Source organism: Lithobates pipiens, unplaced genomic scaffold (genome assembly GCF_037356315.1).
Source record: "Lithobates pipiens isolate NorthernLeopardFrog02 unplaced genomic scaffold, aLitPip1_a1.2 Scaffold_10, whole genome shotgun sequence".
Classification (NCBI taxonomy): Eukaryota; Metazoa; Chordata; class Amphibia; order Anura; family Ranidae; genus Lithobates; species Lithobates pipiens.
This window is the reverse complement of record NW_027507686.1, coordinates 16469993-16542081: the sequence shown is the minus strand read 5'-3', so window position 1 is coordinate 16542081 and position 72089 is coordinate 16469993.

Below are 72089 nucleotides of genomic sequence, written 5' to 3'. Positions count from 1 at the left end.
GACCTTGTTATACTCTCTATTGTCCACTAGGAGGCGGTAGAGCTCCACTATGAAGTTTATCCTTGCTGTTGCTTTCACAATAGGATGTATACACTGATGAGGGGATTAAGCGGCCTGCTAGATGTCATTTCTTATCTGTGACCTACATGAAATGTGTCAGTTTGTGCTTTCATTAATTACACAATGCTCATCAGCCTGCAATATCATTGGCTTTAGTAGTTCAAAAGGACAGGAGATCGCAGCAATTAACTTTATTTTATTTCACAAATATATTTTATTTCAGTTCCTTATATAGTGCCATCAATTATCCATCCATCCATATATATATATATATATAAAATGTGTAACTATAAGGTTACATTTTGCAGAAAGAAATGTTGCATTTTATCATTCGTCTCTATGGAAAGTGAATTTTATTGGAAAGCATGGCAGATTTACACAGTAAAATTTTACATAAATTGGACCTTTCCAGTAACTTCGAAAGTCTACATAAGTAAGCTCCTGACATGTCCTATTAAACCTTCAGTGTTTTTAAGCACCGATTTAATCACCGAGTATGCAGCTTCTTTATCTTTTTAATCCTTGCCTGTGTTCCTGGTTTAAAGCCTTAGTAAACTCTCCAAAACAAAAAAATAAAAAATGGTTCCCCCCTGCAGGTTAATGTCATAATGTGCCAGTAGGCACCTCATATACTAGCACACTATGACAGACTTGCCTGTAAAGCAGATCCCTCCGGCGGCACGCTGCCACCACTGATAGGAATCCATCTCCCCAACCCCCCCCCCCCCGGTCTTCCTTCCAGGTTCGCATCCTCCGGCTCTTGGAATGGCATGGGCCCGCGATGACGTCATGATCACGGCACGGCGTTCTGAATGGACAGCACACTCGTCGAGCGGTGACATCACCAGCTGCTACAAATGCGAATATTTCTTAAACCGTGAATGTTTAGGAGATATTCACTGTATCTAGGGGGCAGTGGCCCTTGTAATGCAAGGCGCAGGGGCCCCCAATCCAATGCGTCCAGCCACTAATCTAAATATTAAATGGGCTCCTGCGCTTTAAATGGAATTCGGGAGGAATGTTCTCATTTACTGGATGCCGCAAACACTTTCATGAGACACCAACTCATGCATATAGACTAAAAGAAAAAAATGGTAGTGCTGCGCTTCCAGAGAGGTGGAACCTTACAGAAGAGCCCGAGAGAACCGATTTGTTCAGATGGGAGTATACCCGATAGTATGTACTCACCCCAAACAGATTAAAATTGAAAAAAGAATATAATAGAAGAACTTTCCTCACAGTATAGGAATTACTCTATCCCCTAATGAAAGTGCTCATATAAATTAAACTATGCATAATAATCACAGTACAAAGTGCAATTTATAACTCCATAGCATCTATAAATAAAGTAGTGAATTTTTAAAACTTGCTGTGTATATTCCAATCTTTTTGTTTACTACATGCACTCAGCACTTTTGTTATATAACTTTGGTTTATAGCTTGACTGCTGTGTGCGTTTCAATATTTTATGTTTACTATTGCACTCAGCACTTTCTTCATGGAGTTATAAGCTGCATTTTTGCACTCAATTATCGTCACTAGACTGTGCTCACCTAGGTAGTTGTTACGCACATTTCAGTTCCTTTGGTTACTATATGCACTCAGCACTTTTGTTATACAAGTCTGATTTATAGTTTGACTAGTGTGCGTGTTTTTATATTTCTATGTTTACTATTGCACTCAGCACTTTTTGTCATGCTATGGAGTTATAAGTTGCACTTTGTACTGTGATTATTATGCATACACAGTTTTAATTTATATGAGCACTTTCATTAGGGGATAGAGTAATTCCTATACTGTGAGGAGAGTTCTTTTATTATATTCTTTTTTCATTTTTTTTCAATTTTAATCTGTTTTGGGTGAGTACATACTATCAGGTATACTCCCATCTCAACAAATCGGTTCTCTCAGGCTCTTCTGTAAGGTTCCACCTCTCTGGAAGCGCAACACTACAATTTTTTCTTTTTCTTTCAGCCTCTAATCTACATGCGGCGCACAGGGACGCTGCCCCCTTAATCCATGCGTCCGGCCCTTATTTACATGTGGCACGTAGGGCCGCTGCCCCCTTAACCTCCCTGGCGGTATGATTCAGTCCGGTTTTAGGTGCTGAAAGCGGTACAATTATTTTGCATGGGAATTTGGCGTTTTATTTTGTAGTCCTGTAATTCTTATCTGTTCAAACCAGAGTCTAGCAGACATCCCAGGTATGATAAAGTTTATAATATAATAAAGAATAATAAAAATTATTCAATAATGTAATCAAATCCAAAAACACTGAAAAAGGGACACGTTTTGGTTGCTATGGGCAATCTCCAAATTCCAGGCAGAAAAAACAGTATTTATAATATAAAAGTGCATGCAGGGCACTGCACAGACCACTAGGGACAAAGGGGGTGTGTAATTTTTAATACAGTACTGTAATCTGTAAGATTACAGTGCTGTGTGTGTTTTGTGTCTTTTTACTCTTTTGAATTTGCCGCCGTTCTCCGCTCCCGTGCGCCGTAACGTTGCAGGGAACGGAGCTCGGCGGCATTCGGCACTGTTAATCGAGCGGAGGACAGCTCGATCACACAGCGCGGGGGACATCGCTGGATCCAGGGGACAAGGTAAGTAACGCTCCCTGTGTCTTCCCCTGCATCTAACGATGTGATCCCGAGTCTGGCTCGGGGTTACCGCTTCTATCAGTAAATTCCTAACCCGAGCCAGACTCGGGATTACCGCTAGGGGGGTTAATCCATGCATACAGCCCCTATCTACATGCGGCACGTAGGGGCGCTGCCCCCTTAATCCATGCGTACGGCCCCTAATCTACATGCGGTGCACAGGGACGCTGCCCCCTTAATCCATGCATCCAGCCCCTATCTACATGCGGAACATAGGGACGCTGCCCCCTTAATCCATGCGTCCGGCCCCTAATCTACATAGGGTGCACAGGGACGCTGCCCCCTTGATCCATGCATCCAGCCCCTATCTACATGCGGGACATAAGGGCGCTGCCCCCTTAATCCATGCATCTGGCCCCTATCTATATGCGGCGCACAGGGACGCTGCCCCCTTAATCCATGCATCCAGCCCCTACCTACATGCGGCACGTAGGGGTGCTGCCCCCTTAATCCATGCATCCAGCCCCTATCTACATGCAGCATGTAGGGGCACTGCCCCCTTAATCCATGCGTACGGCCCCTATTTACATGCGGTGCACAGGGATGCTGCCCCCTCAATCCATGCATCCAGCCCCTATCTACATGCGGATCATAGGGGCGCTTCCCCCTTAATCCTTGCATCTGGCCCCTATCTACATGCGGTGCACCCGGACACTGCCCCCTTAATCCATGCATCCAGCCCCTATCTACATGCGGCGCACCGGGACGCTGCCCCCTTAATCCATGCATCCAGCCCCTATCTACATGCGGCACGTAGGGGTGCTGCCCCTTAATCCATGCGTCCAGCCCCTATCTACATGCGGCGCACAGGGATGCTGCCCCCTTAATCCATGCATCCGGCCCCTATCTACATGCGGTGCACAGGGATGCTGCCCCCTTAATCCATGCGCCTGGCCCCTAATCTACTTGCGGTGCACAGGGACGCTGCCCCTTTAATCCATGTTTCCCGCCCCTAAACTACACGCGGCGCACAGGGACGCTGCCCCTTTAATCCATGCATCCGGCCCCTAATCTACATGCTAAAAATAAAATAAAAATTCTAGTCCACCCCTGACCTCTGGAGGTGCTATCCTGCCTGTGGGCTGTCAGAGGGGTGCTACACATGATTACAGTATTCATTTGTATGTATTTGCCTGGAGTTCAGCTTTAAGTATTTTAGTAAATATCACGGATGCCCAAAATAACCTGTTTGCTTGCATTAGAATTCATCCGGCGAATCGCTTTTCCCAGCTCTGCCAAGAAGTTTTGGAAGGGTACGATGCATGTTCTAGGATCCAGATGTTGACGTCCTTTTTTGCAAGATTGTGTAAAGAGATGAAAGAACAAGGCATGATCTGACATTCCTGATTATTTCATTATACACCACTCAGCGACACTTCCACAGGAGGTGCCGCTGTCATGTAAGATGAAGGGGGCTGTTCACTGTCACCTATGTTACTTGGCTGACGTGGTGCTGAGTGGGAGTTCACCGCGGCCAAGTGACTTGTTACACAACTGAGTACTTCTTTCTGTTTATGCAAGTAAGAAGGCACCAGCCCTCCGTCCTGATGCTTTCCCTTCCCATAAACAGCCTATTATTCATCCTCATCCACAGCAAAGCAATAGTGCGGGCACAAGGACAATTGTCTACCATAGGGTCGTGCTTCCTAAAGAGCGGAAAGCAATATTGTGTACACTATAGGGGGTTTTGCAACTAAAGAAAACTAGACAACTGTAACTGTGGACACTTTCATGGTAAATATCTTGCTCGAGACCATTGTTCTGAACATAATGTCTTGCAATGTAAGCAAATGGGCCAGCAAGATGGTATTTGCAGTATGATATAGATACCAGAAGTTGGTGACAAGCCAGAGGTCAGGGCAAGCAGCACAGGGTCAGAAGTCACCATACAGGGCAAGTAGCACAGGATCAGTGGTCGGCATACAAGCCAGAGGTCAGGGCAGGCAGCAAAGGATCAGAAGTCACCATACAGGGCAAGCAGCACAGGATCAGTGTTTGGCATACAAGCCAGAGGTCAGGGCAGGCAGCAAAGGATCAGAAGTCACCAAACAGGGCAAGCAGCACAGGATCAGTGGTTGGCAATCATACAAGCCAGAGGTCAGGGCAGGCAGCACAGGGTCAGAAGTCACCATACAGGGCAAGTAGCACAGGATCAGTGGTTGGCATACAAGCCAGATGTCAGGGAAGGCAGCAAAGGATCAGAAGTCACCATACAAGGCAAGCAGCACAGGATCAGTGGTTGGCATACAGGCCAGAGGTCAGGGCAGGCAGCACAGGGTCAGAATTCACCATACAGGGCAAGCAGCACAGGATTAGTGGTTGGCATACAAGCCACAGGTCAGTGCAGGCAGCAAAGGATCATAAGTCACCATACAGGGCAAGCTGCATAGGATCAGTGGTTGGCATACAAGCCAGAGGTCAGGGCAAGCAGCACAGGGTCAGAAGTCATCATACAGGGCAAGTAGTGCAGTTTCAGTGGTTGACAGCAAGTCAGAGGGCAGGGCATCAAGCACAGGATTAGACCTGAACAGACAAGCCAGAGGACAGACAGCACAGGATCTGAAGACACTAGAAAAGCCAAAGGTGTGAGGGCAGGTGGCACAGGATCGGAGGTTGGCAGAAAAACCAAAGGTCAGGGTTTATGACACAGGATAAGACTTGAACAGACAAGCCAGGAGGCAGGCAGCACAGGATCACAAGACACCAGAGATCAGGGCAGGCAGCACATGTTCAGAGGTTGGCAGCAAGCCAAGGGACAGGGCAGGTAGCACAGGATTAGACCTGAACAGACAAGCCGGAGGACAGGTAGCACGGGATCAAAAAACACTAGAGAAGCCAGAGGTGAGGGCAGGTGGCACAGGATTGGAGGTTGGCAGAAAAAAACAGAGGTCAGGGTTGGTGGCATAAGATTGAATGGACAAACCAGAGGACAGGCAGCACAGGATCACAAGAGATTAGAGAAGCCAGAGTTAAAGGCAGGCAGCACAGTATCAGAGGTTGGCAGAGAAGCCCAGTGAATCAGGTGAGGATTGGACCTGAACAGACAAACTAGAGGGCAGGCAACTCAGGATCAAAAGACACTACAGAAGTCAGGCAGGTTGCATAGGATCAGAAGTCGACAGAAAAACCTGAGGTCAGGACAGGCAGCACAGGGTCAGAAGACACTAGAAAACCAGAGGTCAGAACAGGCAGCACAGGATCAGAAGACACTAGAAAAAACAGAGGTTGAGGACAGGCAGCACAGGATCAGAAGACACTAGAAAACCAGAGGTCAGGACAGGCAGCACAGGATCAGAAGACACTAGACAAAAGAGAGGTCAGGACAGGCAGCACAGGATCAGAAGACACTAGACAAAACAGAGGTCAGGACAGGCAGCATATGATCTGAGATTATCAGACAATCCACAGAATAAGACCTGAACCGACAAGCTAGAGGGCAGGCAGGGCAGGATCAGAAGACACTTGAGAAGCCAGTGGTGAGTGTAAGCAGCACAGGATCAAAGGTTGGTAGAAAAGCCAGAGTTCTGGTTAGGTGGCACAGAATTAGACCTGAACAGACAAGCCTGAATGCAGGCAGCACAGAGAATCAGAGGTCGACAGAAAAGCCAGAGGTCAAGGCAGGTGGCATAGGATTAGACATGTAGAGAGAGAAGCCAGAGGGCAGGCAGCACAGTGTGAAAAGACACAAAAAAAAAAAAAAAATTTAAGTCAGGGCAGGCAGCATATATTCGGAGATTGGCAGTCGGCAGAAAATCCACAGAATTTGGCCTGAACAGACAAGCTAGAATGCAGGCAGCACAGGATCAGAAGACCCTACAAAAGCCATAGGTGAAGGTAAGTAGCACAGGATCAAAGGTTGGCAGAAAAGCCAGAGTTCTGGTTAGTTGGCACAGGATTAGACCTGAACAGACAAGCCTGAAGGCAGGCACCACAAGAGCAGAGGATGACAAACAAGCCAAAAGCCTGGGCAAGACAGCTCGGGATCAGAGGTCACTGGACAAGCCAGAGGTCAGAGCAGGCACTTTACATTACCCGGGGCTCTTGCCCTACATCTTTCCAATTAGAACCTGGAAAATGCTAAGGCAAATCTCAAAAGATACCCGAACACAAGTCAGGAGAATGTTTCTTTGAGATTTGGGATTCTCATACATTTAAAGAGGAAGTAAACCCTGATGAGTTTACTTCCTCTTTTTTTCCCTGCAAAGGTAAAGCATAATGGACCACTATGCATCACATAGTACTCCATTATGTGTCACTTACCTGACACAGGAGCCAGCGATGTCACCGCTGTTCCCTGTAGTCCGGCGCATCCATCTTCTCGGTGGGGTCTCGCAGCTCCGCCGCTGTCATTCGGCGAAGCCGCGATGACGTCACTCCCGCACATGCGCACGGGAGTCGACAAATGCGGCAGCTCCATTTTTGGAACTGCCGCGTTCAGTGCGCCTGCGCGCCGCTGTCTACGGCGCATGCGCCGTAGACAGCGGTGCCCGTTTTCGGGCAAATATCTCCTAAACCATATAGGTTTAGGAGATATTGCTTGGACCTACAGGTAAGCCTTAATCTAGGCTTACCTGTAGGTCAAAGTGGTTTGTAAGGGTTTACAACCACTTTAAAGATCTCGTCCGCAGGATTGTCCATGATCTGAATGGCGGGTGCAAAGTAAGTAAACTGTAATATTCTAACTTTTTTTCCCCACTGGTGCTCTTGTGGATGTCCATCAATCATAGAGAGATTTAAAAAGGGGATTTAATGAGTGGACCTTGCTGTCTAAACGCATTGGGGTGGATTTACTAAAGGTGAATGCACTTTGGAAGTACAGTTGCTCCAGAGCTTGGTAAATGATTAAATCATGCGCAGGCAAAAATGCATATTTTTTTTTTATGTATTTAATTATTTCTTTTTTTCCTTGCAGGTGATTGGGTATTCTTTGCAAAGTGACGCTTCCCCTCATTTACTAAACCCTGGAGCAACTGCACCTGCAAAGTGCACAGTCTATTTGCCTTTAGGTAATCTACCCCATTGTCTCTCTACCTCTGCTGGAAATCTGTTCCAAGCATCCACTACTCTTTTGGTAAATTCACACTTGCTAAAGTTATTCCCGAGCAATGGCGGCTGGTGCTCCATATTTTTTTTGTTGGGGGGGGGGGATCAAATAAACCACATGACACCACTCCCCCCCGTCGCTCGGTAAACCAAACACCACCAATCCGTCGCTTGCCCACCAGCCCCCCACATACCCCATCTAGGTCGCTTTTGTCACATCTAAGCGTCCAGCGCCCTTCATGTAGATTAGGGGCCGGGCGCATGGATTAGGGGGGGCAGCGCCCCTAAGACAGCGACCGCCACTGTTCCTGAGCATGATAGCAGCATAACCCACATCTTTAAAATGCTGGCTCCCATACTGCTGCATAGGGGTGAATTCACATAAGCCTCATACACACGATCAAACTTTGTACAAACTTTCGCGTGGATTTTTGTACAAAGGGCGTCGGCCGTGAACTTGTATTGCATACACACGGCAGGACTTTTTCAGCCAACTTTCACCAAATCACGTGGTTTTTCTGCTCTTTACCGCCACCTTTGGTCAACTTCTGTATTGTTGTCTAATCTTTTGCATTGGTTCTGGGAATGCGTGTGTGTACTTTGTACAAAAGTCCGATGGTTTTCTGTACGTGCGATTGGACTTTGCTCCATCTGACTTTTGTTGCCGGAAAGTTTGTTTGTTCGCACGGCCAACAAAAGTCAGATGAAAACCGAAAAAGTTTTTCTCCGATGGAGCGTACACACGGTCGGATGTTGCCTTAAAACAGCTAATTTGCATGTTTGTTGTCAAAAAGTCTGATCGTGTGTACAGGCCTTAAGACCCCTTTCACACCAAGCCGCCCTGGGCGTCAGCGGTAAAGCGGCTTTATTTTTAGCGCTGCTTTACCGTCGCTTTAGCGGCGCTATTCGGCAGCTGGGGGGGGCAGATTTAACCCCCCGCTAGCGTCCGAAAAGGGGTTAAATCCGCCCGCAAAACGCCACTGGTATCGCAGCGCTGCCCCATTGATTTCAATGGGGAGCAGCGGTGGAGGAGCGGTGAGTTTACCGCTAAAAAGAAGCTGCTGGCAGGACTTTTTCTGACGCCCTGCCAGCGCACCGCTCCAGTGTGAATGGAGCCGCTCTTTTCAGGCGCTATGCAGGCGCAATTTTTATAGCTGTAGCACCTGAAAAACGCCCGCAGTGTTAAAGGGGTCTAAAGGCAAACAGACTCAGGGCCGGTGCTACCACTAGGCAAACTAGGCAGCCGTCTGGGGCGAACTGCTGCCTAGGGGCGCCTGGCCAATGGTTTCCCTCCGCGTTTGTATGCTCTGCAGGCTGTAGTGTGTAACTAACTCAGTCCGACCCGTAGTGTAATTAGAGGTGCAGCACAGCACTGGAGCCAGTTCTAGAGGAAGCAGAGCAGATGCTTCTCGCCTTCTGTCACATGGGCAGGGCAAATGGGTGGAGCCAATGGGGGCAGCAAAATGAGGATTCACCTAGGGTGTCAAAAATCCTTGCACTAGCCCTGAATAGACTATGCATTTTGCAGTTGCTCCAGAGCTCAGTAAATGAGGTGAAGCTTGATTTTGCAAAGAATAGCCAATCACACGCAAGGAAAATTAAAAAAAATATATGCATTTTTTGCTTGCACGTGATTGGATGATGGAAGTCAGCAGAGCTCCCCCTCATTTACCAAGCTCTGGAGCAACTGCGCATGCAAAGTGCTCAAGTCTATTTGCATTTGGTAAATCCACCCCATAAATCGATTAAACCTGACATCCAAGGTGGGAATTCTTGGATTAAAAGACAAACGGGTACAAATCCCAGCACTGCTGAGCATTTCTGTAAATTCCTATGAATTGGGCGGCTGTACAGCACTGCAGAGTATAAATAATAGACGGTGCTCCCGCCCTCCTTCATATCACATAGAGAGCCTGATATCCGTGCAGAACAATGTCATCTGTTTATGTTACAAACTGCAACAAGGCAACAACAGGATTAGCAGAAAAACATCCGTCCCGGCCCGCGGGAACCATCGTCTCAGCACATTGCTAATATACCTATTATGTCTAACGCCGTCCGTCTAATCCTGGCGGCTATTGTTGGTGCTTCTCCTTCATGCAGCCAAATGATGAATATATTTACCGGGATTTACCAAGCGAATCCTTGCTGTTGTCGTAGCTTAGATTTGTAGGTGATGTAATGGGCCTCCATATTTTTTTGAAAGTAAACCTTTTCTGGCAGTGGATGTCAACTTATGAGCTAAACGGGGGGGGAATATGGGGACCCTGACATCACCAAAGAGCAGTGGCGTCAAGAGGGGGGGCTGCCTCATCAGTGCCAATCAATTCTACATATTAGTGCCTCCTCATCAGTGCCAATCAATTCTACATATTAGTGCCTCCTCATCAGTGGCCATCAGTGCTGCCTATCGGTGCTCATCAATTCTACATATTAGTGCCCCCTCATCAGTGCCAATCAATTCTACATATTAGTGCCTCCTCATCAGTGCTGCCTATCGGTGCCCGTCAATTCTACATATTAGTGCCCCCTCATCAGTGCCAATCAATTCTACATATTAGTGCCTCCTCATCAGTGCCAATCAATTCTACATATTAGTGCCTCCTCATCAGTGGCCATCAGTGCCACCTGTCAGTGCTGCATATCAGTGCCCATCAATTCTACATATTAGTGCCTCATCGGTGGCAACAAATTCTACATATTAGTGCCTCCTCATTAGTGCCACCTGTCAGTGCCCATCAGTGCTGCATATCAGTGCCCATCAATTCTACATATTAGTGCCTCCTCATCAGTGCCAATCAATTCTACATATTAGTGCCTCCTCATCAGTGCCAATCAATTCTACATATTAGTGCCTCCTCATCAGTGCCAATCAATTCTACATATTAGTGCCTCCTCATCAGTGCTGCCTATCGGTGCCCATCAGTGCTGCATATCAATGCCCATCAATTCTACATATTAGTGCCTCCTCATCGGTGCCAATCAATTCTACATATTAGTGCCTCCTCATCAGTGGCCATCAGTGCCACCTGTCAGTGCTGCATATCAGTGCCCATCAATTCTACATATTAGTGCCTCATCAGTGGCAATCAATTCTACATATTAGTGCCTCCTCATCAGTGCCACCTGTCAGTGCCCATCAGTGCTGCATATCAGTGCCCATCAATTCTACATATTAGTGCCTCCTCATCAGTGCCAATCAGTTCTACATATTAGTGCCTCCTCATCAGTGCTAATCAATTCTACATATTAGTGCCTCCTCATCAGTGGTCATCAGTGCTGCATATCAATGCCCATCAATTCTACATATTAGTGCCTCATCAGTGGCAATCAATTCTACATATTAGTGCCTCCTCATCAGTGGCCATCAGTGCCACCTGTCAGTGCCCATCAATTCTACATATTTGTGCCCATCAGTGCTGCATATCAGTGCCCATCAATTCTACATATTAGTGCCTCCTCATCAGTGGCCATCAGTGCCTCCTATCGGTGCCCATCAATTTTACATATTAGTGCCCATCAGTGCTGTATATCAGTGCCCATCAATTCTACATATTAGTGCCTCCTCATCAGTGCCAATCATTTCTACATATTAGTGCCTCCTCATCAGTGCCACGTTATCAGTGCCCGTCAGTGAAGGAGAAAACAAAATTTTATAACAGAGACTAAGAAAAACTTTAATTTTTTTCCAAAAAGTTTTGTCTTTTTTAGTTTGTTTAGCAAAAAATAAAAATCCCAGTGATGATCAAATACCACCAAAAGAAAGCTCTGAGTACAGTGTTGCATGACCGCGCAATTGTCATTCAAAATGTGAGAGCGCTGAAAGCTGAAAATTGACCTGGGCAGGAAGGGGGGGGTGAATGTGCCCGGTATTGAAGTGGTTAAGAAAGCCTAATTATTGGAAAGCTGCACTATAATAATAATAATGTTGGCTCTATGTTTACTAGCACTTTAATTGTACTGTTGTTGTATAGGGGTATTGTGTGTCATGTCAGGAGTTTATTTATAGAGACTGTAGACATTGGAAGGTCCGCTGTAAAATGATGTTTTGTTTAATGGAGCCGGGTAGACAAGCAGAAGACTGGAGCTTCTATGGGACTACAAATCCCAGCACAGCCTGTTATTCAGGGAGATGCTACATATTAACCAGTCTCAGGAAAGCATCACTTTGTAATAATTAGTTGTGCTATGGAACATCCCTTTGCAGGTTGTCTGAAGTAAACCTGGCAGAGATAAACACCGACATATGGCGAGCCGTCCCCGGGGTCCCCTCGGAAGAGTTCCCCCATGGGGGGGGGAGGGGGGAGGGCAGCTCCATCGCTGACAATGAGTCTATGGCTGGCAGTTAAATGCCACATTTTATGATGCACAACCAGGACGTTATTTTATGTTCTACTCTTGTCTATCATGACAGATTTCCCATCAAAAGCACTCCGGGAGTAGAGCGCAACATTTTACAATTCGCCTATAAATTTTATGATTCCATCAGTCATATAACGATCAGCCATTACAGTCTCTGGAAACTGTCAATCAATGAAAGCCAATGTATGAGTGGCGTTCCATTAAGTGGATCCCCACCCCCACCCCCTTTTACTCATCATATTTGCTTTAAAGAAATCTGTCAAGACTGAAATATAGTAACTTCTATTACCAGTGGCGTAACTAGAACCTTCAGGGCCCCGATGCAAGAAACCATGAAGGGCCCCCCTGAAACCCAGCCAGGGCCCTTCCCTTCGAGTCCGGTGGTGGAACTCCAGGGCGTGGTCACAGGTGTGCCCTTTGTGAGCCCTGTAGTTCCACCACTGGTATCAGTAGTTTTTTTTTATTATTTATTTTTTATTTTTAGGTGCCCCATTGGGGGACTGTCCCTAGGCAGGATGGGGTCCTCCATCCCCAGAAGAGATGAGGTCCTTTTCTCCAGGGCAGATGAAGTTACTGCCCCCAGGTGAGAAGGGGTCCCTGTCCCCAGGGGAGGTGGGGTCCCTGTCGTCACGTGAGAAGTGGTCCCTGTCCCCAGGGGGAGATGGAGGGGGTATGTAATGGTGTGTGGGGGATGGGGTCCTCTCACTCACCATGACCAAGCTGTAGGCCGCGCACTCATCCATGTTGGCCTGGGCTCCATCCAGTGTGCTGGACGGGTGATCAGCATATCTCCCAGAAAGACCTTTCATCATCTGTGTACGACGGGGGAGGAGGAGGGGCTGGCAGACAAGCCTGCAGTGTCTTCCGGGGAGCCGGCTTTCATAGGGCTCCACTGCATCTGTGTGCTTAAAGTTTGTTTACCAGGGAGAAGTATGCAGTGCAGTGTGGGCCGGACTCAGGGTGGGCGGGACTCTGGCTGGGGAGAACAGACATCGGACTGAGCGGGAATGCATGGAGCAGGAGAGGGATACTCTGAGGAGCCGGCCGAGGACACAGGTCATGCGGGTAATGCACAACTAAAGAGCAGCCATATGTAGAGGGGGCTGCATGGGCCCCCTGTATCACAGGGCCCGGTTGCGGTCGCAACTGCTGCACCCCCTATAGTTACGCCCCTGTCTATTACTGATTTGTTTATTTTTATTTATTTTTTTAAGTCGTATGTTCCAGGGGTCCTAAAACCCTCAGCAAGGGCAAGTAAAGTGCCTTGAAAAAAAGTATTCACACCCCTTGAAATTTTCCATGTTTCGTCATGTCACAACCGAAAACGTAAATTATATTTTATTGGGATTTTATGTGATAGGCGAACACAAAGTGGCACATAATTGTGAAGTGGAAGGAAAATGATAAATGGTTTTCAACATTTTTTTACAAATAAATAAGTGTGGGGGGGGACATTTGTATTCAGCTCCCTTTACTCTGATACCCCTAACTAAAATCTAGTGGAACCAATTGCCTTCGGAAGTCACCTAATTAGTAAATAGAGTCCACTTGTGTACAATTTAATCTCAGTATAAATACAGCTGTTCTGTGAAGCCCTCGGAGGTCAGTTCGAGAACCTTAGTGAACAAATAGCATCATGAAGGCCAAAGAACACACCAGGCAGGTCAGGGATGAAGTTGTGGAGAAGTATAAAGCAGGGTTAGGTTATAAAAAAATATCCCAAACTTTGAACATCTCACAGAGCTCTGTTCAATCCATCATCCGAAAATGGAAAGAGTATGGCACAACTGCAAACCTACCAAGACATGGCCGTCCACCTAAACTGACCGGCCGGGCAAGGAGAGCATTCATCAGAGAAGCAGCCAAGAGGTCCATGGTAACTCTGGAGGAGCTGCAGAGATCCACAGCTCAGGGGGGAGAATCTGTCCACAGGACAACTATTAGTTGTGCTCTCCACAAATCTGCCCTTTATGGAAGAGTGACAAGAAGAAAGACATTGGAGAAAGAAAGTCATAAGAAGTCCTGTTTGCAGTTTGTGAGAAGCCATGTGGGGGGCACAGCAAACATGTGGAAGAAGGAGCTCTGGTCAGATGAGACCAAAATTAAATTTTTTGGCCTAAAAGCAAAACGCTATGTGTGGTGGGAAAACTAACACTGCACATCACCCTGAACACACCATCCCCACCGTGAAACATGGTGGTGGCAGCATCATGTGGTGGGGATGCTTTTCTTCAGCAGGGACAGGGAAGCTGGTCAGAGTTGATGGGAAGATGGATGGAGCCAAATACAGGACAATCTTAGAAGAAAACCTGTTAGAGTCTGCAAAAGACTTGAGACTGGGGCGGAGGTTCACCTTCCAGCAGGACAACGACCCGAAACATACAGCCAGAGCTACAATGGAATGGTTTAGTTCAAAGCATATTCATGTGTTAGAATGGGCCAGTCACAGTCCAGACCTAAATCCAATTGAGAATCTGTGGCAAGACTTGAAAATCGCTGTTCACAGACGCTCTCCATCCAATCTGACAGAGCTTGATGATTTTGCTAAGAAGAATGGGCAAAAATGTCCCTCTCTAGATGTGCAAAGCTGGTAGAGACATCCCCAAAAAGGCTTGCAGCTGTAATTGCAGAGAAAGGGGGTTCTACAAAGTATTGACTCCGGGGGGCACCATACGAATGTACCCCCCACACTTTTCATATATTTATTTGCAAATAATTTGAAAACAATTTATCATTTTCCTTCAACTTCCCAATTATGTGCCACTTTGTGTTGGTAAATAAAATCCCAATAAAATACATATACATGTTTGGTTGTAACATGACAAAATGTGGAAAATTTCAAGGGGTATGAATAGTTTTTCAAGGCACTGTATGTAGGCAAAGACCAACACATCCTTTCCATAACCCAATTACACAGACTGTGAATAATTGTACATAAAAGTAAAATAAAAATTTAAAACCACTTTGAAATGGTATCTTTAAAAATTATGTATAAAATAAAGTTTATTATTATTTATTGTTAAATATTAATTATTTATTGTATATATTTATACACACATACACTATATTACCAAAAGTATTGGGACACCTGCCTTTACACTCACATGAACTTTAATGGCATCCCAGTCTTAGTCCGTAGGGTTCAATATTGAGTTGGCTCATCCTTAGCAGCTATAACAGCTTCAACTCTTCTGGGAAGGCCGTCCACAAGGTTTAGGAGTGTGTCTATGGGAATGTTTGACCATTCTTCCAGAAGATGTTGGATAAGAAGGCCTGGCTTGCAGTCTCAGCTCTAATTCATCCCAAAGGTGTTCTATCGGGTTGAGGTCAACGTTCAAAATGGAGTTGGCCCGCCCTTTGCAGCTATAACAGCTTCAACTCTTCTGGGAAGGCCGTCCGCAAGGTTTGGGAGTGTGTCTATAGGAATGTTATACCATTCTTCTAGAAGATGTTGGATAAGAAGGCCTGGCTTGCAGTCTCAGCTCTAATTCATCCCAAAGGAATTTTATTGGGTTGAGATCAACATTCAATATGGAGTTGGCCCGCCCTTTGCAGCTATAACAGCTTCAACTCTTCTGGGAAGGTTGTCCACAAGGTATATGAGTGTGTCTATGGGAATGTTTGGACTCTGGTGGCAAGAAAGCGCCCTGAAGCGATTCAGTTCGCATAGGTAGCGCTATACAAGTCACTCACTCACTCACCATTCTTCCAGAAGATGTTGGATAAGAAGGCCTGGCTCACAGTCTCAGCTCTAATTCATCCCAAAGGTGTTCAATCGGTTTGAGGTCAACGTTCAAAATGGAGTTGGCCCGCCCTTTGCAGCTATAACAGCTTCAACTCTTCTGGGAAGGCCGTCCACAAGGTTTAGGAGTGTGTCTATGGGAATGTTTGACTGTTCTTCCAGAAGTGCATTTGTAAGGTTAGGCACTGATGTTGACCAGAGTAGGTAAGTATAAAATTATTATTATTCAGGATGTTTGTAATTATTTTTTTTTTAAATAAATGATGCCTTTACAATCACTTTCAATCAGTGCCTGGAGTTCCGCTTTAAATTATATCTGTCATTTTTTTGCAACTGTCATTTATATAATGACAAACGAAAGCAGTGTCCACTTTAGCACAGCTGTCATGTAGATCCCATTAACAGTTCACTAAATGTGTTTACTTCTTGCTTCTTTAAAGTGCCCTTGATTGTATTTTCCAGTGGCTTAGAGTAGCACAGACTACAGCACTCCCTCCCCTATTTTTCCATGGTTGCTGAATTGGCTTATAACACACTTTTTAATGGGAAATTGATAGGCTGCATTCTTTATAAATATTGGTGCTGGCTGTGAGAGCTACACCCTGCACAATTTGAAACCAGCTATGCACTCAGCACTCAGTAACGAGGGCTTACGTCAAGGCATAGTGTCATAAAAATACCAATTAGATAAGGGCTTTCTAATTCTGGTTTTGCTGTTGCCCGCATCGAGTTACAACCCAACATAAACCCAGAGGACTGTTATGGAAACATACGCGCTCGCATTGTGTCATTTACATGTTCTTGCCAGAAGTGACTTGTGGAAATTTAGAGCTTGCCTATGTCCACCCCAGCAGATATTTCTTTGTATTTACCCCCCCCCCCCCATGATAAATACAGGAATGGTTTCCAAGTTATGTCTTTGGTGGAACCGTATGTGGAACCGTTTGGTGGAACCGACCACCTATGTGGATGCATCACAGCAATGCAGAAAATTTCCCTGGCTGTAAGGATTATTTTACGAGAAATTGCAATGCGACTCGCATTAAGCAAAGTACTGACTAGCAACTGTCCACAGCATCAGTTACCTGGAAAACATATCAAGAAATACTTGCCAGCTGCCATGTTGAAATATTAAAGTAAAATATATAAGTGAACCGCATACACCTAAACACACTCTCAATATTACGGGCACAAAATGTATCAAACGAATAGTGACACGCTCCACATTAAAAAAAAAAAAAAAACAGTGTTCCCCCAGGACGCAAGTACTGTGCCTTTTAAATATATCTGCTGTGAGATCTTACTTTACCCCAAACAAATAGGCATAAATAAAACAATAAATTACCTATATAAACAATAACATTTAAAGTGCAAGAAATGTGAATGCAAAAATTGCAAAAAAAAAAATCCACTTATATAGTCGCAAAAATGTATATATCAATAATAATGGAAATAGTCCTTCCTATTCCACCACCTTGTGGAAATTACTTCTACCACGTGAGATTCCCTTCACCAGATGTGCCCTCACCTAGAGTATGTGACCACTAACATGATCTATCTGCTGATCCCCATCAAGTGTGAGTGTTTTCATTTTGGTGTGCATAAATAAAAAACGGTTGTGTTAAACTTAAAGCACTATGTATAGTGTTTTTTTCCTATGTTACCTTGGCTTGAGCGCAGGAGCATTTAAGGCCTCATGTACATGGGGCGTTAGAAAAAAAATGAGCTGCAAAGCCACTACCAACTCCAGGAAAAAGCAGCTGTAAAAATGCGCTTTTAGTAGCTTTTTGCATTGGCAATGTTCGAATTCAATGGTTCCCTATGAAAGCCGTCTACTGATTCAACTTTCAACCCATTAATTTGAATAGAAGTCGCATCCAAGTCAGATCATAATGATGTGCTCTGAGGATCTTGAAGGGGAACTCCACGCCAAAAAAAATGACGTGGGGTCCCCCCAAGATCCATACCAGGCCATTTGAGTCTAGTATAGATCTTGAAAGGGAACCCCATGACAAAATGGAAATAAAAATGGCATGGGGTTCCCCCAAGGCCATAGCATGGATTTTGAGGGGAAACCCCACCCAAAAAAAAAAGTCATATCCCCCCCCCAATCCATATCAGACTCTTATCCGAGCATGCAGCCTGGCAGGTCAGGAAAGGGGGAGCAAGCCTCGCCCCCTCCTGGACCATACCAGGCCACACACCATCAACACCATCAACATAGGGGGTGTGGGTGCTTTGGGGCAGGGGTGATAAAATAAATAATAAACAGGCTTTTGTTGCCATATTCACTTGCAATCCTGAGATTTCAACCGCAGTACTTCTTTCTCAACACAAGATGTCCTCAGTCTGCTGGCCAGCATCATTCAGAACCCTCCCCAGCATGTGACTGCACATAGAAAGGAGAAGTAGCACAGTGATGAGCAAGGTTGCCATTAAAAAGCATGGAGTCCTCATACCATCTATCTGATGGGGCCCATTGGGTCATCCACACAAAATAGCATATTGAGGATGATTTACTAAAACTGGAGAGTGCAAAATCGAGTGCAGCTCTGCACAGAAACCAATCAGCTTCCAGGTTATTTTGTCAAAGCTTAATTGAAGAAGCTGAAGTTAGAAGCATATTCGCTACCATGCACAGCTGCACCAGATTTTCCACTCTAGTTTTAGTAAATCTCCCCTACTATGTAAACAAATCAAGAGATAAAAAAAAATCCATCTTGTCTTCAAAGATATTTATCTTCAGCATGTTACAAATTTGAAGTAAGTACAATTGTTTTTAAATAACTATACTTACCTGCTCTGTCTAGTGGATTTGCACAGATCGGCCAAGATCCTCCTCTTCTCGGGGTCCCCCGCTGGCGCTCCTGGCCCCTCCCTCCTGCTGAGTGCCCCAAGAGCAAGCAGCTTGCTATGGGGGCACCCGAGCAGGCTTTCTCTTAAGCCACTGCTCCGTGTCTCTATTCACACACAGAGCTACGTCTCACCACCCGCCCTCTTCTTTACTGGCTCACTGGCTGTGGTTGTCAGCAGCTGTACCCAGTGGCTCCCACTGATGTCTCAGCCAATGAGAAGGGAGAGTCCCTGGAGAGCCAAGTATTTTGAGTACATTGCTGGATTGCGATGGGGCTCTGGCAAATATGGGGGGGGGGGGGGGGCTCTGGCAAATATTGGGGGGCTGATGCACTGAGAAGGTTTTTTACCTTCATGCATAGAATGCATGAAGGTAAAAAAAAACTTGAAGCCTCAGCCTTTACAACCACTTTAAAGTGGTTGTAAACCCTTACAAACCACTTTTCTCTACAGGTAAGCCTATAATAAAGCTTAACTGTAGCTACCGTGGGTATCTCCTAAACCTGTAAAACCTAAACGGTTTAGAAGATATCCCCTGTATCAGCATGTGCCGACGTCATCGGCACATGTGCACTGAAGCAACGGTTCCTTCTTGCCATTGATTCAGCTGATGTGCCATCATCGGGAGTGACCTCATCGCAGCTCCAGCCAATGCTCCATATCGCCAAGCAGAGCAGTGTGCCGGGACCGCTGCAGGGGGCATCGATCTAAGGTTAGTATTTCATAATGTGCTAGTATGCTATACACACTAGCTCATTATGCCTCTGTCTTGCAGGCTTTTATGACGGCCTCCCAGAACGGCCGCTCTTGTGCACCCGCAGGAGCGCTCAGCACATTGATCGCGGCCGCACCGTGTTGCTAGGATGTGGCGTGACCCCAATCTCTGTAAAGAGCCGCTTCCACGGCTCTTTAACCATGTGATCGGCTGCGTCCAATCACAGCCGGTCACATGTAAACAAGGAAGTGCCGGTAATCAGCGCTCATCATGTAATCAGGGCACTGATCATTAGTGCCCTGATTAGAATATTGCAATACAGTGTCACCATACAGTGCCCACCAATGGCAGCTATCAGTGCCCACCAGTGGCAGCAATCAGTGCCCACCATTGCCCACAAGTGCATTAGCGATGCCAGTCAGTGCTGGCAGTCAGTGCTGGCAATCAGTGCCACCTATCAGTGCTGCCCATCAATGCCCATCACTGCTGTCAATCAATGTCCATTAGTAATGCCCATCAGTACCGCCTATCCGTGCCGCCTATCAATGCCCACCAGTGCTGCCTATTAGTGCCCATCAGTGCTGCCTATCAGTGCCACCTATCAGTGCCCATAAGTTCAGCATATTAGTGCCTCCTCATCAGTGCTGCTTCATCAATGCCCACAAGTTCAGCCTATCAGTGCATTTTTTTGGCCTTTGGATTAGCACACAGACGAACTGATTTTTGGACCGGACTTAAGTCCGTCGGAAAGGTTTGAAACATGTTCGAAATCTAAAGTCCGTCTGATTTTTAGAGAGCAAAGGTCCGATGAAGCCCACACACAATCAAATTGTCCGGAGGATTCGTTCCGATGGGCCTTTTCTGTCCGGTCGTGTGTACGTGGCATAACCGGTAAATGAATCAGATGCAGGCACCAACACATTCAGTGCAGCGCCCGACGGAATTCTAAAGAGTGTCTGAAAAACCGAAAAACCCTTTATGAATCCCCCCCCCCCCCCCCCACCACTTTCTTCAGGCAAAACAATTCCAGTGAGGCAGCCTGGCCTATCAATGGAAGGCATGTCCTCTTCTTACTTATCTTCAGACTTGGCCATCAACTCACAACCCTGGAAGTGACCCTCAGCTTTGATGACTTGACTTCTATTCCTGGTTCTGTGAAGGCTTTAGGTTCAGCTTCATCTTCCTGGGTGGTTTCTAGCCTCTTAAATTACTGGAAGATGAGCTCCTCCTTCCGTTTTTATTGTTCTTCCTCTCATTCTTTCCTCGCCTCGCATTTCTGAAATCCAGCCTTGTGTCGGGTACATATTTAGGATTGACATTTCCATACTACAAACTCATACCTCCCAACATTTTGAGATGGGCATGAGGGACACCTACTAACAAACGTATACATAGGCATAGGACTAACTACTAACAAACGTATATATAGGCATAGGACTAACTAATAACAAACGTATATTTAGGCATAGGACTAACTACTAACAAACGTATATATAGGCATAGGACTAACTACTAACAAACGTATATATAGGCATAGGACTAACTACTAACAAACGTATATATAGGCATAGGACTAACTACTAACAAAGGTATATATAGGCATAGGACTAACTACTAACAAACGTATATATAGGCATAGGACTAACTACTAACAAACGTATATATAGGCATAGGACTAACTAATAACAAACGTATATATAGGCATAGGACTAACTACTAGCAAACGTATATATAGGCATAGGACTAACTAATAACAAACGTATATATAGGCATAGGACTAACTACTAACAAACGTATATATAGGCATAGGACTAACTACTAACAAACGTATATATAGGCATAGGACTAACTAATAACAAACGGATATATAGGCATAGGACTAACTACTAACAAACGTATATATAGGCATAGGACTAACTACTAACAAACGTATATATAGGCATAGGACTAACTAATAACAAACGTATATATATAGGCATAGGACTAACTACTAACAAACGTATATATAGGCATAGGACTAACTACTAACAAACGTATATATAGGCATAGGACTAACTAATAACAAACGGATATATAGGCATAGGACTAACTACTAACAAACGTATATATAGGCATAGGACTAACTACTAACAAACGTATATATAGGCATAGGACTAACTACTAACAAACGTATATATAGGCATAGGACTAACTACTAACAAACGTATATATAGGCATAGGACTAACTAATAATAAACGTATATATAGGCATAGGACTAACTACTAACAAACGTATATATAGGCATAGGACTAACTACTAACAAACGGATATATAGGCATAGGACTAACTACTAACAAACGTATATATAGGCATAGGACTAACTAATAACAAACATATATATAAGCATAGGACTAACTACTAACAAACGTATATATAGGCATAGGACTAACTAATAACAAACGTATATATAAGCATAGGACTAACTACTAACAAACGTATATATAGGCATAGGACTAACTACTAACAAACGTATATATAGGCATAGGATTAACTACTAACAAACGTATATATAGGCATAGGACTAACTAATAACAAACGTATATATAAGCATAGGACTAACTACTAACAAACGTATATATAGGCATAGGACTAAGTACTAACAAACGTATATATAGGCATAGGACTAACTACTAACAAACGTATATATAGGCATAGGACTAACTAACAACAAACGTATATATAGACATAGGGTTTAATTTTCGCTTGGTAGTTCTGCAAATAACACACATCCTGTCCATGGATGGCTACTTCACCCCTCCGGTGTATCTATGGAGGGAGCCATGCTTGTCACCCTAGGCTGCGTTGCTGATATGGACTACAAACACATCTGTATCGCTTCATCTCCATTACATGGTGGACAGAAGATAAGCTAAGAAGGAAGATATTCTTCAACACTGCATTTTTGGCAAGATCAACGGGTATTTCCGGTATTTTCTGCAAATGTTCTTTGCTTGTAAAAAAAGAAAAGAAAAAGAAAACTCAGCAGCCTCCACATCTTAGCCCTTGTACACACGGTCAGACATTCCGATGGAAAATGTCCGATCGGACCGTGTTGTCGGATAATCCGACAGTGTGTGGGCTCCATCGGACTGTTTCCGTCGGAATATAACCGACGGACAAAGTTTTAGAGCTGGGCTATAAAACTTTCCGACAACATGATCCGATCGGACTTTGTCCGATCGTTTGTAGAGAATTCCGATCAGACAAAGTGCCACGCATGCTCAGATCAAATTCCTAGACCAAAGCTATTGGCTACTAGCCTGAACGTAGTCCCGTTGTAACGAAATAAAGCCATCACGTTATGTACGATCGGATTTTCTGATAACTTTGTCCGATCGTGTGTATGCAACACCAGTTTCGGACAAAATCCGTCAGACAAAATCCGACGGATTTTGTTGTTGGAATGTCCGACCGTGTGTACAAGGGCTTAGAGTTGCTAAACTGTAATATAACATTTTTGATTTTGGATTTAATACTGCTTTAACTTACATTACATACTCCTGACCCCTACATTCTGTACATTATGCACACCTGCCCCCTAAACTATTTATTTTAGATCTACCTGAACCTTGCACTATTTACTTTACATACACCTGAGCCCTGTAATATTTGCTTTACATACACATTACCACTGCACTATTTACTTTGGATATAGCTTTCCCCTGCACTAATTACACTAGATAAACCTGAGCCCTGCACTATTTACTTTATATATACTTGGGTCTTGCTCTATTTACTTTACCTACGCCTGACCACTGCAATATTTACCTTACATACACCTGAACCCTGCAATATTTACTTTACACATACCTGAGTCCTGCAATATTTACTTTACACATACCTGAGTCCTGCAATATTTACTTTAGATACACCTGAGCCCTGCAATACTTACTTTACATACACATTACCACTGCACTATTTACGTTATATATATCTGAGCCCTGCACTATTTACTTTATATATATACTTGGGCCTTGCTCTATTTACTTAATCTACACCTGACCACTGCAATATTTACCTTACATACATCTGAGCCCTGCACTATTTACTTTGGATATACCTGACCCCTGGCCTCTGTACATTACATACACCTGACCCCTGCAGTCTGTACATTACATACACCTGACCCCTGCACTCTGTACATTACATACACCTGACCCCATGCACTCTGTACATTACATAAACCTGACCCCTGCACTCTGTACATTGCATACACATGACCCCTGCTCTCTGTACATTACCTACATCTGACACCTGGACACCTGCACCCTGTACATTATATAACATTGGCCCCTGTGGTCTGCGTGTAGCTTCATGTTTTAAGCCCCTTCAACCATTTTCACAATTTTGCCACTTTAACAATTCACGGCGGTGTGCTCTGCATGCTGCCTCTGTTTTCTCCTCTGGCTGCCCACAGGTGTCTCCTTTTACGCCCCTATAGGTGTATGTGGGGGGGGGGGGAGAGTCAGGAAAATTGTATGGGGCCCATAGGCGTGCGCACAGAGTGTGCCACCCTAATCACCCTGTGCTGCGCAGATTTCCCCTGCTGCTTGGCTGCAGAGAAAGGGATTGGGGAATCTCTGTCCTCAGTCCCTTTCTCTGTCTCAAAAGTGAGGCCGCGTACACACGCGGGGACTGTTCGCCCAACTTTGTCCGCTGAACAGTGTTTCGGCGGACAGTCCGCTCGTGTGTGGGCTTTCAGCGGACAGTTTCAGCGAACAGTCCGCTGAACAAGGTTTTTCGGAAATTCCGAAAAACTGTCCGCTGAAACTTTGTTTCAGCGAACAGTCCCCTCGTGTGTAGGCTTGTTCGTCAAACTAAGTTCCGCGCATGCTCAGAAAGGATTTACACGCCGAAAGTTATAATGCAGTGTATAGGACGTCGTATTTTTCGTCCCGTCGTACGTGCCGTTCACGTCATCGCGCACGGTTTCAGCAAACTGTTCGTTCGTCGTGTGTGGCCATGTCCGTCCATGCTAATTTTGAGCGGACTGTTTGCCGAAACTGTTTGACGGACAAAGTTGGGCGAACAGTCCCCGCGTGTGTACGCGGCCTGAGACATTGGGGGTCTGTTTAGACCCCTGATATTTCACCAAAGTACCCCCCCCCCCCCCTCCTCCATGGGACTCCTAAAAAAAATGTAAAAAACAATAATAAGTATTGTACAAAAAAAAATACAATTGTAAAAAAGTAATAATAAAATAAAAAATACTGAACTTTGGGGTGCACACCCTAATACAACAGGCTGCGCACACCTATGATGGGGCCCTATAAATTCTAATGATGGCCTTTTATATAAATAACTAAATAAATATATATAATAAACATGCACACACCTTATTATGATATTCAGTTTTTTTTTGTTTTTTTTCTATAACAGTTGTGTGAAGGAACGCAGGTCTAAACAACGTGTTTTTGTTCCTGGAATGTAATTCCACAATTGCTGAATGCAAACGAAAGTAACGATGTCACGTTTTACAAGGCATTATCCCAAATCAAAGCCAAAATATTTACCAAATGAAACTAAACCAAGACAAGACTTGCCCCGGTTTCATCTTCTCTCTTTAATTACACCTCTGTTTTATTGAACAGACCTGTCCTTAAAGGGGTTGTAAAGGTTCGTTTTTTATTTTCTAAATGGGTTCCTTTAAGCTAGTGCATTGTTGGTTCACTTACCTTTTCCTTCGATTTCCCTTCTAAATGTTTTTTTCTTTGTCTGAATCTCTCACTTCCTGTTTCTCCTCAGTAAACTTCACACCATCATCTGAGCGGTGTTTAGTCAGCTTACTGAGGAGGAACAGGAAGTGAGAAATTCAGACAAAGAAAACCAAGAAAAAAAAAACATTTAGAAGGGAAATCAAAGGAAAAGGTAAGTGAACCAACAATGCACTAGCTTAAAGGAACCTATTTAGAAAATAAAAAAACAAACCTTTACAACCCCTTTAATTCTGCCACCAAACGAATCACGAGACATTTCCTTTCATAACAACGGGTGGATCAACGGCTCTTAAAGCGGAGGTCCACCCTGAAGCAGTTAAGGGGGCAAATCCTCCTTAAGTGGTTAAAGCTTACGTGAGATTCTGATGACTTGGTTTAGATCTACTTTAGGCCCAGCAGGACCAAAAATACAATTTTCCCAAATGACGACGATGCTTGTCGTAGGTTTTAGATTGTTCTCCGCACCGTTTTCCATCATACATAAAGGCACTTCTGTGGCTGTAAAAGTTCATAACAATATATGGAAAGAGCCGTATAATAAACAGGGTGGATGAAATGGGTTTCATAATGGGCTGCGGCAATTGTCCTAAGAATAGTAACTAATAGCAGTGAGCACTCCTGGAGATAAGTGCTATAATAGAGCGTTCATAGACAATACATGGGCTGAGCAGACAGCAGGAGTGACTGTTGTAGGTGCTGAAGGCAGAACAGCAAACCACTCACCAGATAAAAGGGGCCGGAGGAGGGGGCCGGAGGAGGGGGGCCTTTCGTGCGAATTGTCACAGGGGGTCCTGGAACCAGAATAGAGAGAAAGCCGATAACGCGATAACAATTTCTATTTTCGCTGCTGGGAAGAGGTACCGGTTGGAGCCAAGCTTCGGCAATATGGTGCTTCTGTTAGAGTGGACCATCTGGTAACTTTACAAGTCTGCATGAATAAATTCCGGGTATGTCACAATAGTATTTTTTTTTATTTTTTTTTATTTCTTCCATGGATATTTTTACTGAGAGTTTCAGTTTAGAAAAAGAAAATAAAATAAGAAAGACAAAAAGTTCTATTTTTCATAAAAACGCCGCCTTACATTATTTCACCACTTTCTGCCCTTTCTGCCCTGACGGCTACGGCACGGGCTTAGTTTGCCGGGAGGGCGTCCATGGACGGCCTTCCCGTGATGGCGCTGCTCGCACACTCACCTGAGGCACCTGAGGCGGTGCACTCTGTGATCGCCGATCACAGATTGGGGTAAATGGCCAATCACAGCGGCCCTTTACCAAGTGATCAGCTGTGTCCAATGAAAGCTGATCACAGGATGTAAACACAATACGGTTATCATTTTTTTTTCGGCTGGCAGCGCGAGGAGAGAAGGAGAAAGCCAATTACCGGCTTGTGTTAAAGGGACATTCTCACTGATAGTCAGAGCACTGGTTATCAGTGTCCTGATTATCAGTGCAGTCCCATCAGTGCTGCCAATCAGTGCCCAGCAGTGCCACCAAATAGTGCCCATCGCTGCTTCCTTGTCAGTGTCACCTATCAGTGCCCATCAGTGCTGCCTATTAGTGCTGTTTATCAGTGTCTCCTCATCAGTGCCCACCAATGTCGCCTATCAGTGCAGCTTCATCAGTGCCAACCAGTGCCACCTTACCAGTGCCCATCAGTGCCAACTATAAGTACCCATCAGTGTAGCCTCATCAGTGGCCATTAGTGCTAACTAACAGTACCCATCAGTGTAGCCTCATCAGTGCCCATCAGTGCCAACTATCAGTACCCATCAGTGCAGCCTCATCAGTGCACATCAGTGCCAATTATCAGTACCCATCAGTGCAGCCTCATCAGTGCCCATCAGTGCAGCCTCATCAGTGCCCATCAGTGGCAACTATCAGTACCCATCAGTGCAGCCTCATCAGTGCCCATCAGTGGCAACTATCAGTACCCATCAGTGCAGCCTCATCAGTGCCCATCAGTGCCAATTATCAGTACCCATCAGTGCAGCCTCATCAGTGCCCATCAGTGCCAACTATCAGTACCCATCAGTGCACATCAGTGCCAACTATCAGTACAATCAGTGCAGCCTCATCAGTGCCCATCAGTACCAACTATCAGTACCCATCAGTGCAGCCTCATCAGAAGCATCCGAATGAACGAAAGACTCTTTTGATGAATAGAGAAAAAAATTCAGAAAGAAGGAAAATCCGAAAGAATGAAAATCCAAAAATAATGAAAATCCGAAAGAACTAAAAACTATTTAACCTACGAGTTTATTGAATCGATTACATTCGAATAATTTAGTATTTCGTATTTCTATTGTAATTAAATTATTAACTATTGTTATAGTTTTTATTATTATAAACTATTAAAGAGGAAGTAAACCCTGATGGGTTTACTTCCTCTTTTTTTCCCTGCAAAGGTAAAGCATAATGGACTACTATGCATCGCATCGCATCGCATCGCATAGTAGCTCATTATGTGTCACTTACCTGACACAGGAGCCAGCGAAGTCGCCGCTGTCCCCTGTAGTCCGCCGCATCCATCTTGCTGGTGGCGTCTCGCAGCTCCGACGAATGACAGCGGCGAAGCCGCGATGACGTCACTCCCGCGCATGCGCACGGGAGTCGCGTCTCCCAGCTCCGCCGCTGCCATTCGGCGAAGCCGCGATGACGTCACTCCCGCGCATGCGCACGGGAGTCGACAAATTAGGCAGACCCATTCTTGGACTTGCCGCATTTAGTGCGCCTGCGCGCCGCTGTCTACGGCGCATGCGCCGTAGACAGCGGTGCCCATTTACGGGCAAATATCTCCTAAACCATATAGGTTTAGGAGATATTGCTTGGACCTACAGGTAAGCCTTAATCTAGGCTTACCTGTAGGTCAAAGTGGTTTGAAAGGGTTTACTTCCTCTTTAAATGATAAGTATTGGAATTTCCTTTTCAAATTTGGCTAAAGTAACTGTTAGTGAACGTAAGGAATATGAATGCATCTTAAGTTATGAATTATCCAAAGTAACGAATGCCCCATCTAAGCAAAGGTTTGAAAAAAAAAATTGAGCACCAGTCGCCACTGGTGGTTTAGTTTTAGCCTAATGAATGGTTTTAGGTTTCCAGTAACCCGTATGTTACCAGTAACATTACCAATAACTAGAATAGGAGTGCTAACCACTGTGCCATCCTGCTGGCCAATAAGGCCAAGCCCTTCATGCTATAGCATCTTTGGCCTGATAAAAAATTTACTTTTATGTACTAATGGAACATGCAAATGGGTCTGCCTTAACACCGTAGAGGTACTAATATGGCACTGAGCCTGCTGTTAATGGCCTTTAAGGTGTTTTATTAACTAAGAAAGCTAAATGGCTTGATGGTAACGTTATCACTGTTCTCGGAATAACCTTGGATAATGAGCAAAGATGCATAATATGGATACAGTACATAGCTGCAGTAATAATATTAAAAGGCAGAGCCAGGTTTACCATTAGGCACTGTGCCTATAGACAGCAGATGCAAAGGGGTAGCTTTTCCCAGTCCCCCTCATTTCCATCCTCATATCCATCCGATATACATCCAATATTCTGAACCAGGTTAAAGCGACACTGTCAGTTGTCTAAAAAAAGGAATAAGCCAACTAACTCCTTGCAGTAGAAGGAGCGTTAGGCCGGCCATAGACTGTTCAAATCCCTTGCTGAACCGGCCAAGATTTAAACCACGTGTGGGCAGGCTGAGTATACCAAGTTGATCGATCTACCAACTTGGGTACAACAAGCCTGCCGGATTTACTTGCGATTATCGCTAGCCTCTGCTAGCAATAATCACTGTCTTCTCTTGGCAGGGACAGCTTCCCCGCCCTGGAGCATACCCCTCAGCACTGCCAGATGAGGAAAGAAATTCATAGAGTCTATGGCCTGCCTTATACTTGTAAGAAGACTTCTCTTGAAAGATCCTGCATGAGAAGAAGTAATGTTGGCACCTGTTTGATGGAGGACTCGGAAGTAGTGTAGACTAGTCTTAAGCCGGCCATAGACAGTTCGAATCTCGGGTGGTTCAGCAGCAACCGGCAGAGATTCGAAAAAAAATGTATGAGCAGGCTGAATGTACCCTGGGTACAACCAGCCAGTTGGATTTTGCATGCAGTTGGTCACCATGGTCATCAACACTGACCATAGTTGCAGGAAAGAAGATCGATCCGTCTATGGCTGGCATTACTCTGCCATGCTGAAAATGTGGGCCCCCATATTTGTGTCCACTCCACTCTGACGGCCTTGAGATTTGATTTTAAGATATTTAGTTCTTGGCTCAGGGTGTTTATTGATCCAGTTGGACTGAGCCATGGTGTGGTCTGGGGTTTCTTTCCTGGGGGACAGAAGTAAGATAAAAGAGTCCTGGGTTCAGGTGCATCAGGTAATATCTGTTTTGCAGATGTTAGATCATGTGGGGTCAACGGGCTGTGTTTGGGAAAGGAGTCGTTGGCCTGTTGGGTGGCACATACTGCAGTGGTATGGACTAAATGGATTTGGCTTTTCCTAAATGCACCACCAACTTCAGGCTCTGTCATCTCATTGGCCCTGGTGTTACAGAGGTAGGTACACTTGGGTGGTGGCTTGGAGCTACTGGGAAAAGAGAGGCCCTGAATACTTAAGGAAGAATTCCTAAATTATTTAGTCCCTGGTTCAAGGCATTGAATGCTCCAGTTGCGCTGGTTGGAGAGCCATGGTGTGGTCTAGGTTTTGGGTTCTTTCCCGGGGAACAAAAGTAATAGAAAAGAGTCCTGAGTTCAAGGAAACAAACTTACGGGCTCTGTTTCGGGAAGAGGTAGTTGGCCTGTTGGGTGTGTTATGGAATAATTGTTTTTTTTGCTTCTCTCTAAATGCAATGCCAACTTCTGCCTCTGTCATCTCAATGGCCCTATGGTTGCAGAGGTACACTTGGGCGGTGGCTTGGAGCTACCAGGAAAAGAAAGGCCCCTCATACTTAAGGAAGAAATTCCACATATGGATTATTTAAACATAGTTACACTGGTCCAGCTTAGACCAGTAGTCCAGTAGGCTTGAACATTTATGAGCACCGCTTTATAATTTGGATGGCTTTGTTGTACCAAAGTCCAACAGGCCCCGACCGTTTGAGATATTTGGTCCCTGGTTCAAGGAGTTGAATGCTCCAGTTGCGCTGGTTGGAGAGCCATGGTGTGGTCTAGGTTTTGGGTTCTTTCCCGGGGAACAAAAGTAATAGAAAAGAGTCCTGAGTTCAAGGAAACAAACTTACGGCCTCTGTTTCGGGAAGAGTTAGTTGGCCTGTTGGGTGTGTTATGGAATAATTTATTTTTTTTGCTTCTCCCTAAACGCACTGCCAACTTCTGTCTCTGTCATATCAATGGCCCTGGGGTTGCAGAGGTACACTTGGGAGCGGTGGCTTGGAGCTACCAGGAAAAGAAAGGCCCCTCATACTTAACCACTTGAGATCCGCGCTATAGTCAAATGACGGCTACAGCGCGGATCTCCTTTTCCGGGACTACGTCTATTGACGTCGTCCCGTGCACGAGCGGCCTGCGCGCCCCCTGAGGGGCGCGCGCGGCGCGCTCTGTGATCGGCGAGTCTACGAGACTCGCCTGATCACCGATCCGTGCAAGGGGTCGATCCCGACCCCTTATCACGTGATCAGCTGTCAGCCAATGACAGCTGATCATGTGATATAACGGAGCCGGTAATCGGCTATTATTCCTCCTCGCGCTGACAGCGCGAGGAGAAAAAAAAAAAGCCGATCACCGGCGGCCGTGATCGGGACATCAGTCCCGATCACGGCCAGCCCTGCTAGTGCCCACCTGCCCCCTGCCAGTGCCCACCTGCCCCCTGCAAGTGCCACATTAAAAAAAGTAAGTGCCCCCCATCAGTGCCACCCAGCAGTGCCCATAGTGCCACTCAGCAGTGCCCACAGTGCCATCCAGCAGTGCCACCCAGCAGTGCCCACAGTGCCACCCAGCAGTGCCCACAATCTGCCTTAACAAAGGTGCTGCACCCCAGTGCCACATATCCATGCCCATCAGTGTCATCTACCAGTGCCCAGCAGTGCCGCCCATCAGTGCCCAGCAGTGCCACCTATCAGAGCCACCTATCAGTGCCACCTATCGGTGCCCATCAGTCCCATCAATCAGTGGTACCTATCAGTGCCCATCCGTGCCACCCATCCGTGCCACCTATCCGTGCCACCCAGCAGTGCCCATAGTGCCACTCAGCAGTGCCCACAGTGCCATCCAGCAGTGCCACCCAGCAGTGCCCACAGTGCCACCCAGCAGTGCCCACAATCTGCCTTAACAAAGGTGCTGCACCCCAGTGCCACATATCCATGCCCATCAGTGTCATCTACCAGTGCCCAGCAGTGCCGCCCATCAGTGCCCAGCAGTGCCACCTATCAGAGCCACCTATCAGTGCCACCTATCGGTGCCCATCAGTCCCATCAATCAGTGGTACCTATCAGTGCCCATCCGTGCCACCCATCCGTGCCACCTATCCGTGCCACCCATCTGTGCCACTCATCCGTGCCATCTTATGTGCCCATCAGTGCCGCCTTAACTGTGCCTATTTGTGCCGCCTTAACTATGCCTATCAGTGCCCACCAGTGCAGCCTATCAGTGCCCACCAATGCAGCCTATCAGTGCCCACCAATGCAGCACATCAGTGCCCAACAGTGCAGCCTATCAGTGCCGCCTCATCAGCGCACTTCAATGAAGGAGAAAAATTACCCGTTTGCAAAATTTTATAACAAACTATTAAACATGATTTTTTATTTTTTTTTTGCATCTTTTTTTGTTTGTTTAGCAAAAAATAAAACTCCGAGCTGTAATTAAATACCACCAAAAGAAAGCTCTATTTGTGGGAAAAAAATGATAAAAATTTCATTTGGGTACAGTGTTGTATGACCGCGCAATTGTCATTCAAAGTGCATCAGCGCTGAAAGCTGAAAATTGGTCAGGGCAGGAGGGGGGTTTAAGTGCCCAGTAAGCAAGTGGTTAAGGAAGAAATTCCACGTATGGATTATTTAAACATAGTTACACTGGTCCAGCTTAGACCAGTAGTCCAGTAGGCTTGAACACTTATGAGCACCGCTTTATAATTTGGATGGCTTTGTTGTACCAAAGTCCAACAGGCCCCGACCGTTTGAGATATTTGGTCCCTGGTTCAAGAAGATGAATGCTCCAGACCAGTAAAAGTAATTTGTTTGTATCTTCTGCTTTGTTTGTTTTCTGATACCATTCACCAAACTTTTTAGACACACCTGGTATATATACACCCAGGAGCTTCGGAGTGATTACAGATACATTCCAGAGGCATTCATTCGTGCCTGGAGAGCTTGGTGGAATTATTTATTTTATACTGAGAATCCCTCATCTAGTAAGTGATGCGCATTGATCAGCGAGTGCTCGCGATGTGCTTGACGTGATCTATAAAGATCATTGCTTTACTACATGTTTCTCATACACTAAGCAGCTTTGTGGAATCAATAGGCCTGCATAAATTAGACACACATCACTAGATGAATTCAGGAACTAGACTGCTCAAAGGATAGGTAAAATAAAAAATAAAACAACCAGTATTTTTCTAAAACTACTCAGAAAAATTACTGGCGTGAGGAGGTCTACATTGCTGTGGTGGTTACCGACCAGGATAGATAAAAATCTATTATTTAAAAAACAATTTAAAAAATCTGATTTTTTTTAATTTAAATGTGATTTTTTTTATTTAAATGTGATTTTTTTTATTTTTTGATCAAATTTATTTGACTAAAATGCTTTTGGACTAAGAAATGTATCTAAATTTTTCTATTTAGGATACATCAATAATTTAGAATAGGTTAAAAAAAAAAAAAAAAAAAAAAAAACAGCCAAGGTTTTTCTGAAACTACTCAGCAAAATCACAGGAGTAAGGAAGTCTACATTGCCGTGGTGGTTACCGACCAGGATGGATAAAAATCAATTATTATTAAAAAAAAAAAAAAAAAAAAAATCAGAATTTTTTTATTTAAATCTGATTTATTTATTTTTTTATTCTTTATCACATTTATTTTACTAAAATGCTTTTGGAGTAAAAAATCTATCTAAAGATTTCTATTTAGGATACATTAATGATTTAGTTTATTCAGCATGAAATGGAGCTTAGTTATGTAGCATGAGGTTGTATATTCTGCAATATTTAGGGGGGGGAGGTGCGATAGTGTAAGTGAGGGGGAAAGGTTTGTTTGCCGCCCCTCCCCCCCCCAAAAAAAATATATAGCACCAGCCGCCACTGCATATTTGGTTAAAATTTGTCAGATCTGTATGTATTTTGCAGCAAAAGCAGGTATATCATTGAAATAAACATATGGCATCTATAGGTTGCGAATACATGCAATTAGGGATTATAATGGAACAAACACCCGACGCGTTTCAATTCCTCTTCCTTCTTCTTCAGGGGAGTATCCATACATAGGATTGCAGTGAGTCTGCAACAAAATAAAATAATCAACATGTGTATATATATATATATATATATATATATATATATATATATCAGATGATCATATAAGTACTATATCATATTACCAATATATCCATGATAATAAAGCACTTACTTTGTAATGTGCAACATGTAAGTACTTTAGTATCATGGATATATTGGTAATATGATATAGTGCTACATAATAGTCTATAATTGTAATGGTAGGTTTATTTTAACAGTGAAAGACAGAATAACAACAAAAATATCCAGAAAAGCACATTAAAAAAAGTTATACATTGATTTGTATTTTACTGAGTGAAATAAGTATTTGATGTTCTATCAATCAGCAAGATTTCTGGCTCCCAGGTGTCTTCTATATGGGTAATGAGCTGAGATTAGGAGCACTCTTTTAAAGGGAGTGCTCCTAATCTCAGCTTGTTACCTGTATAAAAGACACCTGTCCACAGAAGCAATCAATCAATCAGATTCCAATCTCTCCACCATGGCCAAGACCAAAGAGCTGTCCAAGGATATCGGGGACAAGATTGTAGACCTTCACAAGGCTGGAATGGGCTACAAGGCCATGGTCAAGCAGCTTGGTGAGAGGGTGACAACAGTTGGTGTGATTATTTGCAAATGGAAGAAACACAAAATAACTGTCAATCTCCCTCGGTCATGCAAGATCTCACCTTGTGGAGTTTCAATGATCATGAGAATGGTGAGGAATCAGCCCAGAACTACACGGGAGAATCTTGTCAATGATCTCAAGGCAGCTGGGACCACAGTCACCAAGAAAACAATTGGTAACGCACTACACTGTGAAGGACTGAAATCCTGCAGTGCCCTTAAGGTCCCACTGCTCAAGAGTGCACATGTACAGGCCTGTCTGAAGTTTAGTATTGAACATCTGAATGATTCAGAGGAGAACTGGGTGAAAGTGTTGTGGTCAGATGAGGCCAAAATCAAGGTCTTTGGTATCAACTCAAGTCGCTGTGTAAAACAAAGGTGGAAACATTATGCTTTTTGGGGTGCTTTTCTGCTGAGAGACAGGACAACTTCACCGCATCAAAAGGACAATGGACGGCACCATGTACCATCAACTCTTGGGTGAGAACCTCCTTCCCTCAGCCAGGGCATTGAAAATGGGTCGTGGACGTGTATTCCAGCATGACAACGACCCAAAACACACGGCCAGGGCAACAAAGGAGTGGCTCAAGAAGAAGGTCCTGGAGTGGCCTAGCCAGACCTAGCCCCATTAAGGTCCTGGAGTGGCCTAGCCAGACCTAGCCACATTAAGGTCCTGGAGTGGCCTAGCCAGACCTAGCCACATTAAGGTCCTGGAGTGGCCTAGCCAGACCTAGCCCCATTAAGGTCCTGGAGTGGCCTAGCCAGACCTAGCCACATTAAGGTCCTGGAGTGGCCTAGCCAGACCTAGCCACATTAAGGTCTTGGAGTGGCCTAGCCAGACCTAGCCACATTAAGGTCCTGGAGTGGCCTAGCCAGACCTAGCCACATTAAGGTCCTGGAGTGGCCTAGCCAGACCTAGCCACATTAAGGTCCTGGAGTGGCCTAGCCAGACCTAGCCACATTAAGGTCCTGGAGTGGCCTAGCCAGACCTAGCCCCATTAAGGTCCTGGAGTGGCCTAGCCAGACCTAGCCACATTAAGGTCCTGGAGTGGCCTAGCCAGACCTAGCCACATTAAGGTCCTGGAGTGGCCTAGCCAGACCTAGCCACATTAAGGTCCTGGAGTGGCCTAGCCAGTCTCCAGACCTTAATTCCATATAAAATATGTGGAGGGAGCTGAAGGTTCGAGTTACCAAACGTCAGCCCCAAAACCTTAATGACTCAGAGAGGATCTGCAGAGTGGTGGGACAAAATCCCTCCTGAGATGTGTGCAAACCTGGTGGCCAACTACAAGAAACGTCTGACCTCTGTGATTGCCAACAAGGGTTTTGCCACCAAGTTTCCCGCCTGGGCCGATAGACAAATGACAACCGAGCGGGACACGTGCAGGACCTGGTTAAAGTGGTTGTAAACCCTTACATACACCCAGTAAAGTGACTGACCTCAGGTGATGCACAGAGATGAAACAAATCCTTCTGCCTATGTTGTACCTGTTTATCTGCAGTCTTCTTTTCTCTACAGCCGTTCAAAGGTGCAGAATTTATATAGCTTGTCTGAGGTGTCAGAAATCAAGGGGTGAGGAGCTGAAATTACACACTGTAGAGCTCAGTGAGGAGAGCTCTGAGAGCTGATTGGAGGGATGGGCACACCCCTTCACACAGAGCCCACATGAAAAGAACTAAGGCTATCAATCACAGGCTGTGTGCTGGATGTCCCTCCCCTGTCACCTTTTTTTCTCTTGATGTCAGGAAAACTTGTCAGAAGTGACTCATGCAGATAGCAGCGGAACAAAGCAGCAGCAATGACAATTAGCTCTCTGGATTGAAACAAGTCCACAGAATAATAATAATAATAATAGAGAGATATGCTTTGTTCATATTTCATGTCTGAGCTTTACAACCACTTGCCGCTCACGCTACAGTTAGCTCGAGAGGTACGGCTAAGTTGGCCACTGGGAGGACGTCATATTACGTCCTCCCTTGATCATACCCAGCGTGTACCCACTGCGGGGGGCACCCAGAGTGCTCTATGACCGCTGTATCCTTTGGACACAGCTGATCACAGATCAGGGTAAAGAGCCAATCACAATGGCTCTTTATCACATCATCAGCTAAAATGACTTCTCAATTCAAATTCAAGATGTAGCTAAGTGTAGAAAGATGTCCGCACGGGTGTTCTATCAGATTACCAATACTGTCAGATCATGAAGTGTTTGGAACGCATAGCGTCCTGGAACGCATGTTGGAACAAATAGCACATGCGCAGTTAGTAATTTTTGGTCAGAACGTCACTTCCGTTACACAATCTGATGGGTAGCAGTAATCTGATAGAACACCGGCATCCAGTCTGACATCTGCACTGATCATCAGATCACTGATCATCAGTGTCCTGATGATCAGTGCAGCCCCAACAGTGCCCATCACTGCTGCAAATCAGTGCCCATCAGTGCTGCAAATCAGTGGCAATTGGTTCCCATCAATGCTGCAAATCAGTGCCCATCAGTGCTGCCAATCAGTGCCGCCTATCAGTTCAGCTTCATCAGTGCCACCTCATCAGTGCCCATCAGTGCAGCCTATCATTGCCCATCAGTGCAGCCTCATCAGTGCACATCAGTGCAGCCTCATCGGTGCCTATCAGTGCAGCCTATCAGTGCCCATCAGTGCAGCTTCATCAGTGCCCATCAGTACAGCCTATCAGTGCAGCCTCATCGGTGCCCATCAGTGCAGCCTATCAGTGCCCATCAGTGCAGCTTCATCAGTGCAGTCTACCAGTTCCCATCAGTGCAGCCTCATCAGTGCCCATCAGTGCAGCCTATCAGTGCCCATCAGTGCAGCTTCATCAGTGCCCATCAGTGCAGCCTCATCGGTGCCCATCGGTGCAGCCTATCAGTGCCCATCAGTGTAGCTTCATCAGTGCCCATCAGTGCAGCATCATCATTGCCCAGCAATGCAGCCTATCAATGCCCATCAGTGCAGCCCCATCAGTACCCATTAGTGCAGCCTAATCAGTGCCCATCAGTGCAGCCTATCAGTGCCCATCGGTGCAGCTTCATCAGTGCCCATCAGTGAAGCCTATCAATGCAGCCTCATCGATGCCCATCAGTGCAGCCTATCAGTACCCATCAGTGCAGCCTCATCAGTGCCCATCAGTGCAGCCTTTCAGTGCTCATCAATGCAGCCTATCAGTGCCCATCAGTGCAGCCCCATCAGTGCCCATCAGTGCAGACTATCAGTACCCATGAGCACAGCTTCATCATGCCCATCAGTGCAGCCTCATCAGTGTCCATCAGTGCAGCCTATCAGTGGCCATCAGTGCAGCCTCAACAGTGCACATCAGTGAAGGAGAAAAATTACCTGTTTGCTAAATTGTATAACAGAAACTATGAAAAATATTTTCTTTTTCAAAATTTTAGGTCATTTTACATTTGTTTAGCAAAAAATAAAAACCCCAGTGGTGATTAAATACCACCAAAAGAAAGCTCTATTTGTGTGAAAAAATTGCTAAAAATGTCATTTGGGTGCAGTGTAGCATGACCGCGCAATTGTCATTCAAGGTGTGAGAAAAATGGCCTGAGCAGGAAGGGGGGTGAAAGTGCCCAGTACTGAAGCCGGTTAAGTAACGGATTGTGAGCGTGAAGGGGTTAAATGCGTATATTATATATTCCAGTAATGAGCTCTTTGCATGGAGTTCAGCTTGAAGTATTTTCTTTAGTAGAGGTGCGACAATAACCGCCCATCGAGCGAATCCTCAGACAATCCTCGCCGTGCTTTTTTTTTTTTTTTTTTTTTTTAGGGGGGAAAAAAATGATAACAGGAAAAGGTATTTCTATAGATGTGCAGGTACCATGACCGGTGCCCAGCTGGCAGGATTTCCGCTTATTTTCATCTTTTTTATTAGTGATCCCTGCGTTGTTTTCATTTTTTAATGTATGGAATCCAAGCCGGGTGGATTGTCAGCCGCGCGCTCGCCGGTTGAAGCTGTCTCCACTTTTGGAATGCGCCCTGGAAAACAGCCCCGCTGTCCTCAAATATGCTGCCGACAGATCAGCTCCAGATGTTAACATGGAATAAAATATTAACAAATGGGCCCCCAGAGCCAAAGGGGAAGAGAAATCTGTGAGTGGAACGCATTCATTTAACAGAAGACATGGAACTCGATATCAATAAAACATCCTGCGTTTATTATTTATATACACGCTCGCCCCCACCCCCCCCAAAACCCGAACAGATTTAAGGTGGACCTTGAATTAGAATCCATCATTTTCTAGGCATGCATGCTAAGTAGTGTGTAATTATCTGCCACAGAGGTCATAGCAGGGCTGGTGCAAGGATTTTTGACACCCTAGGCAAAACCAAATTTTGCCGCCCCCCTTGGTTCCACCCCTGACTCCACCCCTTAGCGCTGCCCATGTATACCCCACCTTTTAAATGGAGCGCCCATCAAATGCAATCTCACCAGCGCCCATCAAATGCAGCCTCAGCAGTGCCCATCAAATGCATCCTCACCAGCGCCCATCAAATGCAGCCTCACCAGCACCCAATTCAGCCTCACCAGCGCCCATCAAATGCAACCTCTCCAGCACCCATCAAATGCAGCCTCACCAGTGCCCATCAAATTCAGCCTCACCAGTGCCCATCAAATGCAGCCTCACCAGCGCCCATCAAATTCAGCCTCACCAGCGCCCATCAAATGCAGCCTCACCAGCGCCCATTAAATGCAGCCTCACCAGCGCCCATTAAATGCAGCCTCATCAGCGCCCATCAAATGCAACCTCACCAGCGCCCATCAAATGCAGCCTCACCAGCACCCAATTCAGCCTCACCAGCGCCCATCAAATGCAACCTCTCCAGCACCCATCAAATGCAGCCTCACCAGTGCCCATCAAATTCAGCCTCACCAGTGCCCATCAAATGCAGCCTCACCAGCGCCCATCAAATTCAGCCTCACCAGCGCCCATCAAATGCAGCCTCACCAGCGCCCATTAAATGCAGCCTCACCAGCGCCCATTAAATGCAGCCTCATCAGCGCCCATCAAATGCAACCTCACCAGCGCCCGACAAATGCAACCTCACCAGCGCCAATCAAATGCATCCTCACCAGCACCCATCAAATCCAGCCTCAGCAGTGCCCATCAAATGCATCCTCACCAGCACCCATCAAATGCAGCCTCACCAGCACCCATCAAATGCAGCCTCACCAGCGCCCATCAAATTCAGCCTCACCAGCGCCCATCAAATGCAACCTCACCAGCGCCCATCAAATGCAACCTCACCAGCGCCCATCAAATTCAGCCTCACCAGCACCCATCAAATGCAACCTCACCAGCGCCCATCAAATTCAGCCTCACCAGCGCCCATCAAACGCAACCTCACCAGCGCCCATCAAATGCAGCCTCACCAGCGCCCATCAAATTCAGCCTCACCAGCGCCTATCAAATGCAATCTCACCAGCGCCCATCAAATGCAGCCTCACCAGCGCCCATTAAATGCAGCCTCATCAGCGCCCATCAAATGAAACCTCACCAGCACCCGACAAATGCAGCCTCACCAGCGCCCATCAAATGCATCCTCACCAGTGCCCATCGCCTTCCATCGACCATCAATTCAGCCTACCAGTGTCCACCAATGAATGTTTTCATGCTTCCATTCATTCGGGAGTCAGGGCACAGTCAAAACGCTGATGCTGAGACTTAGTTGCTTGCTGCAGGGAGAAGAAAGTAGAAACACCAGTGGCCGGGTGCCCTAGGCAGCAGTGCGCCCTAGGTGGCTGCCTAGTTTGCCCTGGGTCACAGTACTCCTGCTAATAATGCCCTCATCTGCTTTTTTATTTTTTTCTCCAGAGAGACAATGCCATCTTTGTCCAGGAATCATCCTGGTTCAGAGATAAAACAATTATGGAAATCCTGGCAGCGTTCCCAAATGTCTGACACAGATCAGCCCCATGCTCCAGCTTCTCTCCTAACAATTTATTACAAAAAGGTGCAATTTACACTAATCGCTGGGGAAGAGGAGACTGAGAGAATGCTTCCTTCTGCCTGCAGCAAAGTGATAGCTGAGGAAAGTGGAAAAAAAAAGCACTGGACCCGTAGACAGCTGGTATTCTTGTCTTAAAGTATTGATGTTGATGCAAATAATCAGATTCCACGAAGCAAGCGGCTTCTACACCGCAGAGAATCTCCACAGTCTTATTGGCTTGTATAGCAACAAAAAGGGAAATTGAAGTCGCCACCCACTGCTGAGGCTAGGTCCATATATATAATTTAAAAAATGTAGCGCTAGAATTGCAGCTAGTGCAATATGGAAATAGTTCCAAAATCCAGGTGTGCCAGTAGGCAAATTTCATTCACTGCTGAGACCAGACCAGGGTTTAGGGGTTCTGGTCTGTATCAGTGCGGACAGCCAGCTGTAGAGAGCAGATTCACAAATCACATTGCAAAAAAACACATTTTTGCAGACGCACGCGGGTGCCATTAATTGTTAATAACACAGCCATGAATCATCAAAGTGGCTAGTTTTAGCACGTGCCAAGCTGCATAGTGCCGAAGCTTTGTGTGGCAGGGGCTCATCCTGTTTTTAGCCGCTTGCCCACTATATAACATAGATACTGTATATGGCAGCAAGGCGGCTCAGGTCTGGGTAGAGGGCGTGTGTTCTGACACTTCCGTGTAGGGCGCACACACTGTCACTTCCGGGTAGAGAGCACATGCTCTGACACTTCCAGGTAGGGGGCACACGTTCTGACACTCTGACACTTCTATGTAGGGGGTGCATGCTCTGACACTTCCAGGTAGGGGACGCACACTCTGACACTTCCAGGTAGGGGGTGCGTGCTCTGACACTTCCAGGTAGGGGGTGCATGCTCTGACACTTCCAGGTAGGGGGTGCGTGCTCTGACACTTCAAGGTAGGGGGTGCGTGCTCTGACACTTCCAGGTAGGGGGTGCATGCTCTGACACTTCCAGGTAGGGGACGCACACTCTGACACTTCCAGGTAGGGGGTGCGTGCTCTGACACTTCCAGGTAGGGGGTGCATGCTCTGACACTTCCAGGTAGGGGGCGCACGCTCTGACACTTCAAGGTAGGGGGTGCATGCTCTGACACTTCCAGGTAGGGGGCGCACGTTCTGACACTTCCAGGTAGGGAGCGCATGTTCTGACACTTCCAGATAGGGGGCGCACGCTCTGACACTTCCAGGTAGGGGGCACGTGCTCTGACACTTCCAGGTAGGGGGTGCGTGCTCTGACACTTCCAGGTAGGGGGCGCACACTCTGACACTTCCAGGTAGGGGGCACACACTCTGACACTTCCAGGTAGGGGGCGCACACTTTGACACTTCCAGGTAGGGGACGCACACTCTGACACTTCCAGGTAGGGGGTGCACGTTCTGACACTTCCAGGTAGGGAGCGCACACTCTGACACTTCCAGGTAGGGGACGCACACTCTGACATTTCCAGGTAGGGGGCGCACGTTCTGACACTTCCGGGTAGGGAGCGCACACTCTGACACTTCCAGGTAGGGGGCGTGTGCTCTGACACTTCCAGGTAGGGGGTGTGTGCTCTGACACTTCCAGGTAGGGGGCGCACACTCTGACACTTCCAGGTAGGGGGCGCACACTTTGACACTTCCAGGTAGGGGACGCACACTCTGACACTTCCAGGTAGGGGACGCACACTCTGACATTTCCAGGTAGGGGGCGCACGTTCTGACACTTCCGGGTAGGGAGCGCACACTCTGACACTTCCAGGTAGGGGGCGTGTGCTCTGACACTTCCAGGTAGGGGGTGTGTGCTCTGACACTTCCAGGTAGGGGGCGCACACTCTGACACTTCCAGGTAGGGGGCGCACACTTTGACACTTCCAGGTAGGGGACGCACACTCTGACACTTCCAGGTAGGGGGCGCACGTTCTGACACTTCCAGGTAGGGAGCGCACACTCTGACACTTCCAGGTAGGGGACGCACACTCTGACACTTCCGGGTAGGGGGGGTGTATTTGACACTTCCAGGTAGGGGGCGCACATTCTGACACTTCCAGGTAGGGGGCGCATGTTCTGACACTTCCAGGTATTGGGCACACGTTCTGACACTTCCAGGTATTGGGCACACGTTCTGACACTTCCAGGTAGGGGGCACACGTTCTGACACTTCCAGGTAGGGGGGTGCACACGTTCTGACACTTCCAGGTAGGGGGCGCACGTTCTGACACTTCCAGGTAGGGGGCACATGTTCTGACACTTCCAGGTAGGGGGCACACGTTCTGACACTTCCAGGTAGGGGGCACACACTCTGACACTTCCAGGTAGGGGGCGCACACTCTGACACTTCCAGGTAGGGGGCGCACACTCTGACACTTCCAGGTAGGGGGCGCACACTCTGACACTTCCAGGTAGGGGGCGCACACTCTGACACTTCCAGGTAGGGGGCGCACACTCTGACACTTCCAGGTAGGGGGCGCACACTCTGACACTTCCAGGTAGGGGGTGCACACTCTGGGGAGCCCAGAGTTGGCGATCGTCCATCCGGGAGGGATCACTGCTGTAGTTTCGCTCGGCCTGGTAAGAGGACCTATTAACCATTATCCATTACCTATCCTAAGGACTGTACCACGTCTGCTGCCTCTGACCATGATAATGTGATAACGACATTGTCGAAAAAGGGGCGGCGCATGGGTGACCCTAAAATGATGACCCCCCCCCCCCCCCCGAAAAAAGTTCCGCAAGTCTCCTTAAAAGTTATTTAAGCCGAACTGCAGCCAAAAGTTCAATTTTGTTTTTTGGACAGATTAGCAAAGAGTTAGGACCTCAGTCCGTTTTCTTTATTCCGGATTCCCGTTGGCTTGACCTCTCCTATCCTCCCGAATCTGGTTACAATAAATGATATGATACCCGGAATGAATAGGCGCGTTCGGGTGAATTGGCAAAGCCGTTGCCTGGAACTGATCTGAAAAGCTCAATAGGGCCGAACCCAATGTAGGCATAAGCCCCCCGGGCATTAATAACGCCACCACCACCACCGCTCCTAATCGGGAACCATCGCAGCCGGGTCCCGAATCCTCCATCCAGCGGGAATTACATTCTGGATCGCCTTCTGTCCGTTATTTCATGGAACGCGTTCAGTTACGGACATCTGTCAGCTCTTGCCTGCGCATTCGCTTCCACAAATAATCTGCCTCTGTTTTGGATACTAGAAAACTGTTTATCCAATGTCCCCTAGCAATTTTTAGGCCCGGCCGATAAAAGCAAATCAACAAATGGAGAAGTTGGTTTTGGAGTCCTGCCTGCCATGGAGTGGGCATGTATCCATGGAACGCTGGTATTTAAACCCCCCCCCCCCCCCAGCGGGTTACACGAGCAGGCATGTGGAAGGCCTTCAAAGCAGTATAAATAAAACGAACCAACTTGTATTGTTGAGATTTTCTTGGCATCGGCGCTTGGTTCTCAGCCACCGCAATCATTTGCTGGACACAACAGCTAAATGATGTTGTTTTGCCGCAGGAAGGCTTGTCAAGTCTAAAGAGGTGCTTGGTATAAATTAGTGAGTGACTTTGCTGTCCTCATTAATGTTGATGGCTTCACGTTATTATAGGTGTACAGCTGTTACAGAAATAGGTGATGCCAACATCTAACTCAAGGCATGCCAACCTCAAAGCGGACCGGGCACCACAAGCAATGCCCACTTGTTGACTTTGGTTTTGGTGCTCCTCGTTCGTAAACAGCACCATTAAAAAAAAGCAAAAAAATAAAAAGTAGGGGAAACTGCGGGGTGTTCATATCGGCGTTCTCTGGTTACATTTCCAGGAGTAATATCCCGAATAGTTCTGCTCCTGCAGGTCATTCAAATTTGTTACGGAGAATTCACCTCCGAAACATCATTAAAATTCGCCCCTTTCTAACAAATGAAGCCACCAAGCTCCTCATTCACACCCTCGTTATCTCTCGCCTTGACCATCGCAACTCCCTTCTCATTGGCCTGCCTCTCCAAAGGCTCCTCCCCTCTTCAGTCTATCATGAATGCTGTTGCCAGACTCCTCCACCTTACCAACCGCTCAGTGTCTGCCAACCCTCTCCTCCAATCCCTACACTGACCTCCATTCATTGTCTGCCAACCCTCTCCTCCAATCCCTACACTGACCTCCATTCATTGTCTGCCAACCCTCTCCTCCAATCCCTACACTGACCTCCATTCATTGTCTGCCAACCCTCTCCTCCAATCCCTACACTGACCTCCATTCATTGTCTGCCAACCCTCTCCTCCAATCCCTACACTGACCTCCATTCATTGTCTGCCAACCCTCTCCTCCAATCCCTACACTGACCTCCATTCATTGTCTGCCAACCCTCTCCTCCAATCCCTACACTGACCTCCATTCATTGTCTGCCAACCCTCTCCTCCAATCCCTACACTGACCTCCATTCATTGTCTGCCAACCCTCCCCTCCAATCCCTACACTGACCTCCATTCATTGTCTGCCAACCCTCTCCTCCCATACCTACACTGACCTCCATTCATTGTCTGCCAACCCTCTCCTCCAATCCCTACACTGACCTCCATTCATTGTATGCCACCCCTCTCCTCCAATCCCTACACTGACCTCCATTCATTGTCTGCCAACCCTCCCCTCCAATCCCTACACTGACCTCCATTCATTGTCTGCCAACCCTCTCCTCCAATCCCTACACTGACCTCCATTCATTGTCTGCCAACCCTCTCCTCCAATCCCTACACTGACCTCCATTCATTGTCTGCCAACCCTCTCCTACAATCCCTACACTGACCTCCATTCATTGTCTGCCAACCCTCTCCTCCAATCCCTACACTGACCTCCATTCATTGTCTGCCAACCCTCTCCTCCAATCCCTACACTGACCTCCATTCGTTGTCTGCCAACCCTCTCCTCCAATCCCCACACTGACCTCCATTCGTTGTCTGCCAACCCTCTCCTCCAATCCCTACACTGACCTCCATTCATTGTCTGCCAACCCTCTCCTCCAATCACTACACTGACCTCCATTCAGTGTCTGCCAACCCTCTCCACTAATCCCTACACTGGCTCCCAATCACCCAACCAATTCAATTCAAAATACTAACCACAACATACAAAGCCATTCACGGCTCTGCCCCGAGCTACATCACCGATCTTGTCTCCAAATATCACCCAAATCACCCAAATCATTCTTCTCAAGACCTCCTACTCTCAAGCTCTCTCGCCTCCTCCTCCCATGCTCATCTCCAGGATTTCTCCAGAGCCTCTCCCATCCCCTGGAACTCACTACCTCCACGATCCGGCTATCTCCTACTCTCGCTACCTTCAGGCGAACCCTGAAAACTCATCTCTTCAGGGAAGCCTATCACGTCTCTATCACCTCTCCAACTAATCTTCTACTACTTCCATCAGCTCATTCCCCACAGTTACAACCTTTTGTACCACCTGCCCCACCCTATTAGATTGTAAGCTCTTCTTAGCAGGGCCCTCTTAATCCTCTTGTATTTTATTGTATTGTAACTGTATTGTCTCCTTTTATATTGTAAAGTGCTACGTAAAATGTTGGCACTATATAAATCCTGTATAATAATAATAATTACTGTTTCCATTTCGGGGCAAAAAATTAACCGAAATCTGTGAAATTATTATTTAGATTATCTGGCCCTTGGGGAGCTATTTTTCCCACTGACAATGAGGCATAATTCCTACTATCCAAGGGTTGGGCACTATTACTCCTATTAACACCAATGATGGGGTACTTATCCTCCTATTAATACCAATGTTGGGGTACTATTCCTCCTACTAACACTAATGTTTTGGGGCAGGGGACTATTCCCCCTACTTACATAAATGTTAGGGCACTATTCCACCTATTAACACCAATGACGGGGTACTATTCCACCTATCAACATTAATAATGGGGCACTATTCCTCCCACTACAATGGGATGTGATTCCTGCTATTGACACCAACAACGAGACTCTATTCCTCTCACTGACACCAAATATCATCCCACTGACACCAACGATTCAACATTCTTTGTCCTATTAACACCAATGATGGGGTACTATTCCTCCCTCTGACACCAACAATGGGGCGCTATTCCTCCCATTGACACCAACGATTCAACATTCTTTCTCCTATTAACACCAATGATGGGGCATTACGTCTCCCTCTCACACCAACAATGGGGCACTATTCCTCCCACTGACACCAGCGATTCAACATTCTTTCTTCTATTAACACCAATGATGGGGCACTATTCCTCCCTCTGACACCAATGATGGGGCATTATTCCTCCCTCTGACACCAATAATGGGGCATTATTCCTCCCTCTGACACCAACAATGGGGCACTATTCCTCTGACGCCAGGACATTTTCTATTCCCACTGGCCACAGTCTGGCCCCCTAAAGTCTGAAGGACAGTAAACTGGCCCTTTGTTTAGAAAGTTTGCCTTCAACGTCATGACAACTGAGGATCTGCAACCACCAGAATATATGGGAGAAGAGGCTGCGGGGATCGATCTTACAGGGCAGAGATGCCTATTCGTCAGAAACCATGAAATCAAGCCGAGATAGAAGTACAGTTAAATCACACTTGTTTAATAATAAAAGTAAAAAGAACAAATGTAGCCAAAACATAACCAAAGTTCGGTAATCGGAACGGAGATAGTCAGCCAAGCCAGACGTCAGGGATCAATGTAGTGGAACAGAAAGCAGGATCTGGAGCCAGAAGGGATGTCAGCAAAGCAAGTCTTGAACAGAATCACAGGAGATAGTCTCTGTGATGTTGACCAAGGCGAAGGCAGAGATCATCTGGACTGGACGGCTTAAGTAGGCAGGACTAACGAGCAGGATATCATCAACAGGCGAGTAACTGTGGAGAGATAGGAGCTGGCAATTAGCCGACAGCTGAGCGGCCAGCTCAGAGAAGGAAGGGCTGTGCGCCTGACACTATTTTTCCCCTTAGATCAGGGGTCACGTCCTCTTAGTAGCACACAGGTAATAATCCATCCATAAAGAAAACAAAACACCTCCATATAGTGTAAAACCGTAATATTGAGGATTTATTTAAAAGTCACTTACATTCGGCTGGTAGGTAAAGCGCTTATCGATAAAATCATACAGCATAAAGGACGCAATGGCCTGGACTTGGACTCGACCCCACGCGTTTTGTCTACATAGACATCATCTGGGGGCTCCTGATATGAAAGGGGGGCTTTGATGTGATTGTAGGCTTCTGATGTCAACGGGGCACTTTGAATGTGATGGGGCTTCTGAATTTATTTCTTAGAGCGTTCATTCATTTAAATTTTATTCATTCGTTTATAAAACTGATTTTTTTTTTCAGCCCTGGAATATGTGTAAAATATGAAATGTTGCTCTTGTACTTACAAAATATGGAGATCTAGCTTTCCTAAATAGGGGTATAACATGGTTCAATAGATAGAGATAGCCTTTAATTACCACCAGTTTCCTAATCTGCAACCTGTGGGGATTTCTTTAACCACTAGACCTCCGGAAGATTTACCCCCTCCCATGACCAGGCCATTTTTGCAATACAGCACTGTGGTATTGTAACTGTGCAGTCGTGCAACATTCTATGCATTCAGATAAAAAAAAAATTCTGTGTACAGCAGCCCCCCCCCCCCCTCAGCCCTCCCTAATACCTACCGGAGCCCCATCTCTGTCCAGCAATGTCCATGGGTGCCTTGGCCATCCCCCTTGATTAGCTGAGACACAGCAGCAGCGCCATTGGCTCCCGCTGCTGTCAATCAAAGTCAGCTCGGCTTGGGTGCCCCTCATAGCAAGCTGCTTGCGGTGGGGGCACTCAACAGGAGGGAGGGGCCGGGAGCACAGAAGAGGGACCCGAGAAGAGGAGGATCCGGTCTGCCCTGTGCAAAACTACTGCAACAGAGCTAATAAGTATAAAATGTTTGTTATTTTTGTATATAAAAAAAAATAAGACTTTACAATCACTTTAACATCAGGGTTAACTGTGTGCCTAGCTGGTGTTTTCTTACTCTATGGGAGGTGCTTGTACTAGGGCATCGCTCCCAACTGTCCCTGAATTCGAGGGACTGTCCCTGATTTGAAACAAAGTCCCTCTGTCTTCCTCATTTGTCCCTCATAATGACCTGATCTATATAGTTGTATATTAAATGCACTTTTTACCTTTCCAAAAGTATTTCCCGGGCGCTAAACCTGCATTTGTAAACTTCAAAAGCCAGCATAAAGGTATTGTAGTAGTAAAAAAAAAAGTACTTGTGAGTTTAAAGCGGAGTTCCACCCTGAATTTTTTTTTCCCGAATCGGACTCCTCTAAACCTAAAAAAAAACATTTGGAGGAAATGTTTTTTTTTATACTTACCAGAATCGCCCTGTTGCTATGTAGACCTCCTAATCTGCCACTTCCTGGTCCGCGGAGCTACTCGTCACTTCCTCCCTCGTCTGTGGGCAGTACTGTGATGTTGCCATAACAAAGTGGCGGGACCCTCCTCCGTCGCCGCACGCTGTTATGGCAACTTTAGAAACAATGGCCGCTACGGCCGGTGAATCGCGCATTCCGCGAGATCGAGAGGTGCATGCTGCTTTAACCTATAATTTTTTTTAAATAATTCTCCTTTAAGGAGGTGCGGCAGAGGGGTGTGTCCCATGCCTACGTACTTTTGCTAGTAGGTGTCCCTCATTCCCATCTCACAAAGTTGGGAGGTATGCTAGGGGAAGGCAAAGATCCGTGTTCCTGCTTTGCAGAGACAAAGGATCCACGCCTTCTGTACCGACAGAACGGCGATCTGCCTTGTTTACATAAGCAGTAGACATGTGCGATTCGTTTCATACGAATCCGAAATCCGAATTTTTATGCATACGAATTCTGTATGAAATACAAAATTTTGTTTACGAATTTCTGATCCAAATTCATAACGAAAATTCGTAATTGTTACGAAAAGTTAACGAATCTAAAAGTTAAAACCCCAGGAAGTCAGCACAGGGATGGTGGGAACCCCTCATAATGGGCACAGCGGGTGTACACTCAGACCCAGGAACTCAGCACAGGGATGGTGGGAACCCCTCATAATGGGCACAGCAGGTATACAGACCTGGGAACTCAGCACAGGGATGGTGGGAACCTCTCATAATGGGCACAGCAGGTATACAGACCCTGGAACTCAGCATCAGAGATGGTGGGAACCCCTCATAATGGGCATAACAGGTGTATACTCAGACCCGGGAACTCAGCACAGGAATGGTGGGAACCCCTCATAATGGGCACAGCAGGTGTACAGACCCGGGAACTCAGCACAGGGATGGTGGGAACCCCTCATAATGGGCACAGCTGGTGAACAGACCCGGGAACTCAGCACAGGGATGGTGCAAACCCCTCATAATGGGCACAGAGGGTGTACAGATCTGGGAACTCAGCACAGGGATGGTGGGAACCCCTCATAATGGGCACAGCAGGTGTGCAGTCCTGGGAACTCAGCATAGGGATGGTGGGAACCTCTCATAATGGGCACAGCGGGTGTACAGACCTGGGAACTCCGCACAGGGATGGTGGGAACCCCTCATAATGGGCACAGCGGGTGTACACTCAGACCCGGGAACTCAGCACAGGGATGGTGGGAACCCCTCATAATGGGCACAGCGGGTGTACACTCAGACCCAGGAACTCAGCACAGGGATGGTGGGAACCCCTCATAATGGGCACAGCAGGTATACAGACCTGGGAACTCAGCACAGGGATGGTGGGAACCTCTCATAATGGGCACAGCAGGTGTACAGACCCTGGAACTCAGCATCAGAGATGGTGGGAACCCCTCATAATGGGCATAACAGGTGTATACTCAGACCCGGGAACTCAGCACAGGAATGGTGGGAACCCCTCATAATGGGCACAGCAGGTGTACAGACCCGGGAACTCAGCACAGGGATGGTGGGAACCCCTCATAATGGGCACAGCTGGTGAACAGACCCGGCAACTCAGCACAGGGATGGTGCAAACCCCTCATAATGGGCACAGAGGGTGTACAGATCTGGGAACTCAGCACAGGGATGGTGGGAACCCCTCATAATGGGCACAGCAGGTGTGCAGTCCTGGGAACTCAGCATAGGGATGGTGGGAACCTCTCATAATGGGCACAGCGGGTGTACAGACCTGGGAACTCCGCACAGGGATGGTGGGAACCCCTCATAATGGGCACAGCGGGTGTACACTCAGACCCGGGAACTCAGCACAGGGATGGTGGGAACTCCTCATAATGGGCACAGCAGGTGTACAGTCCTGGGAACTCAGCACAGGGATGGTGGGAACCTCTCATAATGGGCACAGCCGGTGTACAGACCTGGGAACTCAGCACAGGGATGGTGAGAACCCTATGGGAATTTCTCTGTTTACAAATTTATAGGAAATACGAAATTTCGTTAACGAATTTCCGAATCCAAATTCCAACAGAAACGTGACCGGCGTCTTGTTCACCAATCAGAGGAAGTCAGCACAGCACAGGATGGTGGGAGCTCCTCATAATGATAAATTCATCATAACCCCCATCAAATCATTCTCTGCAGCTATTACCTTTTGTACCACCACCCCCTCCCTTTAGAATGTAAGCTCTACGAGCCGGGCCCTCCTATACCTTTTGTATTGTACTGTAATTGTGTTGTCCCCCCTATACATTGTAAAGCGCTGCGTAAACTGTTGGCGCTATATAAATCGATAATAATAATAAAAAATAACAAACTTTCTTTATTTTACGAAAAGTTTACGAGTCTAGCGAAAATTCGTATTTCGAACGAATCCGAATTGAATTTCGGACACAAATTATGAAATACGAATTACTTTTCGTACGAAACGGAATGGAACAAAACAAATTTATTGACGGCGTCCATTTCTAATAAGCAGACTGCTGTTCTCCCTCTGTACCGAAGGATCAGCGGGTGACGGCGAGTCCGCGGTACGCACTAATCAGCGGGTCATCGGCGGCGCACATGCGCATACCCAGACGTGACGGATCACGTAGCACAGCCGCGCCACTTTACCGCCGTATATCCAAGTTATACGGTCGGCAAGTGGTTAAGTACAATCTTCTACCAAAGGAAAAAAAGATTCCATTGCAGATTCCCAAGAAGAACGCTGAAGGCGGCAAACCATAATCCCTCGCCGTATCTCCTTCCCTTCATAAATACCTCTATAATATCTCCCCGCTCTCCTCTTCCACAACACAGCTATTTCGCAGAGTGACAGAGCAGACAAGATCTTCCTTCTTTCTTCCTTTTTTTTCTTTTTTTTTTATCACTTTGTCTTCTGGATTTTTCACAAACGTCTTGGACCAGATGTTTCTGGCAGGATCATTTTACATTTTTTTTTTTTTTCTTCCTGTTGCTAAGTGCTGCTCGGAAGAAAAAATAGACAAAGAAAATAAATATTATTGTGAATCTACGAGAATAGGTCCGCGGAGAATTCTCGCTGCTCGCTGGGAGATGTCCAACATTTTTACATAACGGCAGCTGTGGAGCATTTTTACATTCTTTTCTTTTTTTTTTGGGGGCAGTGATGGGGATGAAGATCGAGGAGGTTTATAAGGTGCATATTTTTATCCACAAACACTGGAATCCTCTATGATGTTTCCTTCACTTTAAAAAATTGTAAACATTTTGTTTAAAGTGATTGTAAAAGTTTCAATTATTTATTTATTTATTTTAAATACAGTAAAACCTCGGTTTGAGAGTAATTTGGTTTGAGAGCGTTTTTGCAAGACAAGCAAAATTTTTAAATAAATTTTGACTTGATATACAAGCGGCGTCATGTCAGAACTGAGTATAAAAGAGAAGAGGGGCGCCTCTAAGTGTAGCAATGTAGTTACATTTAATGAAGGTACAACATTTAGCAACATATTGCTACAACTAAGCCCTTGTACACACGGTCGGAGATTCCGACAACCAAATCCGTCGGATTTTGTCCGACGGATCTTGTCCGAAACTGTTGCATACACGCGGTCGGACAAAGTTGTCGGAAAATCCGATCTTTCAGATCGTGATGACGTAATTTCGTTACGATGGGACTACGTTCAGGCTAGTAGCCAATAGCTTTGATGTAGGAATTTGATCTGAGCATGCGTGGCACTTTGTCCGATCGGAATTCTCTACACATGATAGGAGTATGTCCGATCGGAGCATTTTGTCGGGAAAATATTTCCTGCAAGTTGGAAAATTTGGTCCGACAGATATTCAGACGGAAACAGTCCGATGCAGACCACACACAGTCGGAATATCCGACAAAACGCTCCGATCGGACATCTGTCGGAATCTCCGATCGTGTGTACAAGGGCTTATGCCGCGTACACACACGAGCGGACTTCTCGTCGGAACTGAACTCCGAAGGACTTTTCAACGGAGTTCCTCTGAAATGGACTTGCCTACACATGATCACACCAAAGTCTGATTGTTTAGAACGTGATGACGTACGACGGGACTAGAAAAAGGAAGTTCAATAGCCAGTAGCCAATAGCTGCCCTTGCGCCGTTTTTGGTCCGTCAGTAAACAGCATACAGACGAGCGGTTTTCTCAACAGGAACTGGGTCCAGCGGAAAGAAACAGGTTCTATTTCTAGGTCCGTCAGAATTTTAGAAAGAAAAAGTCAGATGAAGCCCACACACGACGGAATGTCCGAAAAAATGATTCTGTCGGACCTTTTTCACCGGAAAGTCCAGTCGTGTGTACCGGGCATTACAGGCATCTCTCTCCTCTTTTATACTCTGGAGCTCCTGCTGGATTTTGTTTCCAATCCACACTTGTGGAGGCTTCCATTTGTGGATAAACATTTTATGGTTACACAACCAATCACATCGCTATAATCTTTTCATAAACTGAAGGATTTATGAATAAATGGTTGTGGAACAAATCATTTGAGTTTCTATTATTTCTTATGGGGAAATTCGCTTTGATATACAAGTGCTTTGGATTACAAGTGTAGCACTGACCCCCGAAGGAGCTGTTGGTATTTGATTGGGCATATGCCGCGTACACGCATCGGAATTCTGCCCATAAAAAGAAGACCGATGAGAGCGGAAAATGCGACCGTGTGTATGCTCCATTGGAATTTAGCTGTCCGAATTTCCGCCAGCCAAAAATTGATAGCATGTTCTCAATTTTCCCGACGGAAAAACTTTCTATCGGAAATTCCGATCGCGTGTATGCAATTCCAACACGCCAAAAAATCACGCATGCTCAGATTCAACTACGAGACGGAAGCTATTGGCTACTGGCTATTGAACTTCCTTTTTCTAGTCCCGACGTACGTGTTGTACGTCACCGCGTTATAAACGATCGGAATTTGGTGTGACCGTGTGTAGGCAAGACAGCTTGAGCGGAGTTCCGTCGGAATTCCGTCGGGAAAAACCATCAGAGCTTTTTCCGACGAGAATTCCAATCGTGTGTACGCGGCATTACCCTTCCTTCACTGTTCCACCATATCCGTCATTGGGGTCCCATTAAAGACTTCTTTCCACAGATTTTAGCTCCGACACATAGGGGGTCATTTACGAAAAGCAAATCCACTTTGCACTGCAAGTTCATTTGAAAGTGCAGTTGCCCTAAATCTAAGGGGTAGATCTGAAATGAGGGGAAGCTCTGCTGATTTTATCATCCAATCATGTGCAAACTAAAATGCTGTTTGTTATTTTCCTCGCATGTCGCCTTCGGATCTACAGCGACTTTACTTCCAAGTGCACTTGCAGTGCAAAGTGGATTTTCCTTTAGTAAATAACCCCCATAGTCTCTTTTTTTTCCAATACTTTATTTAAGAAAGACACATGCAATAAAGGGAGGAAGGGTTTAGGGGAACTCCGGTACCTTCAGGGCTGGACTGGGACAGAAATTTGGCCCTGCACTTCATCCAGACTGGCCCACTTACATTTTGAGTGTCCCATCGGCAGCCCCCTTACATCAGAGTCCCATCGGCAGCCCCCTTACATCAGAGTCCCATCGGCAGCCCCCTTACATCAGAGTCCCATCAGCAGCCCCCTTAAATCAGAGTCCCATCAGCAGCCCCCTTACATCAGAGTCCCATCGGCAGCCCCCTTACATCAGATTCCCATCAGCAGCCCCCTTACATCAGAGTCCCATCGGCAGCCCCCTTAAATCAGAGTCCCATCAGCAGCCCCCTTACATCAGAGTTCCATCGGCAGCCCCCTTACATCAGATTCCCATCGGCAGCCCCCTTACATCAGAGTCCCATCGGCAGCCCCCTTACATCAGAGTCCCATCGGCAGCCCCCTTAAATCAGAGTCCCATCAGCAGCCCCCTTAAATCAGAGTCCCATCAGCAGCCCCCTTACATCAGAGTCCCATCGGCAGCCCCCTTACATCAGATTCCCATCAGCAGCCCCCTTACATCAGAGTCCCATCGGCAGCCCCCTTACATCAGATTCCCATCAGCAGCCCCCTTACATCAGAGTCCCATCGGCAGCCCCCTTAAATCAGAGTCCCATCAGCAGCCCCCTTACAACAGAGTCCCATCGGCAGCCCCCTTACATCAGATTCCCATCGGCAGCCCCCTTACATCAGATTCCCATCGGCAGCCCCCTTACATCAGATTCCCATCGGCAGCCCCTTACATCAGAGTGTCCCCCTCCCACATGTACTCACAGTTCTGAAGGCAGCTTCTCTTCTTCCTCTCTCCAGTCATGTGATAACAAGTGACAGGGGAGAGAGAAAGGAAAGTCTGCTGGCCTTCTATCTCTCCCTACAGTCTGGAGGGAGCAGAAAGCCTAATGCTCTCTCCAGCATATGACGGAAGCTGCTCCTCCTGACAGGAGTGAAATTGCGATCACTCACTGTGAGAGAGGAGTGGCTCCAGGACTGCACCTGACTGGCCCACTGAGCCATCAGCCCACCGGGAATCTCCCGGTAGTCCCGATGGCCAGTACATGCCTGGGTACCTTTGAATTGCAGATCAGGAATACTTTCTTTGATCCAGAGGGCAACAGCTCCACAACTGGATTCAGCAACCACCGGATAGGCCTCTCTCACTGACCTAGCAGCCGATGCGATGCTCAGTCATAGTCTCTGCCACAGACTTTAAGATTTGGTATAACCGTTACACAATCCTCTGCCACAGGATTGGGTAATTAGCGACTTTTTGCAATGTCAAGGCTTGATCACATAGTACCAGTTCCCTTCTTCAGAACCTACGGAACTGTGCGGTAGGTGACCCGGGATACATCTTCCAACTGAGTCTCCAGGCTTTTCCAGAGGCACCGCCCTTGTTTGTGAGGTCCTTTCCTGAAAAGTCCTCCCCTGGATCCTCCAGTGGCTTGGCTTCTTCCGGCAGGCAAGACAGCACAGGACCATCCCTTCAGTAACGTCCAGCCCTCGAGCCAGCCGGCCCCGAGACAATTTAGAGGCAGCAACACACCTCAGGCCAGGAGGGCAATCAGGTCAGAACTCTCCCTGTCACAGGGTCTGTCCGTTAAGTACCCTCTCCCAGAATGCACAGCAGGCAGACCACACCCACTGACTGTTTCCGGGCAAAGATGCACTCAATACACCCAGCTTGTTGCAATTTCCATCCTTGGCCAAATAATAGGGCGCCATCCCTAGGCCAAGGGGAAAAACCACACAACCAGCCAAGCTGAAACAGAACCAGAATTTACAATAATGGCAGTCTGAGCTAAACTACAGCTTCAGACAAACTACATTTTTATTTATAGCGTCTGTATTGCAAATACCAGCGCTACACTAGCATTCTTCTGGAACTAATTATGCTCGCAATCCAAGGTTTTACTGTAATAAACATGTTATACTTACCTGCTCTGTGCAGTGGTTTTGCACAGAGCAGCCCCGTATTCTCCTCTTACAAGCAGATACTTCTCCATCATGCCATACCATCAGGGAGGCATGTGATTGGCCCCAAATTTATTCTGCAGCAGGAGAATCACCCCATACATACAGCCAATGTCATCAAGAATTATCTTCAGGGTAAAGGAGAACAAGGAGTCCAGGAAGTGATGGTTTGGCCTCCACAGAGCACTGATCCCACCATCATGGAGTCTGTCTGGAATCACATGAAGAGACATAATCCTATACATTAAGGTGAAAAAAACACCTGGCAGTCACCTCCCCCCCTCTTTTACTTACCTGAGCCCCTTCATCTCCTCGGCGGGGACACGCTGTCCCTCTCTCCACGGGGTCCGGCTCTTAATTGGATAGATTGATAGCAGCGCAGCCATTGGCTCCCACTGCTGTCAATCAAATCCAATGACGCGGGCGCCAGGGGGCGGGGCCGAGTCTGGCATTCGCGTCTGTGGATGCAAATGCTGGACCCGGGAGCGTGCCCGCAAGGTAACCCCCTCTGGGAGAGCGTTTCTTCTAGGGCAGTGATGGTGAACCTTGGCACCCCAGATGTTTTGGAACTACATTTCCCATGATGCTCAACTACACTGCAGAGTGCATGAGAATCATGGGAAATGTAGTTCCAAAACATCTGAGGTGCCAAGGTTCTCCATCACTGTCATAGGGGGTTATCTAATGCAGGGAGGAGCTGCGAGAGCCGCCCAGAAGAGGATCCCCCCAAGAAGAGGATGTTCGGGGCCACTCTGTGCAAAACGAGCTGCACAGCGGAGGTAAGTATGATATGTTTGTTATTTTTAAAAAAACGATCCTTTACAATCACTTTAAGGGGAAAAAACACAAGGGTTTACAACCCCTTTAACTGCTTCCCGACCGCCTCACGCCTATATACGTCGGCAGAAGGGCTCATACATGCCGAATCACGTAAGTTGCCCTTTAAGAGGCGTCCAGCTCCGTGAGTCAGGTCGCGGGTCCCGCGGACTCGATCGCTGCAGGAATACCCGCGATCGCCTCACCGGGAGGAAGAACGGGGAGGTGCTAATGTAAACAAGCATCTCCCAGTTCTGCCTAGTGACAGTGTCACTGATCTCTGCTCCCTGTGATCGGTAGCAGAGATCAGTGATGTGTCACACGTAGCCACGCCCCCCCACAGTTAGAAACACGCCCCAGGACACACTTAAAGCGGGAGTCCGCCGGGACTCCGCGTTTTTTTTTTTTTTTAAAGTCAGCAGCTACAAATACTGCAGCTGCTGACTTTTAAAATGGTGACACTTACCTGTCCAGCGCGCCCGCGATGTCGGCAACCGAAGCCGATCTCTAGATCAACACTCGGGTGCTGCCGCCGCCATCTTGGGTATGGGAATCAGGAAATGGAGCCTTTCGGCTTCATTTCCCGGTTCCCTACTGCGCATGCGCGAGCCACGCGGCGCAATCCGGACGGTCCCCGCTGCCTCTGGGAACTGTGTGTTTCCCAGCAGGCAGCGGGGCACTTGCGCAAAGGGGCGGGCAGTTGCGGAAAGGGGCGTAATCTACGCCCCTTTCCGCAGACAGCTATCCCGGAAGTGGGTAGTGTTACCTGGATTATCCAGGTAACTGCACCCCCCTCCCCCCTGAAAGGTGCCAATTGTGGCGCCGGAGGGGGGGGGGATTCCGATGAGCGGAGGTCCATTTTAGGGTGGACCTCCGCTTTAACCCCTACACTGCCACCTAGTGGTTAACCCCCTTCACTGCCAGTGTAATTTACACAGGAATCAGTGCATTTGTATAGCACTGATTGCTGTATAAATGACAATAATCCCAAAAATGTGTCAAAAATGTGCGATGTGTCCGCCATAATGTTGCAGTCACGATAAAAATCGCTGGTTGCCGCCATTTAAAAAAAATATGTATATATTAATAAAAATGCCATAAAACTATCCCCTATTGTGTATCTGTCACCCCCTCTAGTCAGTCCCCTCTCCACCTTCAGTTAGAACAAACACTAGGAAACGCAGTTAACCCCTTGATGGCCCCCTAGTGTTAACCCCTTCCCTGCCAGTGAAATTTTTACAGTAATCAATGCATTTTTTTAAGCACCAATCGCTGTATAAATGACAATGGTACCACAAATGTGTCAAAATTGTCTGATGTGTCCGCCATAATGTCGCAGTCATGATAAAAATCGCATACCATTACTAGTACAAAAATAAGTAAAAAATAAATATAATAAATAAAAATATAATATATAAAAATATATAAAAATAAAAATGCTATAAATCTATCCCCTATTTTGTAGACGCTATAACGTTTGCGCATTATTGGAATTTAAAGCATCATTTTGCATATAGACTATGAGACCTGAGTTACCTCTTTCTCTGTGACATTCCAATAAAATTACTGGATCCCATCTATTTTCATGATATGTTTTTCCCACTAGAAGTAAACACTTTGCTAGCCGTGTCTTTGACATGAGAGTCCGTCTCAGAGACGTACGCAGGGTTATCAATATCCTGTTCACCTAGGATATGTTCCTTGTACCTGCTTGACGTCAGTTGTTTCAGGAATAAGGACGGCTTGTTCCTCTGACACAGCAGACAGCGCTATTAACCACTTCAGCCCTGGAAGATTTGACTGCTCAATGACCAGGCCCTTTTTTTTTTGCGATACACCACTGCGTCATATTAACTGACAGTTGCGCGGTCGCGCGACGCTGTACCCAATCAAAGTTGACGTCCTTTTTCCCCCGCGAATAGAGCTTTCTTTTGCTGGTATTTGATCACCTCTGCGGTTTTTATTTTTTGCGCTACAAACGAAAAAAAACAGAAATGCGATCATTTTGAAAAAAAATGTGCAGTTCTTTTTTAAGGGGGCGTAGCAAGGGGTGTGTCATATGCCTGCATACTTTTGCTGATAGGTGTCCCTCATTCCCATTTCAAAACGTTGGGAGGTATGGATCAACACATATGCATAAGCAGGGCTTTTTTTCAGCGGGAACGTGGGGGAACGCAGTTCCGGCACCTCCAGCACCAAATTGATGCTGTCTGCTGGGGGATTTATGGTCACTGGTGGGGATCTGCTTTTGTGTGAGGGTCTGTTATTGCTTGTGGGGATCTGCTGTTGAGGGAAAGGTCTATTGTTGCTGGCTGCTGGAGGGTCTATTAATGCTGACCGTTGGGAGATATGTTGATGCTGCTGGGGGGAGGGGTCTAATGTTGCTGGGGTGGATGTTTTGTTGTGGATGGTCCATTGTTTCTGTACGGGGGGGGATCCATTGTTGTGTGCAGAACTATTGTTGGTGTGGTGGGGACTGTTGTTGCTGGGAGGGTAATTTTTGTTGCTTGGGAGGACCTATTGTTGTTGGGGTGGGGGTCTATTATTGGGGGGTGGGGAATCTATTGTTGCTTGGGAGGATCTATTATTACTGGGGTGGGGTCTATTATTGGTGGGTGGGGAATCTATTGTTGCTTGGGAGGATCTATTATTACTGGGATGGGGTCTATTATTGGTGGATGGGGAATCTAGTGGTGCTTCGGAGGATCTATTATTACTGGGATGGGGTCTATTATTGGTGGATGGGGAATCTATTTTTGCTTGGGGGGATCTATTATTACTGGGATGGGGTCTATTATTGGTGGGTGGGGAATGTATTGTTGTTTGGGAGGATCTATTATTACTGGGATGGGGTCTATTATTGGTGGGTGGGGAATGTATTGTTGTTTGGGAGGATCTATTATTACTGGGATGGGGTCTATTATTGGTGGGTGTGGAATCTATTGTTGCTTGGGAGGATTTATTATTACTGGGATGGGGTCTATTATTGGTGGATGGGGAATCTAGTGGTGCTTGGGGGGATCTATTATTACTGGGATGGGGTCTATTATTGGTGGATGGGGAATCTAGTGGTGCTTCGGAGGATCTATTATTACTGGGATGGGGTCTATTATTGGTGGATGGGGAATCTATTTTTGCTTGGGGGGATCTATTATTACTGGGATGGGGTCTATTATTGGTGGGTGGGGAATGTATTGTTGTTTGGGAGGATCTATTATTACTGGGATGGGGTCTATTATTGGTGGGTGTGGAATCTATTGTTGCTTGGGAGGATCTATTATTACTGGGATGGGGTCTATTATTGGTGGATGGGGAATCTAGTGGTGCTTGGGAGGATCTTTTATTACTGGGATGGGGTCTATTATTGGTGGATGGGGAATCTATTGTTGCTTGGGGGGATCTATTATTACTGGGATGGGGTCTATTATTGGTGGTTGGGGAATCTATTTTTGCTTGGGAGCAGGGCTGGTGCAAGGATTTCTGACACCCTAGACGAAACCTAATTTTTCCGCCCTATTGAATCCACCCATGACTCTACCCCCTTTGCCCTGCCCATGTGACAGAAGGCGCTGCTATACAGGAAGCATCGGCTCTGCTTCCTCTAGAACTGGCTCCAGTGCTCTGCTGCACCTCTTATTACACTACCGGTCGGACTGAGTTAGTTACATGCTGCAGCCTGCAGAGCATGCAAACTCGTAGGGAAACCAGCAGCCGGGCGCCCCTAGGCGGCTGCCTAGTTTGCCTAGTGGTAGCACCGGCCCTGTTGGGAGGATCTATTATTACTGGGGTGGGGTCTATTGTTGCTGGCTCCAGTGCATCTATTTTTACTGCTTTTCGTGTTATTAGACGAGAACAAATTCCATACAAATTATTTAGCAAATGATACTTGGGACAGTACTGGGAGGTGGGTGGGGGATGGAATCAAGGGATGGTGCTTGGAGGTGGGTAGGGGGCGGAGACAAGGCGGAACTCAGAAGGGGGGGGAGTTCCTGCGCCTATTTGCTAAGAAAAAAAGCCCTCCTTCGTGTAAAATTGGAGACGTGAGAATGTGGTCCTTATCAAAATTAAGTTCATATTTAAAAAAAAAAAAACTGATTGGCATTCAATCTATAAGGACGCCAAAGCAAATGTTTTCTTCTTGGAAAAAAAAAAAAGGGTTGCATAGAAGCTGGCACCGCTGTATGCCCCATGTGGCCCGTTTCCGTGTATTGTGCTCCCCTATGTTACGAGAAGAGAGAAGGCACAAAGGATCCAATTAATGTCAAGTACCCAGTGAAACTTCCCCTACTCTTCAGCAGGTTCCAGATCTTCTCTGCACAATGACTCTCTTCCCTGGTACTTTTAACTAATTGGCCTGAACCCTCCTTCCTTGGGAACACTCCATTAATCAGGTTTATTTGAAGTTTGAACACAGCCAGCAGCTGAGTTGTTGTTCCCGGAGAGCAGGCCGGCCACATAATGCTGAGTCCTTTCTTCTGCAAACATTTCGAGGACTGGGTCATTCTCTTAAAGGTCTCCTCCAGGAATCAGGCGATGCTTCGCATCATGACGCAAGACAACCTTCTTTTTACTCATTTATGAGTCGGAGAGATATAAAAATACCCGCACAATCATCATATAGTAAACAGATTTTTATGTTTGCATTACATAGTTTTTTGCTTTTTTACTGAGATTTTAAACTGAAAATAACTGCAATGAGAATATACAGTATATTTATGCTTCTATCTATCTATCTATGCTTCTATCTATCTGTCTATCTGTCTGTCTGTCTGTCTGTCTGTCTGTCTGTCTGTCTGTCTGTCTGTCTGTCTGTCTATCTATCTATCTATCTATCTATCTATCTATCTATCTATCTATCTATCCATATATCCATCTATCTATCTAGCTATCTATCTATCCATCTATCCATCTATCCATCTATCCATCTATCCATCATCTATCTATCTATCTATCTATCTATCTATCTATCTATCTATCTATCTATCTATCTATATATCTATCTATCTATCTATCCATCTATCCATCATCTATCTATCTATCTATCCATCTATCCATCATCTATCTATCTATCTATCTATCTATCTATCTATCTATCTATCCATCTATCCATCATCTATCTATCTATCTATCCATCTATCCATCATCTATCTATCTATCTATCTATCTATCTATCTATCTATCTATCTATCCATCTATCCATCATCTATCTATCTATCTATCCATCATCTATCTATCTATCTATCTATCTATCTATCTATCTATCTATCTATCTATCTATCCATCTATCCATCATCTATCTATCTATCTATCCATCATCTATCTATCTATCTATCTATCTATCCATCTATCCATCTATCCACTTTTTATTTTTAGACACACTCTTTTATGCCGGTGCTTTTCTTGCTTTTCCCGAAGTCGCATCCATCTTTCAGCCGCCTCAGTTCCCGGGGAGGGAGTATGTGCCTAGCCCACCCAACATCCACCGGCACACACAGCGCTTGCCGTCTGGACTGGTGAGTTTGCTTTGGCCAAACCATCTACGTGTATCAAATCCTCATTATTTTGGTTGGTACATTATTTTTATATTTTTTATCTTACTCCACAGGAACTCTGTAATAACATCAGCTCCTGATGAGTGGGGAGACACCCACGAAACGCGTCAAGCTTTATTGATTAGATGTCCCAGTTATATTTTATATGGAATCATGTTTATTGTGTTATGAATTGATGAACTTAACTATATATCAATTATTCTTAGTGGATGCTTATTTACCATGTGGGTACACCTATCGATGCCGGGCTTGCTGTCATAGGCATCACTATGCCACTTCATTTATTTAATGTAATTACCATTGTCAAGTATTGTTATGTGGATACTATATATTGTGTTTTAATGTATTGATGCCTATATATATCACGAATTTGTTCTATTATTATAATTTATGGTTTTCCATTGAACAATCAATAAACATCCAATTATGGTTAAAACTCACCTCCACTATCCAAGTGCTTCATTTAAAGTCCCAAACCTCCCTTTCTATACGTATCCATCATCTATCTATCCATCATCTATCTATATATCTATCCATCATCTATCTATATATCTATCCATCATCTATCTATCTATCTATCTATCCATCTATCCATCTATCCATCATCTATCTATCTGTCTATCTATCTATCTATCTATCCATATATCCATCATCTATTTATCCATCATCTATCTATCTATCTATCCATCTATCCATTATCTATCTATCTATCTATCTATCTATCTATCTATCTATCTATATATCTATCTGTCCATCTATCCATCATCTATCTATCTATCTATCTATCTATCTATCTATCTATCTATCTATCTATCCATCTATCCATCATCTATCTATCTATCTATCTATCTATCTATCTATCTATCTATCTATCTATCTATCTATCATTGGTGTGCGCAGCCTATTACATTAGGGTGTGCACTCCAGAGCACACACACACACACACATGCGTGTGTATCAGCAGAGCAGTGGACGGTGTCAATCGTTTTTTTTTTTTTAATTCTTATTATTTTTAAATTATTTTTTGCAATATAATTTTTTATTAATTTGTTTAACAATTTTTTTTTTTTTTAGGAGCCCCTGTTATGGGGCTTTAGTGAAATATCAAGGGTCTAAACAGACCCCTGATGTCTCACTGAGTAAGAAACTGAGGACAGAGATTCCCCAGTCCCTTTCTTTGCAGCCTGTAGTAAACATAGTTGACTAAACTAAAGTTAAAGTGGTTGTAAACCCATGGGCGAAAAAATAAAATAAAAACCAACCTGCAAGGCAAAGGCATAATGAGCTAGTATGCATAGCATACTAGCTCATTATGAATAACTTACCTGAGAACGAAGCCCCCGAAGCGGTCCTCCGTCTTCATGTCTGCCGCTGCCATGGATCCCGGAGTGACTTCCGGGTCTCGCTGCTCTGGCGCTGTGATTCGCCGGAGCAGCGATGACGTCAATCCCGCGCATGAGCAGGGAGGCGACACTCGCGGCATATCACCGTGATCTGCGGCCTGCCCAGTGCGCCTGTGCGACGCTGTCTACGGCGCATGTGCCGTAGACAGCGGTGGCTGTCTTTTTGTAAATATCTCCTAAACCATATAGGGTTAGGAGATATTTCTTGGACCTACAGGTAAGCCTTAAGCTAGGCTTACCTGTAGGTCAAAGTGGTGTGTAAGGATTTACAACCACTTTAAGAAGGAAGACAGGAGCAATTGGCACAGATCACGCACTGTATTCATTCAGAAAAGAAAGGCCGCTTAATTAAATATTTACCAGCCCCTTCCCTTTTTCCTGGGAGGAGAGGAGGGAAGCTGGGAGGACTACAGGGCGCAGACGGGAGTCGGGAAATCAGCACCACATGCATTGATTAGGGTGTGCCCAGGCTGCAGCGAACTGAGCCAGAAGTGGGAGCGGGTACCTGTCAAAACCAGGTACCTGCTCTCCGCTCCCCCCCCCCAAAAAAAGTGCCAAATGCGACAGTGGGGGGGGGGGGGGGGGAGGGGGGTACAAACAAGTGGAGCTTCCACTTTTGGGTGGAGCTCTACTTTAAATAATTACATTTTATATGAACCTCAACAATGAACTTCTCTTTTCTGCTCCCTTTAGTCTGTTTATATACACTATATTACCAAAAGTATTGGGACATCTGCCTTTACACAAACATGAACTTTAATGACATGCCAGTCTTGGTCCGTAGGGTTCGATATTGAGTTGGTCCACCCTTTGCAGCTGCAACAGCTTCAGTTCTTCTGGGAAGGCTGTCCACAAGGTTTAGGAGGGTGTCTATGGGAATTTTTGACCATTCTTCCAGAAGGGCATATGTGAGGTCAGGCACTGATGTTGGATAAGAGGGCTTGGCTTGCAGTCTCAGCTCTAATTCATCCCAAAGGTGTTCTATTGGGTTGAGGTCAACGTTCAATAATAAGTTGGCCCACCCTTTGCAGCTATAACAGCTTCAACTCTTCTGGGAAGGCCGTCCACAAGGTTTAGGAGTGTGTCTATGGGAATGTTTGACCATTCTTCCAGAATCACTGATCATTGCATGTGAATGCTGCTTAGTTTAGGGGAAGGGACCACCAGCTGGTGCCACTTCCAAAGAGGAAGCGAACAATGGCGGCCACTCATGCAGGGTGCCGCGCCCCTTAAGAAAATTAAGCACCAACGGCAACTGAAGGGAAAATACCTTTGACATCACTGGACCAGCCTGATGAAGGCAGGCTTTAGGCCGGGTTCACATATGTGGGGCCGCGGTTTCCAGCCTGGGGTCTGGTAGGTTTCTGTTCACCGGTTCGGGGGTGATTCAGGTCCAAATTTCTGCCTGAATTCGCACCTGAACCGGACCCAAAATCGCACAGGACCCTTTTGGAAATTACGCCACCCTGGACATGTGTGAATCGGCTCCATTGAGAGAAGGTCACACTCACATGTTATGCCAACTGGATGCAGTGAAAACCACATCCAATTCACACATACAGTGCCTTGCGAAAGTATTCGGCCCCCTTGAACTTTTCAACCTTTTGACACATTTCAGGCTTCAAACATAAAGATATAACATTTTAATTTTTTGTGAAGAATCACCAACAAGTGGGACACAATTGTGAAGTGGAACAAAATCTATTGGATATTTTAGACTTTTTTAGCAAATAAAAAACTGAAAAGTGGTGCGTGCAAAATTATTCGGCCCCTTTACTTTCAGTGCAGCAAACTCACTGCAGAAGTTCAGCGAGGATCTCTGAATGATCCAATGTTGTCCTAAATGACTGATGGTGATAAATAGAATCCACCTGTGTGTAATCAAGTCTCTGTATAAATGCACCTGCTCTGTGATAGTCTCAGGGTTCTGTTGAAAGCGCAGCGAGCATCATGAAGACCAAGGAACACACCAGGCAGGTCCGTAATACTGTTGTGGAAAAGTTTAAAGCCGGATTTGGATACAAAAAGATTTCCCAAGCTTTAAACATCCCAAGGAGCACTGTGCAAGCGATCATTTTGAAATGGAAGGAGTATCAGACCACTGCAAATCTACCAAGACCTGGCCGTCCCTCTAAACTTTCAGCTCAGACAAGGAGAAGACTGATCAGAGATGCAGCCAAGAGGCCCATGATCACTCTGGATGAACTGCAGAGAACTACAGCTGAGGTGGGAGAGTCTGTCCATAGGACAACAATCAGTCGTACACTGCACAAATCTGGCCTTTATGGAAGAGTGGCAAGAAGAAAGCCATTTCTCAAAGATATCCATAAAAAGTCTTGTCTAAAGTTTGCCACAAGCCACCTGGGAGACACACCAAACATGTGGAAGAAGGTGCTCTGGTCAGATGAAACCAAAATCAAACTTTTTGCCCACAATGCAAAACGATATGTTTGGCGTAAAAGCAACACAGCTCATCACCCTCAACACACCATCCCCACTGTCAAACATGGTGGTGGCAGCATCATGGTTTGGGCCTGCTTTTCTTCAGCAGGGACAGGGATGATGGTTAAAATTGAGGGGAAGATGGATGCAGCCAAATACAGGACCATTCTGGATGAAAACCTGTTGGAGTCTGCAAAAGACCTGAAACTGGGACGGAGATTTATCTTCCAACAAGACAATGATCCCAAACATACAGCAAAATCTACAAAGGAATGGTTCACAAATAAACGTATCCAGGTGTTAGAATGGCCAAGTCAAAGTCCAGACCGGAATCCAATCGAGAATCTGTGGAAAGAGCTGAAAACTGCTGTTCACAAACGCTCTCCATCCAACCTCACTGAGCTCCAGCTGTTTTGCAAGGAAGAATGGGCAAGAATTTCAGTCTCTCGATGTGCAAAACTAATAGAGACATACCCCAAGCGACTTGCAGCTGTAATCGCAGCAAAAGGTGGCTCTACAGAGTATTAACGCAAGGGGGCCGAATAATTTTGCACGCCCCACTTTTCATTTTTTTATTAGTTAAAAAAGTTTCAAAAATCCAATAGATTTCGTTCCACTTCACAATTGTGTCCCACTTGTTGGTGATTCTTCACAAAAAATAAAAATTTTATATCTTTATGTTTGAAGCCTGAAATGTGGCAAAAGGTTGAAAAGTTCAAGGGGGCCGAATACTTTCGCAAGGCACTGTATGTGAACCTGGCCTTAAGGGATGTATAGGGATTTTTTTTTATGTCTAGAAGGTAGGCTTCCAGAAAGTAACGTTATACTTTAACCACTTAAGGACCGCCTCACACCGATATACGTCGGCAGAATGGCACGGCTGGGCACAAGCACGTACAGGTACATTGCCCTCGCAACCCGCACTCGCGACCCGGTCCTGAGCTCCGTGACTGTGGCCACGGGACCTGTGGACCCGATCGCCGCCGGTGTCCCGTGATCGAGTCACAGAGCTGAAGAAGGTAAGTATGCTTCCTAGTGAGCTTGTCACTGATCGTCTGTTACCTGTCATAGGGAAAGACGATCAGTGATGTCACACACCAAGCCACGCCCCCCTACAGTAAAAAAAACACACACTCACACTTAACACCTACACTGCCCCCTAGTGTTAACCCCATTCACTGCCAGTGACATTTTTACAGCAATCAATGCATTTTTAATCCCATTGATCGCTGTATTAATGGCAATGGTCCCAAAAATGTGTCAAAATTGTCCGACGTGTCCGCCATAATCGCGCAGTCACAATAAAAATCGCTGATCGTTGCCATTACTAGTAAAAAAAAATTTTTATAAAAATGCTATAAAACTATCCCCTATTTTGTAGACGCTATAACTTTTGCGCAAACCAATCAATAAACGCTTATTTCGATTTTTTTTAACCAAAAATATGTAGAAGAATACGTATCGGCCTAAACTGAGGAAAAAAATGTTTTTTTTTTTATATTTTTTGGGGATATTTATTATAGCAAAAAGTAAAAAATATTAATTTTTTTTTCAAAATTGTCGCTCTTTTTTGTTTATAGCGCAAAAAATAAAAACCGCAGGGGTGATCAAATACCACCAAAAGAAATCTCTATTTGTGGGAAAAAAAGGACGTCAATTTTGTTTGGGAGCCACGTCGCACGACCGCGCAATTGACAGGTAAAGTGACGCAGTGCCAAACCTCAAAAAGGGCCTTGGTCCTTTAGCTGCAAAATGGTCCGGGGCTTAAGTGGTTAAACATGCAACAACATGTTATATTAGCACTAAAATATTGCCTAAAAGGAGTTGGTGGGATGTTAGTGATACGAGAATCCTTAAAGGATCAGCATAGTTATGTATAAAAATGAACACAAAGGGGGAGAAGATTGAATTGCGGACCACTTTTCTTTCAGTCTCTTATAGTGGTCATGCAAATTGTTTTCTAAATGTAACTTTTTTTTTTATTTTTTTTTTTTTTTTTTTACTTTTAAAAAAAAATAATGGTTTATTCAAAGGATTTTATATTTAACTGTATTTTTCCTTTGGGTTCTTGAGTAGGTCGTGCTTGAAATTCTACCTTAGGGGATCTCCGCTTATCAGTAAGTCTAATGTATCGGCCTTAAAATATTCATACAGCTTTCTTACATAGAGCAGAAACGAAAAAAGAAGAAAGCAAGCGGCCAGGCTAAACGTTTTCTTAGATGTTAACGTCCAACGATTTCAGAATATTGTTCAGATAGTCAGACATCAAATAATTTCTATGTTATTAGTATTATTATTATTATTATTATAGAGCACCAACATTTTGCTTAACGCTTTGCAAAAAAAAAGGGAGACGGTATAGTTATAATATGATATAAAGTCAAGAGGGTTAGGCGCGTCCTGTTCCTGAGAGCTTACAATCTAAAGCCAAGGGAAAGTGGTACAACAGGTAATTGTGTGGGTAGGAGTCGTAAAAATCCAGTTGCTAGCTAGATGTGGGATCGACTTGTCTGAAGGGAATGAATGTTCAGGAATCGTCTAAAGCAGTGGTCTCCAAACTGCGGCCTGGGGGCCAGATGTGGCCCTTTGTTTTCCCTTATCTGGCCCTTGGGGCACTATTTCACCAACTGACGCCAGTGATGGGACACCATTCCTCCCAATGACATTATCAATGGCACCATTCTACCCATTGATACCAACAATGGTGTTTTATTCCCCCCCCCCATTAAAGAGGAGTTCCAGCTCCCTCACCCCCCCACCAAAAAAAAAATACAAATACTGTAGCTGCTGACTTTTAGAGCCCTTTCACACTGAGCCCCGGGCGTCAGCGGTAAAACACCGCTGTTTTTAGCGACGCTTTACTATCGTTTTTGCGGACCTGGGACACATTTGAGTACATTTTGGGGGAGTAGTAATGTAGTGCACACAGTGCGCCAGTGGGTGTGGCCAAATTGCTCTTGCTGCCATCATCACCCCATCCTTCAGTGATGCCAAACCTGCCCCCAAAGAGCTGCCCGCAGCGGCAACAGATTTGTGTGTGACTATCTCGGTTACTTGTGGAGCCACAGCCTCTTCTGAATAATGTGTCCAGGTTTCAGGTGGACTGAAATCCGGACACATGATTCAAAACACAAACAGTCCGGGTGAATCCTGGACAGGTGGCAACCCTACGCAGCCCCTGATGTCCAATGCCACATTTTGAAGCAAATGTAAATGAGCCCTAAGGTTACTCAGGACCCTAATTAAGAATGGCCCAGAGCAGGCATGTCCAAAGTCCGGCCCGCGGGCCAATCGCGGCCCGCGGCCTGGTTTTGAACGGCCCGCCTGGTTATTTGGACATACATATCTTTTGTGGCCCCCAACGATCTCGCAGCGCCGGGGCCACAAAAGATATATATGCTTCGGAAGGTACAGGGAGGACAGGACCGAGCGCCGTACACAGGAGAATTTCCTGTTTACGGGCGGCCTCTGTAATAGGAAGTCCTTCTCCTGCACTGCCATTGGACGACTGTTCTGTCCATCAAAGGAGGCGGGACTTTCTATTAAAGAAGCCGCCGTGTAAACAGGAGATTCTCCTTTGGCGCTCGTCAGTGAATTCCTGGCAATGGTGCTGTGTTCCTGGCAATGGTGCTGCGTTCCTGGCAATGGTGCTGCGTTCCTGGCAATGGTGAGGCATTTGAGGAGGCATTCCTGGCAATGCTGCTGCGTCCCTGGCAATGGTGCTGCGTCCCTGGCAATGGTGCTGCATTTGGGGAGGCATTCCTGGCAATGGTGCTGCGTCCCTGGCAATGGTGCTGCGTCCCTGGCAATGGTGGGGGAATTCCTGGCTATGGTGGGGGAATTCCTGGCTATGGTGGGGGAATTCCTGGCTATGGTGGGGGCATTCCTGGCTATGGTGGGGGCATTCGTGGCTATGGTGGGGGCATTCCTGGCTGTGGTGGGTGTATTCCTGGCTGTGGTGGGTGTGTTCCTGGCAATGGTGGGTCTGTAGATGTGCACTGATTAGGCTGCATTGGTGGGCACTGACCATTATTTAGCTTCACAGTTCTTTATTTAAACTTTTTTTTTTCCCTGAAACTTCCCTCTTAAAGTGAAAGTGTGTGTTATACGCCAATTTATACAGTATGTACAAATACTAGACATGTGCAGACTAGAATATTTCGTTTCGTTTTTTCGTTTTCGTCCGTAAATTTTATTTATTTAGTTACTCCCGAAATTCGTTTTTATTTATTTAGTTTTTCATGCAAAAATTGCATTCGTCCGAAAATCCACATGAATTACGGTCGAATCTGTCTTGGAAGGCTTATGGTATCTGTCGAATGGATAAAGAAGATTCGATGGAGCTGCTAAACTATATAGCCTATAGGCGGAGCATTCGATTGCCGAAATGTACGATTGCAGTGTCGTATAGTTGCGACGATCCCGTCGAATATTATTATAAACGTGCAACGATCCCGTCGAATATTATCATTTTTTTTTTTTTAATTTACTTCCCCCACCCAATTCCAGTATCGTTTCTCTCTGTCGATTCTGTTCTCTCTATGTCGAATATTTACTCTCTGTCGAAGCTTTTCTATATAATAGGACTAATAGAGGTAAACGAAACTTAGGCACATTCGACCACAGGTTCAATAGACATATGGAGTCACGTCGAATCTCCTATTCTATATCGAACGGTCACTTCGAATCTCCTATTCTATATCGAACTGTTGTAACAACGAAAACGAAAAAAAGCATTTATTTATGTCGGATCTTTCGTTTTTCGGGATCTGCACTTTCGTTATCGTTTGTCAAAACGAAAACGAAAATACCTGAAATTCGGACGAAAATGCATTCGGACGAAAACGAATGCACATGTCTAACAAATACGCCCAAACTCATTTCTTCCCACACACAGCCACAAAGGCAAGAGAATTCTTGTTGGGCAGTGTATTAGAGCTCGAACGAACACACTTAGACCGAATTTTAACGATTCAAAGAATGTCAGGCAAAATGGTCGGCCCTCGCGCATGTTCACTTCATCAAATCCGGCCCTCTTTGAAAAAAGTTTGGACACCCCTGGCCCAGAGTAACAACGTTGTTCCTCCATAGATCAGAATACTAACCACAACATACAAAGCCATTCACAACTCTGCTCCGAGCTACATCACCAATCTTGTCTCCAAATATCACCAAAATCCTCCCCTCCGCTTTTCTCAAGACCTCCTACTCTCAAGCTCTCTCGTTTCCTCCTCTCATGCTCATCTCTAGGATTTCTCCCGAGCCTCTCCCGTCCTCTGGAACTTGCTACCTCCGCCTGTCCGGCTATCCCCTACTCTCACTACCTTCAGGCGATCCCTGAAAACTCATCTCTTCAGGAAAGCCTATCACGTCTCCAACTAATCTTCTACCACTTCTATCAGCTCATTCCCCACACAGCTACAACCTTTTATACCACCTGCCCCACCCTATTAGTTTGTAAGCTCTTCTGAGCAGGGCCCTCTTAATCCTCTTGTATTTTATTGTATTATAACTGCATTGTCTCCCTTTTATATTGTAAAGTGCTGAATGAATGAATGAATGACTTATATGTATATGTATATTGCTGCAAATGCGAACTGAATCGCCTCAAGGCTCTTGGTCCATCCTGTGTTGTCCTGCTTCTTAGAAGAGGAAGGTCTTGAGTTTTTTTCTGAAGGCCCGATGGTTTTCTTCCATGCGGATGTTCGTGGGTAGAGCGTTCCATAGCCGTGGTCCTTGGACTGCGAATCTTCGTTCTCCCTTTGATTTGTAACGGGATTTGGG